This window comes from Columba livia, chromosome 1 (genome assembly GCF_036013475.1).
Source record: "Columba livia isolate bColLiv1 breed racing homer chromosome 1, bColLiv1.pat.W.v2, whole genome shotgun sequence".
In the NCBI taxonomy this organism is placed as follows: domain Eukaryota; kingdom Metazoa; phylum Chordata; class Aves; order Columbiformes; family Columbidae; genus Columba; species Columba livia.
The window spans coordinates 30,069,368-30,134,767 of NC_088602.1; the positions used below are offsets into that span (position 1 = coordinate 30,069,368).

Consider the following 65,400-nt stretch of genomic DNA (forward strand, 5'->3'; position numbering starts at 1 on the left):
TTCTACACAATGGCAGAGCTTCACTGTAGGGTAGGGAGAAAGAAGAATAACGTGTCCCTTTCCATGTAGGTGAAATTCTGATGATAAGGGCACTCAATTCTGTTCTTTTAATGTGGCATTTTGGATCTTTCAATTTTTCTGTGCTGTTCCAAAAGAAAAGGGGACAGATGCCACTGTAGTTCCTTCTGGCATTATGCTATAAATCAGAGAGTCTTCCTAGTTTTTGAGAGACAGATCATGATCCTAGCTTAGCAAAGAATGCAGTACCATAGAGGAAAAAATGACAAATATGATAAAAGATAGGATTTTTCATTCCCAACTAAAACTTTTCAAAATGGACTACAATCATGCTCTCTCCATCCTCTGCTACCTGACTCTGGAGGCAGAATCTTGCCCCTAATAAGGGGTTCTGGATTCCATTCCTGGCACTTTCCATCGCACTCTAGGTGTTGCAGTGATGAACTTCTCAGTTTACAGGATCTGGCATTTATAGAAAAGGTTTTTTCCTTTAGTGCTCCCAGTGGAAATTAGTACTCTGCAGGTCAAGGCTTTGTGAACATTCACTACTGGACTTAAGACACTGAATTGTGGATTAAAAAAAAATTGAGACAATTGCAGTTTTGGAAGGAGGAACAGAGTTACGGCTTGGCATGTGGTTCAGACTTCATGCTAGGTCAGCCCGAAACGGCTGACTTTCAAACTGGGAAATGCTGCCAAAATACTTGTGGCAGTTTCTCACATAGACTGTTGAGTTGTTGGTTTTTTCAAGGGTTATGACTAGGTCAGTTTCATTTGTGGTAGGTCTTGAGCCAGACGCCCAACCTCCTAAAATTCTACAATTTTGAGGTAAAATACAACTATGCTATAAAAAGCTGTTTCTTCAAAGCACTGAGGTGAGGGTTTTCAGTGGAGTTTAAGGGAGTTTGGTTCCCAGGTCCCACTCTTTTATGTTTCATTTGAAAACCCTAGCATGCACACTCCTACCAAAGTTCATGGTACAGTGCAGAAAATATGTATTTTATAAGCAAATGGCTCTTTTTTACTTGAATTCTAGTATATTAAATTTTTTATTGAAAACTTCTAGTATTCAGTAACAACTTCTATAAAAACCTGAGTGTTTGGAGTCCCTTTCTCTATCATCCTGAAGCCCAGAACTCAGTGGGAGTACAAGTGGGAGCAGAGCTGCACCCCATCTCTATGCAAGCATCTGGTTGAAGGCTTGACTAAGCTGAGTGATGGAAAGCCCTTTTCAGGGGAAGTCGAGGTGACTCTGTATTGTGGACTTTAAGGGATTAATCCTGTCCTCACACTGCAAATGATCCCATTTGGATGGATCTTTTCAGTGGATGTAATCAGTGGGTTTGCTGCATGAAGGTGCCAGGATCAGCACCTGGGCTTGGACTTTAGGGAAGTGGCGGCTCTGTGCCAAGCGATGACGAATCAGTTCCCAGGGTATGTGGGTGGACCAATGGGTACTGATATCCTAGATAAAATATAAGCAGTGAGCTTTTGCTCCAAACCTTGACCCAGCCCTCACTGATGTTAAGGGACCTAGAAAAGCTCAGCAGTAGTTTGGACAGCCCTAAATATGGAAATCCTGGTGTACAAGGGCTCCATGCCACAGTTATGTAAAGGGATGTGGAAGTCATGCAGGTGAATGCCCCTTTTTCTGGTCACCAGCTGCTGGTGTTATACTGCACCTGTCCTTTGGTGCCCTGCAAGAGGGAACCACCACAATCCAAACAAGGCCTTCTGGGACTCCAGTGGGACTGGAGGGGTGCTTTCAAGATCTCAATGGCTGGACATAGACCTACAAATATGCACATATTTCTTTGTGCTCTTAGCCTGCTTGGCCAGAAGCTACTCTGATATGTGCTGGCTGATGGATGGAGAATGAAGTTTTCTTCTGTGGACTTGTTGAGTTGGGGAGGCAACAGCTGAGTCAGAGTGGGTGTTAGGGGATGCTCAAGTGTTTGCTTGGTTTCTCTCTTGATGGAAGTGATAAGAGGACATTGGCACACAACCATCAAAGCAGAGTGGAAATGTTTCAGTTGTCATGTTTAAAGGAGTGCTAGCAAGTGTCATGTGGTGCCACACGTATGAAAAGTTTGCCAGGAAAACAGACAAAGGACTTAGTGTCAATTTTATGAGGTCATTGAGACAGTTCTGGCTTCTGGTGGGCATCCTGAGCTCTTCACGTGTACTTAGTGCATGATCATCACATTTACAAAAGCACTCCTATGCTGGTAACCATGGTAACTTATATTAAATGAATTTTTTCATGAAGTAGTATGCTTTACAAGGCAGAGGAAACACTTATTTTCAAGGACTAATTCTGTACCCACTGGTGTTTAAAGAGGAAGGATTAAACCCCTACGGCAGCAGCAGTAAATATTATAGCAGCTCTTATATGTAGACTCTTCTGAAAGGGAAAATGATCTTGAGTTTTTTTCTTTTGCAACTGCTTGTGGCAGTAAAACATCTTACCCTGGAAAGCAGCTACATTTAAAACACTGTTGGATCTCCAAGGAAGATTTTATTTCTTAATTGTTCTACCACATTTTTTAAAAATCCAGTTTTGAATTACCAGTGATACAAATTTTTAATCATAAGATTGACAATCAGATGGTACTATTAGGTTTAAATATTTTACTAGAACTCTTAATCCTGTAATTTTGAGTTTAGCAACTGATTTATCAAGCAAACAGTAGGAATGGCTGTTTTATGTGTAATCAAAGCCATGGTAAACATAGTGAGGTAGATCACAAAAATAAAGCTTAAATATTTCTCGCTAGAAGATATTTGATTCTGTTTCTACTCCAGAGATCTATAAACAAGAGTAGATTTACTGGTGTAGAGGGAGATGTTGAAGTCCCATTTGCTCTGGCTGGTGAAGGAGCTCCTGTGTCCAGGGGCCCTCATTAGATTAAGGCTATAACTACTACTTTTACTGATATGGTGAGAGAAGAAATGCTAAAATATCCTTCCTCTCATGTCAGGAGCAACCTTGTATATTTGATGTCTCAACCTGTGCTGGCAATATTAGGAGGCAATGATTGCCAGTGAATTGTGAGTCAAGAGGGTTTTGCTTCAGAGGCATCATGGCTGATCAGCACGGGGAAGGGCAGGTGTGCAAGAGAAATCATATTTTATATAGATGTGTGCTTCTATTAAAAACTGGTAAGGAATGAAAGCATTATACAGGAACCATAGAAAGAACATCACTGGGATTTTAAAGGAGGAGAATCACTCTTCCCCAACATATGGGCTGGGCAGTTCTTTAATGTCCTCTCACAGCAGGGAAATTGCTGAAAGAATGTAAACCATCCCAGTTTTCTGGTTGATTCGCTTGTACCAGGGTGGCCTTTTCTGAGAGCTTACAGATCAAATTAGAGATCTCAACTAAACCTGCAAGCTGCATCATCCAAAGACCTGCAGAACCAGAGTGTCTCACACTTTTGCTAGCAGCAGAGCTCCTCAGCAGCTAATATTCAGCTCAACTGAAGTGGCAAATTCTGCCCTTGTCCCTTGTCCCTGACCACGCATGTCCACTTCCTCATCTCCACACTACCTGGGGAATTTGAAGGAGCTTCTCTGACTAAAAAACAGTCCAGCAAAAGAAAGAAGTGTTTCATCTTCAGCTAAATTATTTTCCTGGAGAGACTTGCCTTCTGCTTGCACAAGTGCTAGCAGCAAGACACAGAGGGGGACAGAAGAGCATGGCCAGGAGCACATGGGTCCTCCAGGGCTGAGGACAGGACCACAGCAGCCCAGATTCAATTTAACTTCAGCTGCTGTTCCCAAATGGCACTGAAAGAATTGCAGAACTATAACTAGACTATATAAAAATACGAAGGGCAGAAAACTTGGCCCAAAAATCCATTAGCCAGAAAGGATTATTAGGGGAAAAAAAAAGGATGCTATTTCTGTGTTTTAACTGAAAGTTATATAACTTATTCTGGCTTGTATAAATCAAATTTAAGAAAATAGCTTTGATGTTTAAGAATCTCAGATATGTAATAGCTGGCTTTGGCATTTTGTGACAAGTTCATAAAATAGCTTAAGACCATTAGTATCTGTAGCTGTAAACTCACTCTGTAGCTTGGGAGCCATCTGCTTATCCCTGGAGTTTACTGCTGCTCATCTACCTTAGCATTTTGGATGGCTGCCCATCAATGGAGCGTGTTAGTGCCTTCCCTTCAAACAGCAGTGCCTCCTGGATTCCCTGGCTGCTCTGCAATCTTCTTTTATTAGAGACTATAAGAATAGTTGTACTAGGCCATATCCAAGATCCATCTAGCCCAGTATCTTTGTCACTAACATCTGTCACTAACATCTGTCACAAAGGCAGATGTTTAAGAAAAGTGTAAGAAGAGGGCAAACTTCTAATGATACTTCCCTGATTTATCTCAAGATGCAACTTTGATATTTAAGAAGGCCAGGGATCATAAGAGTTTATGAAGTGGATCAGAGCATAGGTATGCTCAGCCCACCTCTGGCTGGGGTAACAGTTTGACTATGAGAATACATGGCTGATTTTCTGAATGCTACACATTCTAGTAGCAGTCTAGTAGCATCACACAGCTAGTGATGGGGAACAAATCTTAACGAAAGAGGAAAGCTGTCCTGGCAGCAGTTACACTCTAATTTCATTCCTCCTGGAAATCTGTACTCTGTAGGTGACAGAGCATTTAATGGTTGTTGTCCTCAGCTTTGAAATGCCTCAATCAGAGTTTCATGCTGTAGCAAAAGCTTCTTGGTGAACCTGTCAAGAACACTATTGGCTGGCAGTGCTACTGACTGGAGCTGGCCTCTAGTGATTTATAGGTATCATCCTGTATACAGGTGAGTTGTTTTGTCCTCTCTGAATATGTTGGTTTCATTTTGTGGGGGAAAAGGATTGTCTGGAAGAATAAAGGCAACAATGTTAACCACCGTGGAGATCACATCAAGAGACAACCTCCAACTATCTCTTGGGAAAACTATCACTGCCACAGTATAATGGGTATTTAGGATGAACCTAGAAATAATTATGCAAATAAAAGCATTTACTCTATTAGCCAAGATCAGGTGTTGCAATGCAGATGGAAATTAAATAGAAACATTTATTTCTAAACTTACTCTTTTTCCCTGTTGATTGCTGGATTTCCCCCCAGACCTGGGCCCATGCAGCTCACTGGCAAATAGATCCTTTCAGAGAGCCCAGATGGGCAGTAAAAAGACGACTTGAGAGAAAGATTTCCAAAAGCTGTTCTCAAGGCACCTAACATGTAGCAGCTGAAGGAAAGACAATAACATGTGCAAAACACTCTTAATCCAAATCCCAGTAATGGAGTTACATGACAGGCTGCCGCCTCTTGCCTCTTAATTTACAAAGGATCAAGTGGTATTAGAGCCAGTCAGCTACGCATCATAAAGTGCTCATCACAGCATGTCAGCATGTAAAAAAAATGCCACTCCACAGAGAATGGAGAATAAATTCATCATCTCTCCTTTAACTAGCTATTCAAGGAAGCTGATCAGCATGTTCTTGTCTGTGAGGAATGTTGTTTATGCTCAAAGAAATGGTTTGTGACTTTAATGAAGTGGTTTAGATACAGATTCTGGGCAAAATAGAAATGCATGAAACCAATAGAACAGTTACATTCATTGTCTGAAAATGCACTGTTAATCTTAACTCTAAGGTAACACTACTTATTATTTTCATTGTTCAGCAAATGGCACTAATATGTAAAAATGTTAAATTTCATTTTGAATATATACACCCTTTATACCCTTATATGTGTGTGTGCATGTTGGCATTTCTGGGACTATTTACTATGGCCTATTACTGCATAGTGTGTTATGGATCTATACAGTATTTTTGGAATATGCACTGTGGGCAGTATTCTGTATTTGCAGGATTGATCTCATAAATAGTGCCTTTTCAACTGTTTTCCATGATAATACTAGAATGATAAGAGAAAAAAAAAAAAAAAAAGAACTTAAGAAAAACTTAAGAGAAAGAAAAAAGGTCTAAAAACTTCTGAAAAATTGTATTCCAAGGCTGTCACAAGAAGAAGTGAAGTACATGATTTTAAGCACTTGCCTTTCCTCAAAGAATGTGAAAATAAGTTTTACAAGTTACTTCTGCATGCCCAGAAGTTGCTCCCTTAACTGCACTCCAGAAGTTCTGTGCTTGGAATAATGATTCAGATGCCAAGTTTACTCACCTGGGATTTATCAAATAAAATCTCATCCTCCATTTAGGCACTCACTTTCAAGCCTATCCATTTAAAGTTAGGTATCTGCATCTGTGTTTAGATTCCCACATAAAGCTGACAAGATTTTCAGAGCTTACTGTCCATGGGCACTGCAGGTGCTCAGCACTCTTCAAAATCTACATCTCTGTTATTGCTCTGAATAGGAGCCATTAATTCAAGTGTCAGTTTTGGAGGATAAGAAAGCTCTCAAACATGTAAGAAAAGGATGGAGTGATTAATAGGAAAGCAGAGGATCCTCTTATCCCATCTAAGGTTACACCATCCCTTTGTTTTCCTCCAATTTTCATATAAATTGCCATCTTCTGCCACTTCTTCTGGCTCATATCCCTGAGGGAATTACTTTTTTAGGTTTGTTTGTTTTGTTTTGTTTTGTTTGTTTGGTTTGTTCTGTTTTTGCTTTTTTTGACTGCTACAGCTTGACCCCCTTTAGCTCATCTTCAGGATCCATACCCTATTTGTTAATCTTCACAGTATGTATCACAGTATCACAGTATGTTTGGGATTGGAAGGGACCTCAAAAGATCATCTAGTCCAATCCCCCTGCTGGAGCAGGAACGCCTAAGTGAGGTCGCACAGGAACATGTCCAGGCAGGTTTTGAATGTCTCCAGAGAAGGAGACTCCACAACCTCCCTGGGCAGCCTGTTCCAGTGCTCTGGCACCCTCACTGAGAAGAAGTTTCTTCTCAAATTTAAGTGGAACCTCTTGTGTTCCAGCTTGATCCCATTACCCCTTGTTCTATCATTGTTTGCCACCGAGAAGAGCCTGGCTCCATCCTCATGACACTCACCCTTTATATATTTATAAACATTAATAAGTTCACCCCTCAGTCTCCTCTTCTCCAAACTAAAGAGACCCAGCTCCCTCAGCCTTTCTTCATAAGGGAGATGCTCCACTCCCTTAATCATCTTGGTTGCCCTACGCTGGACCCTCTCCAGCAGTTCCCTGTCCTTCTTGAACTGAGGGGCCCAGAACTGGACACAATATTCCACATGTGGTCTCACCAGAGCAGAGTAGAGGGGAAGGAGGACCTCTCTCGATCTACTAACCACCCCCCTGGTAATACACCCCAGGATGCCATTGGCCTTCCTGGCCACAAGGGCACAGTGCTGGCTCATGGTCATCCTGTTGTCCACCAGGACCCCCAGGTCCCTTTCCCCTACACTGCTCTCTAATATGTAATTTCCCAACCTATACTGGAACCTGGGGTTGTTTCTGCCCAGATGCAGGACTCTATATTTTCCCTTGTTAAATTTCATTAGGTTATTCCCCGCCCAACTCTCCAGCCTGTCCAGGTCCCACTGGATGGCAGCACAGCCTTCTGGCATGTCAGCCACTCCCCCCAGCTTAGTGTCATCAGCAAACTTGCTGATAGTACGCTCTGTTCCCTCGTCCAAATCATTAATGAGTATATTGAATAATATTGGCCCCAGTACTGACCCCTGAGGCACTCCACTAGATACTGGCCTCCAACTGGACTCCGCACCATTGACTACCACTCTCTGGCTTCTCTCCTCAAGCCAGTTTGCAACCCACCTCACTAACCGACTCATCTACCTTCAAAAATCCACTCTTTTCCTGGTGTTTGCGGGAAACTACCATGAAAATGCCTCTTACTATGAGTTTCAGCATCTGTACAGGAAAATCTGTACTGCTGTAAACAAGGACTGTGTTATCTTCTCCTTCCACTCTCTACTCTTCAGAAGTCTGTGCTGAACATATGAGAGAAACATATGAGAAACATATGAGAGAAACAGCAAACTTAGTAGTGTTAAATTATAGGTAAAAAAAGCCAGATGCATTAGTCACTAGCCCAGCACACAAGGCTGGATGAAAAGTCACTGCCTGGGGAAAAGTTCAAAGAAAGTGTTTTGTCTGAAAGGAGATTTGGAAGAGAAGAATGGAGATTGTCTATACATGAGAGCAGAGAGCAAGTTCATTGGTTGAAGACCTGTGTGCAGCTCTGTTTTGTAGTTCAGGGGAACAATGACCATACCAAACCAAACAGGTATTGGAGAAAATAAATTTTGCTTAATATTAGGCATTCTTCTGAGCAATGTTAGGTGAGGAACTTAGCTGACCTGATAATCTGCCTTCCTTAGACAACGGAGAAGGACAAGCACCCTTAGGGAGATTTACATTGCATAGCATGTTTCTTCATTGCTACAGAAGAAGCCTACATGTGGGTGATGGGGCAACTGTGTCCAGGCTTATGATAGTATTCTCCTGTATAGATGCCTCAAAATTCCGCATTCTTGAAGGAGCTTTATAATACTAACCAATAAACTGCAGATAATGTAACTGCCTTAGTGTACTGCCTACTTCTGCTAGACAAACATTTCTTGTGGGATAAGATCATCCATCTGGGGTGGAAAAGTTTCCTTTAGTAACTATTATAGTTACTGTGGTTGCTGTATCGTGAGATCACCCACATGAAGAAAATGTTTATTGGATTGTTTGAGTGATTGCTTCCTTTCTTGCATTTTTGGCCAAGGTTTTGGGCACTGGAAGAAGTAAATGGACCAAAAAAGTTTTATTCACCTCCCCACCCACATTGTCAGCCTTCATTATATCAGCCATGATATAATAACATGTGTTTAAACATTCTGTAAGTAAGGAAGAATTTTAATGAGTGATAATGGTGGAAGCTTAGAGTACAGCTTGTGACTAATTGTGCAATGGCTATATTTGATGGCTCAGGGAACAGAATGTGGGCTCTGGATCATTTCAAAAGCCAACAAAAAATAGCAGTGGTTTACAATCCAATAACTAGATAGTGATTTATCTGCTCTAGTTTTCTCTTCTAGTGTGAGTGACAGAAGACCACAGCTATATCTCACCACCTTGTAGGCAAAAGGCTGGCCAGATAGGGAAGCCAATCTTCCCACAGAGCATGTGTCTGGTTAAAGTTAGGTCTTGCTGGGGCACTGAGAAGACAGAAGGTTTTTTTGAGTTATATGCCTAGGTGATGTTTACTCAGTGCTATGAAGATACGAAGTGCTGTATGAGTGTTGTATTTGTTATTTTGCATAAATTAGTAAATGTAAAATGCTGTGAATCCTGCTGCTAATCTGATCTCTTTATTTGCCAAGTGCATGCTCTACTTTCAACAGCGTCCCCAGTAGCTGATTATTTATTTATTTAGTAACAGAGAGATGTTGCTATTTGCTTTTCTCACTGTTTGTATATATCTGATTATATAAGGAAACCTTTTCATGATATTCATCACATTGTTTTTTTGAGCTAATTTTAGGGCTGCTCCTTACTTACAACGTGTCTTTCTTTTATTTTTCCGTGAGTTAACCTGCATTGCAGGTTAGCAGAAAACCCTGACACAGAAAGGAGCTTCCTTGAGTTTGAGTGCCCTGCCTAGGGGATAGGGGATGCAGTGTCACCATGGCTATTTTGGGAAAGCCCTTGGCCATGGGCTCCCTGTCTGCTGCCCTGCACAGCACTGGGGACATGGTGCTGGAGGACTGTGTCTGTGCTCTGGGAGACCTCTCTCCCTCCCACGTAGCAGAGACTCTTGGAGAAAATTTGTGGGCAGGTGGTCAGATTGGTGAAGGTTATACACCTGCAAATCTTACCTCTCTGGACTGCCTTTAAAACCAATGAAGAGAAATAGGTCCCCTGAGTCACCTCCAAAGGAATTTGCTTCCTTCTAAGTACTAGGCAGTACACTTTTTGCAAGTAGATTGTATCCTAAACACCTAATTTCAATGCTTTGAGTTAGTGAAATCAATAGCCCCTGTATGTACCTCCAAGGCAGATTTTGTGCTTTGAGCCAGAAAATTTTCATTATTAAGATCAAGATGGCAATGACTAAAGAAGCAGTTTGCTAAGATGCTGAGCTGTAAGTGTGTGTGCTGTTATTGTGTGATCTTTTATTGATCTTCATGGGTCACCGATCAGTTCTGGCAGGGTGGCCAGGGCAGACAATGCAGCTGAAAGGAAGACAAGGTGCTACTAGTGTTTATCTGAATTCCATTCTACAATAAAATCTCTAGAAGTTGCATGTCTCATGACTCCTGGAGGCACTCAAGTTAGAGTAAAAGTCTGCAGCAGCTGAAGAGTTCTTTTGTAAGAATATCTCTCTTTAAATGATGGACTTATTTTTTCACTGCTTTGAAGCTACACACGGGCAAGAGAAGAAATGGACTGTTTGTAGTCGCTGGCTTTTGTCACTTAGTGGAAGCCTAGGCCTAAGTGCTAAAAAACTATCAAGTGCTTCTTTTCCCACATCACAGTTAAAGGTTCCTAATGTGACCTCCACTCCTGTGGTGCTGACAGAGATCTTTGTCTGACCTCTCCCTGTCCACCTCTGTGGAGGGGAGACATCAGAGGGATGTCTGTACCTGGGAATGGAGCATGATACTGAGATTCTCCAGGTGGTGAGGATGCTCCCAGGCCAGGTGGACTTACCAATTCAAGTCCCAAATCACACTGACTGAATTCATGTAATGGTACATCTGAAACAAAGGTTGTGAAACTGGGTGTAGTGCCATGTGGATACAGACTGAATCATGGAATCACAGAATCACAGAATGTCCTGAGTTGGAAGGGACCCACAAGGATCATCGAGTCCAACTCCTGTTACTGCACAGGACAACCCCACAGTTCACACCATGTATCTGAGGGCGTTGCCCAGTCTCTTCTTGAACACTGTCAGGCTTGGGGCTGTGACAACTCCCTGGGGAGCCTGTTCCAGTGCTCCACCACCCTCTGGATGAAGAACCTTTTCCTCATGTCCAACCTAAACCTCTTCTGGCTTATCTTTTCGACTGCTTTTAGACCTGAGTGATATCATATCCAGGTACCTTCCTTTCACCTGCACACTTCTGGTTCATTTTAAGGGGTTGTCTCCAGGTGTCTCTAGCTCCTTTAAGGCTTCTACTGACCTTTTATCATGTTTATGCAGCGTAACACATCCCTAACAGACTGGATAATCTGACCCTCGGGCCCAGCGAGAAATCAGAGTCTGGTCCTTGCATGAGTGGCAGCATGGTGATCATTCATCTCACTAATGAGAATATTCCACCTAATCTGCTCTACGTTTTCTAGCCCTTCCCAGTCACCTCTTTTTCCCCATGAAACAAGAACAGAATTATGACAGAGAGTAATTTTTTTTCCTAAGGAGAAAATAAAAAACTGGAACCAGTCTATAAGTAACTGAAATCTGACTGCCCTAATGAAAGTAGTCTTCAAGTCTATATAAACTAGTCTCTTCCTCAGTAATACTTAATAATGATTTCCATATAATACACAGACAAGTCCATATGACAGAGGCTATTGTTCAAGGTGGAAATTGCCTGTATCTACACCTCCATAGAAGAGAAGCAATTGTAGGAAGAGTGTATAGTTGTGACATCAAACTTGGTGTCTTTGATCTTGATCACACACTTCAAGTGTGAGTGATATAAGCCATTATATAGCCAGAGCAATGGTCAAGGAGGACAGTTTGCTGGTCATTCCAGTATTGACTTTGTACAGCTGAACTAACACACAACTTGAAAGCAGGCTAATAGAAACTAGGAAAAAATAATCAAAACAAACAAAACAAACCCAAAACACAACAGCAACAACAAAAACAACAAACACAAAAATAGAGGCAAGGAACAGGAAGAAAATGGGGACAAACCTTTTAGGAAGACTGCTGAAAAAAGTTTAAGATATTAGGGGCTTTTCTGGGGATGTTCAAGTCATTTGAGATGAGTTCTCACTTGCAGGGAGACCTCATCGTCATCTCTTTTCATGTTCTCATGCTACTGCCTACATAAGGAAAGACTCAGACCTCAGGAGCACAGCAGTTCACATCTTTCATTAGACCCAGTTGTTCAACTATTATTGTGAATAGTTCTTTGTCAATACTCAGAAAAACTTACTGAAATTTCTCGGAAGCAGGAGTACTTTGTAGGACAGCTGCCTACGGGCATGAGAATGCAAGGAGAGCCTGACAGTTTTTATTTCTAGAAAGATCCTTCTAGCCACCATTGTCACTGCTGTTCTCTTCTCTTTGACAGCAAGGGCAAACATGACCATGGCTCTGACTCCTGGGCACAGAGAAGTCTGCCTGCATCTCCACACTCCAGTGGCTTCATGCCATTAACCTAATTGTATCAGACACAGGAACCAGTGCAGCCTTTGACTTGTATTTCTGACTGGTAAAACTACATGAAACTTTGTAAAATCGAGCAGTCCAAAAAAGGTTTTCTGTGGGCACCTTTACTAGTAACTAAATTCAGGAACAGATTGTGAATCTATTGAATTTGGTGAATGTCTCAGCAGCAGCTGGCTCATTAATGGAAGAAAAGATTTAAGCAGTTTGGCCCATAAAATGAATGCTCACAGGACTGTGTTAAAACTATAGATTAAAATAAAACTGAAATAAATTATTAATTCAAATTTTAATCATCAGACTGGCATTCTCACCTCTTCCCATACAGCAGAGTCCAGTCTGTGTGTGCATTTTCTGCTTGCAAAATCCAAGGCATCTGCAAATCATGGAAAACCAAAAATGGTTAGAATAATAAAAAGATACTATTTATAGAAGCTTATAATGTATTTATTATTTACAGCTTTCCATTCAATAAACACAAGCCCTAGCACAGAAGGCAATGATGAAATACAGTGACATCATCCTTCTTTCCATGCTGACAGCGTTATCAATGAGACTTTTGCTTCTTTTCTCCAAATGGCTTTCACATTAAATGGCACTTCTTAAAATGGACACTGGTCACCTGAAATGCATTTCCTTTCAGAAATGAATTCAAAGTATTTTCAGATAGTATAACCATTCGTGATTCCTGCCAGTTGGTGTGCTTTTTTTTCTTCCCTTCCTTGTTACTATATGAGAGATGTATATGAGCTGAATATTATTAGTTCAGCCTATCATTCTGTAATGCAGAAGCTGAGGCAAGCTTAGCCAGGAACTCCAGCTTGTGCAGGACCATGCCCTAACCCATGTAGTATGTTCCACAAGGAATCAAAGGGAATGTAGAGACAAAGAAACCATGCCCAAGCCCAAGATGTTCCATCCCTTTCAATTACAATAATCTCCAGTGTTAGTTGTGGCAACACCAAACAAACCATTTTCCCGGAAAAGTGATTTTTTTACAGTGCCTTTTCGAAGTCCAGACATACTACATTTAGACTTCAAGTAGTTTGTCCCACTAAGATAACATGTATATGGTGTGGACTAGTTCAGACAAACAATGCATTATCCTCCTTGTAATAAGCAATAGAATTGCTTGTTACAGTGCAATTGCTTCACAGAGATGGTACATAATTTTCCTTCCTGCCTCAATCCATGAAAAAGACACCAAATAAAACCAAACAGAACTATGAAACAGAGTGACTCAAATGAATAGAAGGGATTAATGACATCCAGGGTAATGATAGCACAATTCTAACCCCAAGAAAAACCCAAGAGAAAGACCAGCCTGTGAAGTGGATTAGAAGGTTGTTTTTGCTGTCTGTGTTCCATATAAAGCATTTGCAATGGCAAATGGAAATGTGAAATTCAATGATGAAAATAAACCTGTAGAATTTTTGTTTTGTTAGCCTGTACTGATTTGTGCTAATGTGTACCAAATCCTTGACTACACTGAATGTGTGTAAACCCATTGAATTAGCTTATCTATGTCAGTTCAGGGTCTAAAATTTAAGAATTGTACCTATACTGGTAGATGGAACCAGTCCATGGCACCATGGAATCATGACTAGCCTGCAACTCTCCACACTGGCCACTTGATTTTCAGCAATTTTAGCTTGTATCAGCTCACGCTCCATTGAACAGTGCCCCTCGCAATTTGGGCATAGCACAGACTAGGGATCTTTCTGTCTGGCATTAAAGACAGAGCTAGATATTCTGGGGCAAATAAAGAATTTATTTGGGTAGACATAATCCATGCTACCTCCATTGCCCTCAGAGCCAGAGGACTGACCTTTCACTATCTTATGTATCTGAGGAGATGTAGCTTCACATGCCACTGGTCGACATGAACCCTATCTAATCTAAATGGTTCTGCAGTTTAGTAGCACCCCTGTGCTGAGACTGGTGGGATGCAGTGATCCTGTTTTCTTCCCTTTGCTTATCCATGGCCGATCCAGTAGAGCTCCATATTGTTAGTAAAGATTTACATAGCCATAGTGATCTCTACAATATCATCTGAGAATGCCACCACACCTGGTAGGCTTGTATGGCTTTATACATTCCATTTAAGAATCAGCTACAGAAATGCCTGACTCCAGCAAATTGTTTCTTTAATATCTGACTCAGTGTAGATAAACAGCTCACCAAGGAGCTTGGGTGTGCAATTGAATGGTCAGGAATCTAAAGGAGTAACTCTGGAGGTCAAGGTTTCCATCTAGTGGTAAAACTTAAAGGTGAAAAAGCAGCAAATCGTGAGAATGAGAATGGCTAGGTCCTTGTGAACATCCTCCTTCTTGTTCCAAATCGTAACTGACTGGGAAGAAGAGCAAGAAAACAAACGGTGGAGAAAGGCCAAGCAACCCGCAACAGCACCGAGGTTTGGAAGGCGCAGTGTGGTTCAGGCAGGAAGGGGAGTAGCTCACTGGGATGGGTGTTGCCTTTTACTGAAAGCCAGGCAGGACATTCTGCAGATGTACTGGAAATGACTGTACTGCATGAGCTGGGAGCCCGACCCACCACCTCAGGTATGGTAGAAAGCAAAGCCTGGTTGGTCTCTGCACTATATTTTCAGATTTCATTTCCCAGAAAAAATGGGACTGTCACGGAGGATGAGGAGAATGACTATTTCCTTGTTGCAATCATCCCATCAAGAGGTCTTGATAGTCTTTTTTCTTTCACATAGTTTAAAACTGTAATCTGGCTCATAATAACTTCTGCAAGGATATGCCAATGAGATGGAACAAATAGAGACCTTCTTGGAAACTGTAATGACATTATAGACTCTGCAACAGCAGTGAACTCTGTAAAGAAAGAGGTCTGTGACCTTGTGGAGGTTGCTTTTACAAGATTAGCCTACCTCAGTTCCCCTTGACCACTCCCCCCAAAACAAAACAAAACAAAACAAAACAAAACAAAACAACAACCAACTGAAAAAAAAACCCACAGAAAAAAACCAACTCAACCATCACAAGAAAATTCCTGATACCTACAGACACAAATCCAGAGACACTGTGGAGGAATCTAAATGCATATTTCATAAGCACATCAATAGCCATAACCATATTGACTATGCAAAAAATGAAGAACAGTGACACTTGAGTGATAAAGGATAGAGTTCTTCATACTGCTGAAGTCAATAAGGTGAAATGAAGTGAATTAAATTGAAATATCAACTCAGTTTTTGCTGCCTCATGTTTTCAGACAATTGGATTTCTCTTTATGCAGGAAGAATTATGGATGACAGATTGCAGTGCATTTCCACTGCAGCAAATTATCCTGGATGTTCCTGTTGTATGTGCTTATCACCAGAGGATGTGTTAAAGATCCTCCATGAAGTCCTTGCTGACTAGGTTTTGACTCAGAAATGCAGTGACCTTTGCTTGCTGCCAGCTCTGGCCACGATTTGATCTGTTATTTTGGCCTGTGCACTTCTGTAACTACCACAGTTTCCTGGAAATGCTTTTTCTTAACAGTGATTTTAGAAAAAAGATCACAAGAGGAATGCTGGCTTCCTCAATGCTTTCTATTTTGACTGTTCCTTTCAGTTTGTGCTGATGCCCAGATTACAGGCATGTAGGACTCAGCTGTTTCAGTTCACCAGAGTTCACATAAATATTTTGTTTCAGTAAACCTAGCTTCGCTTCCCTCCTGCCTGATTTGGAGGTCTCAGAGAAAAACATGGGTAGCACCTCTGTATCTTGCCCACCTTGGGTAAAAGGCACATGTTCTGCCTGATTTCAGTGCACAGGCATCAGTTTCCATGTTCCGTTGAGCCCGGCCTAAGTAAAACAAGCTTTGTAATTTTAACGAGTAGCCTGGAAAGTGCTGTTTGGTTTTGCTGATTACTGCAAACGCCTTGCTAAGCTGCAAACCCAGTTCAGCATATGTGACCACCTGCACCTATGTCTCTCAATGTTTTTTCTGACCTGACTGAAATCTTACCCAGATAGCTTTCCTCAGACTTTTCGGATTGCTTTAACAACATGAGTAAAGATTTAGCTATTTTTGTCTTATATCCTTTAGTATCATTAGTGAACCATCTCAAAGTTTATTAAAACTTCTGAAACCACTGCAAGCAGTTGTCTGCTCCAGGGACACCTCAAGTCTCCACTTTTGCAAGTTACCAAAGGTCTTCACACGGCCTTTTTGAATCAGATATCCCAGCAGCAGCACTGTGCTGTGCCCAACAGGCTGGTGGCAGGTCTCTACAACTTTTGTGCAGCTGCTGCTTCAGAAGGATATTTCCTTCCATGTATTAAATATTCCACATAGTAGATCAGCTACTATGGAAGATGATTTTAATGGGCTGAAAATTCCTGGGAGGATGTAAATGACCTGTTTTTGCCCATGCAAATAGCCACAGCTCTGGGAGTGTATGAACTAACAGTTCACAGTGGGTATAGGGGAAATGCTTTTTGAAATTAAGCTTGAAAGTGGTAGTTGAGGCTGTACAGCCGCTTCTGTCTCTCCTTCCCCCACCTTTGTCTTACTGAATACAGACTGGCAGGGCTGCCTTACAAGGGCAGTGGAAGGGTAGGTGGGAACTGAGTAGATTCACAGAATCATAGAATGTCCTGAGTTGGAAGAGACTCACAAGGATCATTGAGTCCAGCTCCTGTTCCTGCATGTGACAACCCCAAAAATTCACACCATATGTCTGAGGGCATTGTTCAGTCACTTCTTGAATGCTGTCAGGCTTGAGGCCTGTAGAGGCAGAAGATCAAACTAGCCGAGCAGGAAGAATTCATGTTTACCAGCAACAGTATTTCGTGTTAAAACTGGAAAAACTAGCAAGAACAATGTGGAGTCTGAGTTCTCCCACTTCTTTACTGATCACTCAGAGGGATGCAACAAAAACTGCTCCTGACAATCCTGGTTAATAATCACCCTGCATATTTTGGTTGCTCCCCTTCAGAGAGCTACTTGTTCTCAGTAAAACCTTGTCCATTCCAATAGCACATAGAACAATAACAGCAGTTATTGGAACAGACAGCTGGTGGTGTGCACCCATAACGGTGATGGTATTGTAGGACTCAGTCTTTGTGGGTTGTCATTGCAGGTGTAGCTGGTGTACAGTGAAAGGGTCCTGACCGGCTCCTTGTATTCCTCAGCACAATCAGAGTTGCTCCAATTGGAAACAGCTTTTGCAGATTCTGAAGGTGACGTACTAGGAGGTATGTTCAAGAAACACGTAGGAAATAAAATAATTGCTTGAAATTAATTATATCAGGGCAGCAGGGGCAGGATCTGGGCGAGACCACTTTTTATTAGGCTGTGTACAGATATGTTTTTCACCAAGGACATTGACATATGAGCAGAAAAATAGTTAATATGCTCAAAAATACTGTTGGAAAGTGCTCGAGACTTATTTCTCTCTTTCTTTCTACCCCCCCTAGTGCTCATATCTCACTTGTACGAAGTTTCACTTCCTCAGATGTCCCAGCCAAACTGCTCTTTTTTAGCTGCTCCATTTTAACCAGTCTTTGCCCTGTTTCATTGGGTTAGTGGAACAGGAAAGAGCTAGAAATGGGAAGTAGAGATGCAACGGCGCCTACAAAAATGTCTCTAGGTACTGTGAGTGGACCTTGCCTGGAGATGACTGGTCTGGCAACCCTGTGACTTGCCAAAAGATCCATACTGCCTGCTCTGATAAATCTTCCTATAGGCTTCCTTTGTGGGAAGGATAAATTGTGTATTAGAATTTATCGGCATGAGAAACAGATGATCCAGTTAAAGATCAAGACAGACAGGTCATTTAAATGTTTTTCTTGTATAAACTAATTTGAAGAACTGCTGCTTACAACATCCATTTCTCATTGAGCTATCATGAGGAATCTTAGCTATTTATCACATTCTCCTGGCAAAGACTTTATCAATGGGTGATGAATGTGACAGGCAACAAGGTAGACATCGCAGTAATTCTTCAGCCATCTTTGGAACAAAAGACTTAAGAGGTGAGAAAATAACTAATCCAACAAAGACTAACAAAGCTTTGAAAGATCCTAACAATGTTTCTATTAAAAAAGGACATGAATTCTTCCAATGAAGCAAGCAAGACCAACTGGTTGTCCCTTGACCCTGTGTGACAGAAGACAATACAAAGTTCCCCTGTCAAACTTGTCACAGAGATGGAGTTTTTAATGACAGTGAGGTTATTCAAGGAACAAAGGGAAAGAGGAGGCTAGATACAGCAGGGGATAAGTGTGGTAACCTCTCACCCTCTGAAAAAGCTGCCAGAAAACAGCTATAGAGAGAGCTCTAAAGAAGAGGGTGTTTCACTGAAGCGCATTTGATTGCTTTGTCAGAGGATGCAGATTAAACTTCCTGACAGTGACGTCAGGGTAAGAACAACAACAACAAAATATTGACTGATGTCTCATTTGCATAATCATGTCCTAAGAATTTCTCTACATGAATGGCATTTCTTTATCTTCTCATGCCTCATAGGAATGCAATCACTACTTTGGCTGGTCGCAATCAGTGCTTATGCTGCAACAAAACCTATTCAATGAATGCAAATTTTGCATGCGGTGAAAATTTATGGAGAATATGCAGGGTCTAAGTCAGATGGAAATACTTGGATTCAAATTTAGGTTAGATTAAAAGATGATGCACCAAATTTACAAAAAATTCTATTAATCCTTTGACAGAAGCCTTGATTTTCTGACTCAGTTAGTTTTGCAGGCCAGTGTTGCCCGGGTGACAGCATGGCTCAAGCGCGTACTCATAAAAAAAAAAACTCACTGTTAAATCTGACAGGGGCAACACATCTGGATTTAACTGCATTTACATCTAAATCAGCTGAAGCACAGATCTTTATCTTCGTTCTTGGGAAACTCCTCTCTCCAGTTTCATGCCTCAGAGAAGCAATCATAGCTATATTAAATGCATAGTATCAAAATTGCTCTCCTTTCCCGTATTTTAAGAACTTCCCAAAAGATGAAGAATATCAAGCAGTTGCTGATACCAGTTCTGGGGAGGCAGAAGTCTTCCAGACTGTTACCTTCATGGTCTGAAAGAGAAGCAACAACCTTTCCTGAGGATTCTTCTTTGCTTGATAACAAGGTCTGTTCTTCTTCCACCTTGCCTTTTAGTCCATGAAAGGTAGGAGTCCTGTGGTATTGCCACTACAAAGTTTCACTAAAAGCACTGATATTCAGCATCTAATTTGTGTATTGGAAATGCCCCACCATCTAATCTTTTCAAATATGTATGGTTTTTGAAACGGTAAATGTCATTGTAACCACCATATATGTGTATCAAACTTTGGGATGTTCTTTTTCTTTAGTATTGAGCTGTTGTCTCAGCATTGCTGCATCTGTTGATTTTCTCTTTTCTCTTTTCTCTAGGACATTGTGCATTTTTTGTGTGTCTTTGCAGAACTTCAACGGAATATACAAAGTGATAAATAGTAAGTGACTAGGGAGCAAAGTGTAGTTTCAGTAAATACTTGTTGTGACTGTTTGCTCTTTTTCTTGTTTGGACTGTTTCAATTAGCTCTCTCCAAGCAATCTGCTCTTTTACGTAGCTGTATAGACACAGCAGAGTTAAACAGAGATTGACAACTGCACTTTAGTTTCTGAATTATCTAAAATAACACAAGGCTCAATGACTTTACTGTCCACTCACATATTTTATGTGTGATTTTTTTTTTTCTTTAAAAGCAGAGTGGTTTCACTTTAATTTTTAAAATATAATAAAGTATATTATTCTGAATGAGATAAACCAGCTTGATAAAACTTTATGATACAGAAAGAATACCTTGTCATCTAGAGTTAGTCAAAATTTTTCTTCTTTGACACCAGAGCTTTAGTTTGTTTCAAGGATGATTTGACATTCCTTTGTACCAGTCACTTGGGTGAAATGTAACAATCAAGTAGATAGATTTGTATACATGATAGCATGGTATTCTGGGGATAACAATGCATTTTGACAAATAAGTTATTGTGGAAAAGTTAAAAGGTGTGCTTTTCTTTTAATTGTATCTATCTATACATCTGATTTTATGGGGAACTGCTGTATAGTTAATACAGTTAAACAGAATGTGTACATTGGATTTTCTAACTTGATTTTTCTACCCAGTCATAATGGCTCAGGAACTGCTGGAATGCCAGGGCTAAATAACAAAAGCAGTTTTGGGAGTGATTGAGTGGTGGTCTATGGAATACAGACCACTATGCTAGCTACAGAGCAAACAGAAACACTGAAAGAAATCATAGAAGAAGAAGAAGAAGAAGAAGAAGAAGAAAAGGAAAAGGAAAAGGAAAAGGAAAAGGAAAAGGAAAAGGAAAAGGAAAAGGAAAAGGAAAAGGAAAAGGAAAAGGAAAAGGAAAAGGAGAAAAAGAAAAAAAAAAGTCACTTAAAAGAAAAAAATATTGAGTAAGTGAATTCAGATTCAAGTAGCCAAATGAGCAAACAAGGTATGTGCTTTGCCTTGTCAAAGTTAGTAATCTTAGATGCCATTAAATTTTTAGTGTGGTCTATTTGATTAGTGTGGTCTATTTGATCTGCTTCTCACAAGCTCCTTCTTTGGGAGGTCTTTATTTATGATTTAATAGCTGCCTGTGAATTTGGTACTTTGAATCAACAGACTAAATATTCTTCTTCAACCCGATTTGTCATTTGATGAGTGTCTTAGTGCAGAAGGAAATAATTCCTGAATAAGACCTGGTTTTTAATTACCAGCCATCTTAGATAACAGTAGCATATTCAGTCCCCAGCAGTAACACTGGGGAAGAGACCTGTGATCTGTGGTGGCTGAATTATAATTGCCCTGCTGTTTACTTACATGGGGCCACTTACAGGTATATGGGGACCAGAGTTTGACTATCAAGACAGCACTATTCAGGAAACATCTTTCGATGCAAATGCATTATAGGAAAATATTTTGAGAAGACATAGGGCATTCCTGTTCTCACAAAACACAGTAGAGACATTTGTGACCTTTAAATATATCAATTATTTTGTCCTTTAACTTTTAAAATCCATGGAGCTATTTAAATTACGGTAGGTACTCTGAAGAAAAGAAATTAATATTCATTTTTACAACAGGAAAGGAAGATTATATATTCCCACTGCCTGTAACCAAAGCACAGAAGAAATTATTCATGTCTGAAATAATTGTAAATGACTCTTTATTACTCCAAATGAAATTCTAGCATAAAATGCAGCTACTGTATTGTCTCATGTGTTTATTAATCCTTCTTTATTTTAACACCACCATGAACAATGGGAACCACACATATGTTGGCACAGAATTAAAGTGGCCCAGCAAGCTTTTTTAAATCTTGGGAATGAATATGCTTGAAATTGAGAACCCTCTTAAGAGCCTGAAAGCTTTTTTTAAATCAGTGAGATGTCAGCTTATGTTTTAAAAACATAGTTGAAGCAGGGTAGAAAAAACTATGGCCCATATGAAATGGTTTCAAATTGCGGTATACATGATCAGATATACTCTTCACAGACGTATCTTTTTCTGTGATTTCATGAACAGAATCTTGGTAGTTCGCTGGTGGTTTTTGTTTGTTTGTGGGTTTGTTTGTTTTGTCTTTTTTTTTTTTTTTTTCTCTTTACCTTGTAGCTCTTTATAAGTCCAGATGAGCTTAGAAATCAATCTGCTATTGAAAGGGAATGTCTGATCTTGAAAGCAGTTGCTTAGTGGAGTTCCCATTGACATTATTGACTCAACTCTTTGTCAATAATTCCTAAAGCTCCCATTGATTTTCTTGAATAACAGGTTTCATGACTATGATGTCACTTAGAGTGCCTTTCTGAGGCTCACTATAGAGTCTATAATTGAGGACCAGTATCCAGTGTAGCAAATCTAAGTGTATGTTTTAAGATGTTGTAGCATATGTTTATTATCCTGTAAATCAGAGTTCTGGAGGAAATGGATACAAATTTATATTAGAACCTATCTTTCCTGTTGAGATCTTAGGATGCTTAAACATTCAATTGACACTTCCAGTGGCATTAGCAGAAATTTTCTCTGTAGAGTCTGTGGGGTGATATCTATGGGCTTTCAAAATAATTATTTTCCCAAGTACTCAATGCTTGAGCAGGACGAATTATGAAAGTGCTTTTGAACATGGTAAATCTGGATATTCCTGCTTGCTTTTAAAAAGTTGTTGACTGTCTTAGTAGTGAGAACTGACCAAATTCACTCTCTACTTATCTCTAAAGCATACATCGTGTTGTCATGGTCACAAATACTAGCAATGCTCAAATATGCCAATAATAGTCCATGTTCTCAGTAGCTTTCAGCCAAAAGCTAGTCATCAAAACCACTGTATTAAATGTTCTTACATTAATCTGGGATAAAAACTAACATGGAAAGATACAAATGTATTGGTTTCTGTCTGCACTATTTTGCCAGATGAGTGTTTGGAAGAGTGTTTTACTTTACAGCATCCCTTACACAGGGCATCTTTGGATTGAGTGTAATAGAGCCTGACATCTGAATCCACCTTGTTCCTAGTAGTGCTGTGGTATCAGGTAGCCGTAGCCATCTTCTGGTTACCATCGGGTGAAAGCCTGAGCGACTTCTTTCAGCAGCTGAACTCCACTAGACAGAAACTGTTCTTCCCCACTCAGACTTTTGTACCTGTCCAAGCTGATCCCAGGAAGCTCTTCAGAAAAAAAGAAAAAAACACAAAACCAAAACGAAACAAAACCAAAAACCCAAGAGCATCCTGCAGAGGCCCGCGGGACTGCGGGTCCGCACGGCGGGAGGCGGCCGGACGCCGGGCGGAGAGCGGGCGGGAGCAGTTCAGCACCACGGTCAGCGCCAGCCGGCCGGCGGAGGCACCGCGGGGGTGGGGAGCGGGAGGAGCGGCCGCGGGAGGGGGAACTGCTGCCTGGATGCTGATGGTTTTTACGGGGAGCAGCAGTCAAATAACCGGTCAAAGGATGATATTTGACCTCCCGTGCTATATTTTAAAGCCAGGAAAGGATAAAGCTATGTCAGTGACACAAATGGAATAGAAAACACACTTCTATGTTATCATCATGTTCTTCATACCGTGTTAGAGTGAAAGCAGCTGGAAGGATAATACAGTAAGTGGCAAAATTATCTGAGTTATACCTGCTGATTACCAGATCTAGGGTTAAATTAAGGAACTGAAAGAGAAAAGGTATAGAGGGCAAGAAGTTATACACTATGTTCAAAAAGATCCACTCTATATTTCACCCCAACTCCCACCGAAGAAATCTGACAGATGACATCCCTTACTGTGATGGCACAGGTTCTGCAGTGAGATTGATCCGCAGCACTTCTATGTATGTCCTTGGAGGTGAGCAAGAAAAAATTAGTGAAACACTAAAAAAATGCAAAAGTACAACCAGCATTGACTCTTGCTTTCAGCCAAAAGAGGACGACAGAGACTGGATGTACTCTAAGACTCAGGACTGCTTGAAGTACTTACAGGATCTGTTAGCCTTGAGGAAAAAATACCTTGACAACATCAAGAACTTGAAATCCATGCATATGGCTGCAGATTCCCCAACATCCACAAAATCATCCAAAACTGGAAAGAAGTCATTTCTTCCACTTCCTTCCAAAGAGTCTTCTAAGGTAATTCCTAAGAACTTTTGCCATGTACTTGTTCTTAAACCGTGAGCAATTACCTGTATGGCCTCTGTTGTTTTTGTACTTTATTGGTCTCAGCTGTTTGGCTTTTTACTGTTACATCATTTAAAATGTTGCTAAATACCTTAAGATTCTTTCTGAGTAGTGTGAAATCAAGTATGCATGACTGGGCATGGAAAGAAATATATATATCTATGTTTGTGTGAGGTGGGAGAAAATAGGAGAAGGAAAGAAGTATGAGAGTATGGGAAGTATCTGAAAACATGTTACGAAAGAGCAAGCTGTTCTCTTGATACTCTGACAGGCTACTTAAGTGCCCCAGAATTCTTCACTATGGTTATTTATAGCTGTTAATGACTGACAGGCACAGTAATCCCTAAGTTTACTGGCAGCCTTTTTATTGGCATAAAATTATTTACACAAAATAATTGTAAATTCATTGAAACAAACAGGATTTTTTCTGTCTGGTCAGATAGCTTATCAGTGATATGTTTATCACCAGTGCAAGCTCTACTGTTAACCTGTAGGCTATGAGGAATTTTTAAGGGTTACTTTCTTAATAAGTTGGCAGTTATTTTGAGACTGTAATTCTTCACCTTTTACTGTAATGATACCACAAAAATAGCCAATATCATCTTTGGTACAGACTGTCTATGTATTCTAGAGAGAAATGCATTGTAAAGATTCCTTCTGGTTGTGGTTTATAAATTGCGTGTTTCTAGACAATTCAGTCATTAATATGACTCTGGACTTGATTTAGTGAGGACAAAGGAAAGGATTGCAGCAGGTGGGATGATCTGTTTAGGTAACACAACCAGAAACATGACTTTGGCAGCAGACTGACAGGTTACCCAGTGCAGTCTTTAAACTGGATATTAATGGGGATGGTGAGAAGAAGGGATGTATGGCTGACTTACTGATTAGACCAGGTAGACTTTACAAAAAAGTTGTTGCCACATTTTGACATTCTATCACAGCAGAATGTCGGAATGGGTGAAGCTGAAGCTCTGTTGCAGGCATTATTTATTCAAAGGACAAGGCTCACATGTATAGGGCTAGGTACCACGTTTTTTAATTTTATGTTTTAATCTAATACCCATTCAATCGGGGAAAATTTCTCTTGGTTTTATTGGGTTTTATGTCATCTTTTTAATGCTTTGAATGGTGGTTCTCAGAAGGTAGGAATAATAGTAGGAAACAATACTCAGGTCAGTGGGCTGGAGAAGATTTTATAAAGACATTACTATTTAGGGCCAGAGAAACATACAAGGAGAATGACTGATATATAGGAGAATCATCTGGTGGTGCCAGGAGATGAATCTCCACACTATAGATACAGTCTATGAATTGACTTTGTGCACTGTCACACAAAGATTGGCTTGAGGCAGTGGAGATTTACAGCATTCCAGTTCCCTGATGAGCTGAGCAGTGACGTAGCAGAGCGGTACATGACTGACCATCAGCCAGATGGGAAAAAATGAGTGCAAAAGGGTGCTAAAACCATGGACCAGGAGGCTGGGAGATAGTTGCTGGACAAGTAGGCTTCATGCAGGTCTGTGAATTTCTGAGATTTGCCACTGAAAATACCACTTAAGAAAAATGCCAAAAGCTTAACCTGGGTTTGGCAAACAGGTGAATCTCCCACAGGCTGAGGCTAAGATTTCTGTCCTCTGACTGTGGCCAGCTAGCTCTTATGTATGAACAGCCCTGGTACTGGCTGGCACACAATGTCCACCAGCCATCCCCTTGGGAACAGACAAGAACATCAGCAGGATATGGCACCCATATGAGTCGTTCCCGACAACACAAATGGCAAGGTCACAGCTGCACAGCCCTGGCTTTGCAAAAATTAGAGAAAGGTAAAGAAGACTTCTAGAATAGCCAGAATACTCTACTTCCTAACTACAAATTTTATGTTCACAGATTTCAAGGTTCATCTTATCAACAGGCTTCAATGGTTTTGTTCCTAACTATCTGTTTCTGTTAAATTACACGTCAGTGGAAATGCACTTCTTTCTCCTACCTGCTGCATGATTAATGGGAAGGTACTTTGCCAAGACAACCCTGTCCTCATGGGAAGTTTAATCGTCAGACTGCTGGGGCCAGACTGCAGGCTGACTGGATTCAAAATTTGCCAATTTGGTCTAGTGAGAGATAAGAACAGAGAGGTGTCTCAGATGCTGGAAGTACATAGGCATTTATTTAAAATGTCTTTTAACCAGTAAGGGCCTAGTCATAGTAGCAGTCACTATTTTCAGTCTATGTGTGGTAGCAGTTACCTTTTAATACTTGTGAGGTTGTCAGTCAACCCATAATGTCAGGAGGACAATAAGCTAGCTCATCTCTCTTCCTCCACAGAATGGGAAGCAAGTTGGTCCTTCAGAGATGTGATACAGCAGGTACCTTTTGCTTGCGTGTTTGAAACCCAAGGCAGTATTCATATTGTCTCGGTATTGCTGCCTGGTAATACACCTAGCTTGGACCGGCAGAGAAAGTATACAGCCCTTCATTAGCTAGAGCCTGGCAGGAAATATTCATCCCACATGGGACTACAGAATTGCTAACCGAGGCTTTATGACTGCTTCAGCATTTATAGACAGGCATTTGCTTTTTTATCAAGATAGGCTCCTAATTGTAAACCCTGTGGCTTTCCTGTGGGAATTATCACAGTGTTGAATGACTCATATTTTAACACTCACAGTCCTTTTCCATTTCAAAAAGACTTTAGCAATTTAGATCTGAATTCATTTCACCTAACCTAGTCATTTTAATAAGATGCTTAAATTAGTATCCGAGTTACCCCACAATCCCTCTGCAGCTAAAAGAGCTGCCTGCAGAGGGGAATTCAGCCTACCTGAGGCCTGACTCATCTTCTGAAGGTACTCAAGCCCTGCATTAATTACAGAAGGAACCCTGCATGACTACATTTCTAATGTGTGTATCATTAGGTGCCTACCACTAGGTAGAATAAATTTGGTCACAAAGCCCAGCTGTCTCTTAACCACCTAATTAAATGTTCTGATACAGTGATTCTGAGGGATTTTATAACACCTGGCTAGCAGTGCCCAAGTGGAAGATGTTTGGTGTTGAGCGTGTAACCAGATGGACGTTTGTTAGGTGGCTGTCCCACTTTCTTTGATGACTACAAACTGTGGAGTAATCTGGACCTGTGTCCTTTTCTGACAGCTTGAAGTATTCAATCAAATACATTTTTTGCAGCTTCCTTATACAGTTTGCTCATTAAGAAGTCATTGTGCCCAGCCCTTGGCTAACTTTCCAACCCCCATCTGATCAACAGGCATCCATGGAGAGAAAAGGCCCACAGGCCAGTTCAGATGTCAGAGAAGCAATAGCTTTCTTCGACTCAGTTATTGCAGACCTGGATTCAGAGAGGTGGCGAAGAGTTCCTGATGTGGATTTGCCAAACGTGGATGTTGATTTTGATGGTGAAGTATAAACCAGCCAAAATATGATTTCTTTTGGTGTGCAGAGGGCCGAGGGAGGAGTGGCACATTTGCCTATTTAATAGACACAGTTTTCCTCCAAGTTTTGTTTCCCAAATCTAGGACTATTACATGCAGTGTGTGAAACTACAGCAATATATTGCTTGTTCCCTGTTGAAAGGGTGCAACTATTTTACATGTGGCCATTACAGGAGCAGATGTAGCATGTGTAGTGCTAGAACAGTGCTTCTGCCCAGGGCTGAATTCCACCCTTGCATCTCTACCCCAAGCTGTGTTTGGAGGACATCTAAAAAAAAAATAGATTTTTTTTCTTAATCTGATTTTCATTTTGCTGGTTGAGAAATGCCTGGATGTTTTCCCTCCAAATAGCAAAAAAAAAAAAAAAAAAAATTTGGAGATTAGGCCAACTAGTGGTACATTTCCCTCAGAAAGGATGGCATTTCCTAACTAAATGAAGATGTGCCTGTTTGAGCTCGCCATCTATCCTGTATGATCAGTGAAGAGAAACAGAAATTTCTCTCCATTGTCTTGGGCTAAGATGGATATCAGCAACAGGTCAGATTAGCTGTGCCCTAAAAGTGTGTATAAAGGGACTGACTGGCTCTGACATATGTATTTACACTGCAGGCATTGAAATATTAGATAGTATGAAACCCACCCAAGCAATGTCCTGCAGTGAAACCAGGTGGGTTTCTCAGCATTATCTTCAGGAAGGACCCAGCAGGCACCCTGTTCTCTCACTGTGCATGTAAAAATATCACTGGCAAACTGTTAACACTGGATTATCTTCCGTCTTTCAGTTGCTACCAGCACAAGCGAACACAGTTTACATTCAAACTGGATCCTTCGTGCTCCCCGAAGATACTCGGAAGATACTGCTCAAACAGCAAAGGCTGCAAGTCAGTCTCAAAGAAACAGCCAGAGAAGAACAACTGGCTCTAGGAAAAAGCTGGAAAGACATCCTATGTATTTGCCCAAAGCTGTGGAAGGGGCATATAGCACTTTAAAATTTAAGCCCAAAACACGTAAAAAAGAATATTGAATGAATATTCTCTCTTCAGCTGAAGACAGAATATATGAAATAGGGCATTGAAGACTTGATGCCTTATTTATTTATTTATTTATTTATTTATTTATTTATTTATTTATTTATTTAATGTTTGACCCAGCTCTTACAGTCTATAAGTGATGTGTGTGGTCACCGAGGGTTTTTTGTCTGGGACATATTTCAAGCCATTGCTATTCCAACACTGGACTCGTATGAGGGTTTAACTCACCAATTTCATTGTGCCTAACACTACTGCTTTGTCATTCAACTTGGGGAGAACTCCGACGTGACAAGCATTTTTTCTAGTATTGTTATTGAAAGCAATGATTCAGAGACTCCCTGGTGCAGTATTTTTTCTTGTGACTCCAGTACTGCAAAGCAATTAAAGCAAGTCAGCTAGTATGTTGGAGCTTTTGCACCAGTGTTTTCAACTTCAGAGCAGTGAACCAGAATTTCCTTCTTTCTCTTTTTGCATGAGAAAAAATGTGTGTGCCATCATTGACTCTGTGATCCGAGAGTATACAGCAGCACTGAGGTACAAGCAGACTGTGGTATAAGCAGAAAAAGCTGCAATGAGGGAATCAGCATTAGAAACCTGTGTTTGGAGGAGTTGCTCCAGTGTGTTTTGAAAAAAAAAAAAGCTATCTTGTACTCCGTTTGCTATTGGGAATGTTTCTGTCCTGGGATACAACATCAAGCATCAAGGGATTCACTGCATGCACAAATGTATGCAACACTTTTTCATGTGGTTACACCACCTGTTGGTTTTCATCTGTTTTAACACCCTGTTGCCGAACTAGGCACCCCAGTATACACTGGAAAAGCTTAATGTTTTGGAGAAGAACACTTTGTGAATAAATTGGAACAAAGGCGGAGCAGAAGACAATTTGCAGAAAGAACCACTGCATCAGCATTAGATCATACCCAATGTTTGGAATTCTGCTACTTCATCATTAAAGACTACATATTAGGAAGAATGCAGTCTAGAAATGTTCCTCTTCAGGTTCTTTCATCTTAGAGGTGACATACCTTTCATGTGATACTTGGAATACCCCATACTCTGCCAGTTTTACTGAAGTACAGCAATTTAAAAAAGCATAGAAAGTGAGAAGGATCTAGGCCCTTATGGAAATACTACTCTATAGCCCTTCAGATAGGTGAATACCATTTCCATCACAGGCATCAGTCTGAGCCATATCCCCCAGCTCATGCTTTGTCTCTGATTGTTTTCATCTGATATTCATTTGGTGGTTCACTGTGGCAGATGGATCATTGCAGCACTGGTATGACCAGCTGGTGATTCACGGGCAGTTTCTTGTTTCTGCGTTCAGTAGTTTTTGTGTCCACAGGCTTGGATAAATTTCCTAAGGCACTGGCCATCAATATAACCTATCTGATACACCATAATCTCCATAACCTTTGTGTTCACCACACAGAACATTTGGCAGGTGGCAATTCTTGCTGATTTTTCTTCCTAGTGTTTGAGACCAAGTTGTTCAAACAGCATTTCTGCCACAGGGTGGAAGTACCTCTCTTGGATCTCACTGATGTGGGACACTTTCTGTCATGAGATAGGAGAGTGCCAAAAAACCACATTGTCCTCCATTCAGAACTGGCATCTCCTGTTTGATTAAAACATTTTGTTTCTTTTTCTAGTGGTGTTTGTGAAGGGGAGGGTAAGTTCTTTCTGTACCGCTTTAATTCTGGAGGTGCTTTTGCCACCCTTTTTCTAGTCTGTATCCTCTTCAAAATGACCTGTCTAACTGCCATCATTCATACATCTTCATGAAGAGTTTAAATTAAGGTCCAGGTTTTGCTTCCCTTCTGTTGGTGCTTCTCATACTTAGTCTGTTTTCACTATACAGGTAGTGTTGTTGCCTTTGTACCTCCCCAGTCCTGCCTGCCCTGAACTGAACACCATAACCGTATTTAAAACTGTTCTGCCTTTGACATAAGAACATTTAAGGCCAAAACCTGCACATTTTTGGCAATTGTGTCACCCTGAAACCCCGCTCCAAGCAGAATCTCATACTGAAGTTGCCGAGGAATATTTTTACTGAATGTGTGGTCACCTTTCTGCTACTAGAACCTGCAACATGAATGGATGCTGACAGAAAACCTCACTGTCTTTTTGAGTTACTGTAACAAAATCAGGCATGTGCATAATTAAAATACTGATGAAAGAAGAAGACCATTATTCCAACAGTGTTCTATCCTGGTCTGTGCTCCATGTTCATAGTGCCAAGGTTTTACTCACTGCAGTAGCTAATCTTTTGGTATTGTTTTAAGGATGCATTGTGTTATGCAGAACCAGATTGCTTCAGCATGTTTGACCTTCCCTGTGGCTTCTTGTGTGTCCTTGTAAAATGGAGAGATCTCTGGTGATCTGCTGTGACAGAGGATAAGGTTCCCCCTGCTGTCCAGCATACAAACTCCAGTGTGAAATATGTGTTTGCTGTAATGAATAAGAGACAAAGGGGTGAAAAAATATTTGTAAATTTGGTTTGGATTCTGTGTTTTGTTGGTTTTGGTTGTTTCTTCCATTTCTCAAAGCTATCTTCAAGTCTGTCATCATCTTAGAAAAAATTTATTAAGCAAGTAAAATAAAGCAGTTTTTCTCTGAGAACATTTTCTACCGTCTATCCCATAAATGCAGGCATCTTCCTTCTCTTAGCATATTAACCCTTGTGATCTCCTCACTGGCTGTGGCTCAGCTCTAACAGGCCTATGGAGAGTGGCCCTAGCATCTCAGGACACTCTTGGGGGAGATGGGAGCTGAGGGTTCATCCCAGAACCTGGGTGTTGTGCTACCTGTGCTAGAACAAGGCAGTTGAGCAGAAAGGGAGCAGGAGAGAAGAAAGGGAAGTATTTCCATCCCCAGTGTTAGCTGCCTCCTCGGAGAAGGGTTTAGTGTGGATGGCAGCACCCTCTGCATTGCCCTGGGACAGAACTGTGCCTCTGCCTAACAGCAGCTCACTCTTGGCAGATTTCTACATAGTTTCCACGAGCAGTCCCACAAAGATGCTCCTCGGCTGGTCTGAATTATTCGTTCAGGGCCTTTGGAGGCAGAGCACTCTGCACTGACACTAAAGTGGCTCTATCTGCCTTGGTTAGGCCATCTAAATGACCTTCCTGCAATGTGTAGTTATTTTTAGGCATTAAAACATTGAAGTTAAGAACCTACTATAGGTGCTCTGACAATGCAAATCATACAGACGAATTATTATTATAATGACCAGCAGAGCTCTGTATGACCTAGATGTCTTTCAGAGGTTATTAATGAGCTCTTTCAGCCATGCCCCCAGGCCCTGATAATGAAGTACATAAACTAGGAGCTCTATTGATCAAGGCCACTGTGTGTGAGCATTACCGCAGCACTGATCCCCAAAAGCTCTTTCCCAGAGTGCATTGGAGTAATAGGCAAGATCTTTAGGAGACCATCTCTTATTTTGTTGTTTCAAATTCAGCTCAGCTGAAGTATTGGGGTATTTCAGATTCCTCTAGCTAGTGTCATTGTTGAGCACTAGTTCTGAAGGGGCTCTGGCTATGAATTTCGTCCACATCTATCCATGAGAAACCAAAGACACTGTGTACAAGAATCCAGTAACTGGAGAGAGATTAAGTCTGTTGGAGAAATAGTAATTTTGTCCTTTTGTGTTGAGCAATTCGATATAATCATGATGCATGTAAGTGAACTGAAAGTGTAAGCGTCTTTGGCAGAAATAGAAGAAATATAGCCAGCTAATGGAAAGTTGGCAGCTGGACAAGATGTGCACTCAGGTTTGAATCTTTCAGTGCCATAAAGTTACAATGAAGGCAGAAGGTGTCAGCACTGCATTAAGTAATGCAGGAAGTCCTCCAGGGTAATGCATAGCAAAGATATATAGCTATCAGCTGCTCCAGAATGAGTGAGGTGTATTAAAAATAATATATTAACACCTGGTGGATGTCTTCAAAATTTTCACAGTTGTAGGACCAGTTTGTAGTTCTCTTTGGGCAAATTCAGGAGAGCACCTCTTCCGTTTCCATGGTGGAACAGTCCCACAAGGACATGAAAGCAGCACAAACCCAACCAGTCACAGCAGTATGTGTTCAGGGGAACCAAGTTGCATCAAGTCAGTGGAATGGGTCTTGACTTATCCTGAGTTCAGCAGCTAGAAAAACATGTTGTTCTGAAAGAATTTTGAGGACAAATCAGAACATATGAGACTGGCTGCTTCAGACCAGGCTGAACAGCAGAGATTAGAGCCTGTTACTTGATTAGCAGTAATCTAGTGCATGGCAAAAACTTTTCTACTAAGAGGCTTATCATATTAAAAAATTATCCATCCTTTTTAAGGCAAAATCAGGCACCATTTCCTGAATGGCACAGTGATTATGATACTGTGACCCCTGTCAGAAGATGAGGTGACCTATCAGAGAAAATATAAAAAGAATTGATGGAATCAAAAGTTATATGTTCCACCCTTTTATTAAAGCGAGACTGAGAAGGGAGGAAGACCTCACCAAGAAGCCTATGGCCAGTGCTAGGGAGGCACTGCAAGTGCTGCTGAAGTCAAATGTGTGATCGAGCAGAAAACTTTCACTAGTAAATGCTGGGAAATGCCACTTGTGTCAGGGCAATAGCTGTTGAAGGAGATTTCTAGAAAGGTAGCTAAAACTGTCCCTTGGCCACACGGTGGCAGTTAATTCCCAGCTATTCTGCAGCCCTCCTGTTTGTCTGATCAGCAAGAGAACTGGGGGTGAAAGGGAAAGGGAAGTGTTTGGTCCTGCTTTGTCAATGTGTGTTTTTGTTATTCACTTCTAGGGTCCTTTATTCACAAGCATTTGCACGACAGTTTCCGATTAACATTAGTTTTGTAAATGAATTTATTCTTCCAGATAGATGATTCCTTAGGAAATAAATATCCATGACATCATAGGAGAAACTGGGACCTCGATAAATCGTGTCTGAGCTGCTGACCATTTGCTCTGATTGTGTCTGGAAACAAATGGACGAAGTAATGTCATTGCCAGAAACAATGCACTATCAGACACAGAAAATATGAAGATGGATTAAAAAATAATAAGCAGAGGATTTGAAGATTCAGATGTTCAATCTTGAGATATGCCTGAGCTAAGAGTTTCTGACCTGATTTTGATGTTCCTTCCAAGGCCCAGGAGAATCAATATATGAGGTTTCTAGCTTCTTGGGGCCTGTAATGCTATTATTCCAGAATTTGCTAATCCAGGCAGCTCAATTAGTCAAAAGCTAACCTGCTCCTGCATCAGCTGCTCCTGTGTCTTCCAGGGGTATGTTTATATTTAGTACATGCATGCTAAACTTACTGAGTTTTGGTGGGGTTTTGTTTGTTTGTTTGTTTTTGTTTGTCTTGTTGTAGTAGTTTGTTTGGGTTGTGGTTTTTTGTTTGTGTTTTTTTTTCCTTTGTTTTATGCCAAAACACTCATTTACGGGAAAAAGCAAAAGGAATATGTCTTTGCACTGGTTATGATTACACATCAACAACAGGAGCTTTCATTAGTTCAGATGGTTGTGTGGTCCCAAAGTGTTCAGATTAATGAGGTTCCCTGCATTAATAAGGCTCAGGTATAACTTCAGCACTGGGACTGCTCACATGCAAGCTTTTAGTCTGGGCTTGCTTGTGAGTTGATGTATGATACTGTGTTCTTGTTAACTGACAAACGCAGTGCTGTCATCTCCAGATACTTGTATGGGAACCAGCACAGGGAGAAGGAGTTTGATCAACAATAAAATACACTGTGCTGTTCCTAAATTAAAGCTAGCTTCAGTATCACTTCATTGTAGAGAACTGATTCATCACATTCTTACCCTTCAATAGCTTCACTTTTCAGTTTCCAATACGCAGAATTATTTTTTGACCCTGTTGATATAGGTCTTTGCTGTGCCAGGAAAGTGAACAGTTCAGTGGAAGGACTCCAGTGTGAGCAGAGCTGACCCATAATTACAGCTGAATAAACTGAAGTGAGTATATTCAGGGCCAGATTTACAGTCACCCTTAGTGGGATTTTCAAAAGGCACGTAACTAGCATCAGTGGGAGTTAGGTGACTCTGACAATTGCACTGGTGCCTGACTGCTTTTGGAAAAGATGGTCTGGAGCCAAACTAGAGCAGACACAGCTCCACTTCTAAGAATTAAATTAAACTCACAAGAAGACCAGAATTAGCCCAGTCTGTCTGCCTCTCAGCCTAGTAACTTTAAGCCCTCATGTGGCATAATTCTGGAAGAAAGAATTGTCCCACACCTTTGTCAGATTTTCACAGCCCTTGCTGCTGTCTTCCTTCAGGTCTGTCGGTTTTTACTTATGCTCTCATGTAACCTGGCCCCTAAGGATTTGTTGATAATATTCCAGGAAGTGCAATTACTTAAGGAAACAGAATTTCTATGAATGTTGTGTGAATACGAGAACTGCTGCTGCTCTTCTGTTCACAGAAGCAAGTCAAAAGGCTCTTGCAAAAGTACCCCTCTGTCAGGGGATACTTGCACATGACAACACATTTTCCACAGACAAGCTGATATGGCAATATCCCACCACCCTTACTGTTCCTTAGAAAAAGATTTCTGAACTGTTGAAGTGAAATATGAAAGATCAGAGTCTGATATCCTTCACTATTGCAGAATACTAGAATTATAGAATCATATTATAGAATAATTTGGGTTGGAAGGGACCTTCAAAGTTCATCTAGTCCAACCCACCTGCAGTGAGTAGACACATCTTCAACTAGATCAGGTTTCTCTATGGTAGATCTGGAGCTCATCTGTCAACTTTAGGGAGCTGAAGGGAAACAGAAGATGAGAAGAAATGAAATAACCTAGGAGAGATCTCAGTATGAAGAAATTTAGTGCAAGCATTGCCTTTTTAAAAACAGTATTTGGTCTTTCTACTTCTCCTATTGTGTGATGCCTCACAGTGACAAAGATCCGCCAGACTTGCCAGGTGCAGTTGGCATGTGACTTATGGAGAGTACCTCATCCCAGAGGCTGGGCGGGCAATGGACTGCACTTGGCTGCCTAGACATATCCTGAGACACATACAGATGCAGGGTGTCTGAGCTGGCTTGACAGCAGCACTCAAAGAAGTGAGTAGCCTCCTCCAGAATCTATAGATTTCAAAACTGAGGCTGCTCTGTTAGAAACAACACCCCCTCCCTTCAACATCTCCTGAACAGCTTCATGTTTTCACCTTGAAACACTTAGTTCAGACTCAGACCAACAAAAATGCTTTTATCTTTGTTTTCTTCAGAGTAATATGCCCTGCTCTGCTGTGAAAGGACAAACATTGGGATTTGTATTTCTCTGTGGGTCTCTCAGTCCTGTGTACCATGGCCTCTAGACATTCAGAACTGATGTACTGTAAAAAAAGAAAGGAAGAAGAAAAGAAACTCACATTTGGTGTGCCAGAACAGCAACAAGCAGGAGCAACTTGGATGCTACAAAGACCTGAGAACACCTGCCTTGCAGAATCTGCAAGTAGGCAGCTAAACAATGGTAAGTGTCTTCCATATCACCGTTAAAGATGAAACTATATGGTGAGAGAACACTTTAAAAAAATTAAATAGAAAGCTTTGTAAGTCAGGTTTAAATGCCAGTTGTTATGTGGTTTTCCCCAAAAAAACAGTTGCCTTTCACTCAAGTCTGATATAAGATCCATTAATTTCCCCTCTTTATTCTGTCAATAGTTTAGCCATATTGGTTCTAAAAGGATTCAAACTACCCAGAAATTATTTTCTTGTAACTTTCTTTAATTACATTGTGTCTTCAAAATTTACTATGTTTTCTTTATGGAAACTTGAATTACTGATGTAAAGAATGTAGAACCAGGGGTCAAAATGAGCAGAGCTATTGAAAAAACAAATGCACACAAAAATGAGCTCATTGTTGTTTTCTTTAGAGGCTTGTCATTACATTTTAACTAGCATTTCAAGAGCTCTGTTTTTCCCCTTTTATTCCACGAGGTATAATATGTTAAAGTTTTCCCTCCCTTTACTATGGATTTATCAATTCCTGTCTGAAATCTCTTGTTATAGAGAACTTTGGTAAAGAGACCCAGGAAAAGTCAAGTTTGTATTTTATTGTCCAGAAGAGAAGTACTGGTCCTGGATGGGGACTCTTGTAATGAGGCCAAAGGGAGTTAAAATCTGATTATGTGGTGAGGAGGATTATCAATAGAATTGGGGCCCCCACAGCTCTGCACTTCACCGTTATAATTAATTCTGATCAGCATGTGCCAAAATTCAGTGCTGAGTCATATCCCTGTAGAAGTTGAGCCTCTTGTGCTCAGTGTAAATCAGGAAACAACTCAGAAGAATCAAAGATATCCCACATTGATGGTGACAGACGCGTTTGTCTGTGAGGTTAATAATGGCTTTAACCTATTGACAGCTTCACCTTTTCCCTCTGGGATTTCGTGGTTTGCATATCATAAACCAGGCTTGTTCATTTGGACATCCTGCATTAGAAAGTGGTGAATGGCTGACAGAGACCTTCTTGGCTTGATGCTGACCCACCACTCCTGTCTTGGGTGGAGAAAAGCTCTGAGCTAAGGCCACACTAAATGCTGATGATCCTTTCCAGGGAGATGGCCTTGTCTGGAAGAGTTTCCTGAGCCAGTGAAGGGACCTCTGTGTAAACAACCCTGTGCTGTGGTGTGGGCTGGGAAAAACTCCATCAGGGGAAGCTCATGCAACTTACCTCTCCATGGGCCTGTTTCACTGACAGGAAGGATGATTTCATTAACAGACCACAGAAAGTACATTTATAGCTCAAAAAACCCTCACAAACTTCACAGCATGTTATTAACTGAGCCCATTACTTTTTGGTTATGCTCTTGTTCAGCAGAAAAGGTAAAAAACAGGCCCATGGCAATGGACATCCTAGAAATGCTGATGCTTATGGAAAAATGAGTAGTGAGCTTTCTCACTAGTAATTATTGAAACAATAGTTTCAGTGGCTGCGAGGTGGTTTGTGTGGCACATAGCACTGTTCCTCAGGAAAGAATTTCCATCCCAATCTGCATTTCTTGCCTTAATTATTAATATGAAGACTAAACACAGACAGATGGTAAAATAAACTCTGTTAGGTTGGTGTGAATCTGAAGTTCCTTCCACCAACATAACTGGGAGCAGCTACTGAGCCAAAACATATAGAAAGCTCTTGATGTGAGTCTGAGATGTCACAGTTTGCACAGAAAAGATCTGAGAGTCAAGTTCTTGGCCGCTGGGGCCTGTATATCAAACTGGAGTGGATGGTGACATTTGTAGAGATTTTCTGGCTCTCTCCAGCATGCATACACATGCCTAGGTTGGGCCTCACACTCATTTTTGTCTGGATCTGGCAGTTTGCTTTCTGTGCTGAGCTGATAGTAGTTTTGTCTTTCAGACGTTTACTTGTGTTGTGCCTGCAAGCCCGCCAGAAACACCCAGGCTGTTGTGCTTGTGCTCTAATTTTCTGCTCTCAGCCTCTGAAACGGGTTTGCACACAGTGTGTTTTATTCCTCCTTCTTCCTACAGTGTAACCGTATTTCTCCGGTAGCGCCTTACTGCATTAATGTCAGGAGAACAGGAAGAAAACCGTGATGATAAGTGTAGCCAAAATACAAGAGGATGCAGAGAAAGAGGACTGACTGATATAAGCATTTTCTACTAGATATAAAGAAGTGAATACATATGAGCTCTTCCGTACAGAGTACATGGGCTCATATTCAACCTGTGTAACTCTGGCTGGGATGACTCTTAGCAGTTAAAGACTCACGTGTCTTGTATAAGCTGTGCCTTGGGTCCCTGTGCAGTCCCTGGAGGTTGAGAGCTGTTCATACAGGCTGTTCATCTCGGGGGTGGGATGGGCAGGATGAATCACCTTCTGAAAATACCTTTCTCTCACAGTCTATAAAAAGACTCCAGGCAATTAGCTCTGATGACATGCACAACTTTTAGCAGTCCAAAGGTAGCTGAAATGAACTGCAAGTCTTTTCTTTGCAACATGTATGGTGTCTTAGATTGATGTGCTATTCAGCCTGCCTGCTACCCAGAGCTGCTCAAATCCACTGCCCTTGATCGTCAGTAGAAAAGAGTCACATACTTAAGCACATTGTGGGGAGCCTGAATATGCTTCTGTCCATTCTCCTCTAGTTTTTATGCTGCTTTGATGATGCTTACAGGGTCATCAGAAAAGGGTTACAAATTAGATCAATCTCAGTAGCTGCACTGGAAAGGTATTTGAATTTACCACTGGTTGCTTTATGCCATTAGTATTTCAGATCTAGAAAGCAATCATGACAGGACCTGTCTCTTATCAGGAGTCTCACTAGGTAGATAAGAGTGACATTTAACATAGGGAAGCGCTCTAAGAGATGAGCATTCAATCCTGAATGTTCCCTGTGTAAAGGAACATATTATTTAACATAACACAGTGGTATAGGTCAAGGTTTTCCAAAACTTCTAGTGATTTTAGGTATTCAGGCTAAAATACTTGGTGATCAAGTCCTTTGAAGCATCTCAAACTGGGCATTCAAAACCTACTTTTGAAACCTTGTTAACTACCCCTCTAAACCCATGACATCTTTCTTTCCTTCTCAGATTCTCCCCACTCCCACTGGGCCAGAGACTCTTTCTTACACAGGTTTTTGTAGCATCGAACACACCAGGACCACGATCTTGTCTGGGCCCTCTGGAAGCAGCTCAAGTGCAGAGGGACACAGGCTACACACAAGCTCTGAGGAATAATTGTTTGTGGTCTTCCACCTAGTTTTCTAATCTAGACCATTTCTGGATTTTCTTTGTGAACAGGGGAGGAGAAGAGAGCTGTGCACTGAGTTGAAAATGCTTAGGATAAACAAACATAAAGAAATAAGGCTAAAGGACTACATTTTGTTTTCTCACATGGCCTTTTTTTTTTTTTTCCCCACTTGCATTTCTTTTTGAGGAACCACGCCTTCTGGAGAAAGCACAGAGGAACCCCTGCATGCCCCCTGTGTTCCCCTCAGCCCACCACTCCAAAGACCTATTGACAGGGATTGATGCAGTTTCTTTATTGTTCCTTCAAAATTAAGAAGTTTAGAAAATGCTGAGCCCTGCTTTTTGTCTCTCCTGTGTTCACCCCTGTCACTGGCAGTATAATTTTCAGAGGGAACTAGATTGGATGATTTTCCCTGTATGTTACTTGAAATTTGTATTTCTGTATTTTCAGAACCCAGGCAGGAGTGAAAAACACCTTCATGACCTATGCTGTGTATGATGATGTTACTGATTTGAGAATCCTGTGACATGCTAAGTAAAGACAGTTTGCTACTTCTCTATGGCTTAGAGAACATTGATGTCTATCATATGCTTGTAACCCCTCTGTGAGGGGAAAGAGGGAATCATTTCCCATTCCAAAGTAAGTCCTGTTCACTCATTCATGAGGAGCTCAGTTCAGGTACGTTCAAGCCCACCCTAGAGGTTGTCCCTACATGGTGATGGAGAAATGGACACCACTGCTAAGGCTAATGGAGAGCATAGCATCTCTTCATGAGCAGACAGTGCCTTGTTCTCTGAATTCATACTTGCACAAGTTCAATAGCCCTCTGTTTCTCCCTGTGGACAACCAAAGCTCATGAGAGACAAGCAGCACTTCTGTGTGGCTTGCCCGAAACTAGCTGTGATTTTCATTAGTAATATCTCAATACATACAGAAACCTCCACAAAGCAAAGAAAAAGGGGTACCTCATTCTAGTAAGTTAGTTTCTTTTCCTGATCTTTGCTCAAGACATATCTTTTAGGTCAAACAGGTAGTATGTCAGTTTCATCAGTGGCTAATGTGTCCAAGATACTTTTAGTGTCTGTAGGTCTTTGGAAATGCTATGAAGTTCTGATCTGAAATAAATGCACCATCTTTTGTATGGAAAGGAGAACAGATAGAGCAATGCTTCTTCACTGCTATTTTGCCAGGGGACACCTTTGTCATGCCATGCCAGGTAAGATGGAAGTGCTACCTCACCTGTACTGCACCCGGCCATGCATGCCCTGACAGAGGAAACCTGTGAATAGAGGACACCTTCTGGGGAAGTGTAGTCACATACCAGGACACATAATATAAAATGCTTCAGTTTTTAAAATCCGGGCCCCTCCTACTCCTCCCTGTGTTTTTCTTCTGACATGGCAGTGTGTTTCTACATGCCAGTCTTTGGATTAAATAGATGGGAAGCAGTTACATGAGCAGCACAGCTGGCAGATCTGACTGGTAGGTAGGGTGGTGACAGTTCTTGTGCAGGCTGGGAGTGGTGTTCCCTTAACCAGGGCAATCAAAGCTAGAAGAAGCTGTATGAACAAAGCCTAAGCTACTTGTGAGCCATACCTGTATGTGTCTAGAAATGCTCTGCATTGGATTCAACACACGATTTGCATTATCTATGCTTAAAAGTGCCTGAGATATGAGATCTTGGTTGGTATTTAAGACCTATCCACTTGCAAAGAGACAACACTGGTTGTTCATTTGAAAACCAGGATTTATGTTCTGTACGTGTGTATGCATTACTGTGAGCATCACATTGTTGTGGGCAGTGGGAATCATAATCAAAATTAATGGTTGCTACTCTTAGTCCTATGGCTTTAACTTTATCATACCCAAATAGCTGTGGTTATGCAGCTGGTGCCTGTATGCAGTGACAGATACTCTATAAATACCACAGACAGAAAATAATTGAGATAGCATGAAAGGGTCAGATGAACATTGTATTTATGGCTTTATAATTTCATGTTGGGTGTGGGAGACAGAACTTGCTTTTCCAGCTTTTAGTAATATAATTATAAAATTGCCTGGTGTTTCCATTTCTGAAAGTCACCCATTTTCTTGCACTTTCCACCCCCACCAGCACATGCACACAGAAGCTTCACAGTTTGAAACATTTTTACTCTGGAAGAAATTCTGAGCCAGATGTTGAGTTTGGTTCTTCTGGTGTAAATCTGGAATCATTATGCCTTGACTGAATATTTTTGTGGTTCATGAAGTTGCAGGAATACAAATCATTATTAAATCTGGTTATAATTATCCCTTATATGGGATATTTTATACCAAATAGTCCTGTCGATGATCTAGGTAACAGCAAAAATGCAGGTTGAGCCAAAGCGAGAAAAGATGTTTCATCAATAAACTTTAAAAATGACAGCATTTGATGTAGAATAATCTACTTAAATCATTAGGCCACAATATGAAGATATGACTGCTTTTAAATTAGGTAATCTAGAGTCATTTGCCAGAGTTCTTCAACAGTGAAGTGACAATGGAAATTTTTAATCAAGAAGAGGAGTGCAAAGACAGAGAGAAGCATGTATTATTCCTTGTGCTGCAGAAGTTTAACAGCCCAAAGAGGAAAACAAGAATGGACACAATTCAGAAAATGGAGCCTTTCATAAAGGTAATAAGGTGTGTTCAATGATTTACAGAAATGAGGAAAATTGCTTACAATTTTTTCTGCCAGTTTGGAGGTTTTTTTCATCTACCATCAATATTTTAGAAATAACACGCATTACAGCCTTGAATTTTAAAGAGAGATAGAGATGGATGAGTTGGATTGTCCTTTATCTTCCCATTCATGCAGGGCAATTATCTGTGAGTTCAGTCAAGGTAGGTGACTATATTTTATACAGGTGTAAATGACTGAAGGGTACCTCTCAAGTGTGATTCAGCTGTCATACTTTAGGTGTCTGTTTTCAGGTGAGATGAAATACACTGCAGAAACGACTATTTATTCTTATTGACTATAAAAGAAGCCTGGAGTTGCCAGCTCAGATAATGGGAAAACATAATAAAAATTTGTAAGAGAGTATTTGAGAAAGAGTGTATGAGTATGTAATGAAAGAATGCATCATCACTATTTCACAGACTAAAGCAAAATGAATATTGTATGCACCACTGCCATCTCATGTTTAGTAAGTGCTTATCTTTCAGCCTTCATGTTATCTGAGTGTATGATGTTAAAACAGTCTACCAAGATGATTTATGTCATACACAGGAACATGAGCGCACTCACATATGTTCTTCTCTATTCTTTTCCCTAGACAGGATAAGATGAAGCTTTTTGGGAGACAAAGAACTCTTCAACATTGTTGTGAAATTGAGAAAAGAAATCCTACTGGGATATTGTGTAAAGTGTGTGAAATTAAGGTAAGGTGAGAGAACATCCTCTTTACCTCCTGTACAAGGATCAGAATAAACTATGGGTCTCAGCAGCACAGACACTTTCCCACGAGGGAGACAGCCTGCTGAATATAAATATCGTAGGCAGTGAGTCATCAAAGATGATGTCATTGATTTATGCAAGGATTGCAGAGTTTGGTTTTGGTGGGAGAGATTTTATTGTCTAAATGTAGCCAGACCACGATATGCAGTGAGTTTATTTTCTTCTGATTGTAGTAGAGCTTTTGCTTAACTTTTATTTGTATGGTGGGGTGCATTGGGTTATATGCTCAGGAAAAATACGTATTCTGTGTCTCATTTTGTTTCTTTCAACTATTTTGTGTACATTTTGTCTTGAAATAAGGTTGTTTTTTTCAGCAGTTATAGAATTCCTGCAGTTGCTTTTACAACCCAAAGAAGAGACAAGAATTGTTTTCAGTTAGCTTTCCAGAGAAGTGTCTGAAGTGGAAAAAAGGCACCACATCTTTGATAGATGGTGTCAGATGGGACATTGATGTTTAGAAGGATGATGAAGAGGAAGAAACAGTTCATTCTTTGTCAGAATGATATATCCTCAGATTCTAGATATGAACTGCTGATGGCTGTCTACTACCACCACTAGTGTTCATACATGCACACACACACATATATATGTACGCTGTCTGAAGATGGCATGTCAGTTTTAAGGATCATGGATTTAGAACATTATAGATTCATATACAAAATGTATTCATTTACAGTCTCAGATGTGCTGCAGTTCGGTGGTTTATTGGGACTGTCTTTGGCTTCTTTTTGAACTCTTCCAATGGCAATTAGACAATAACTGCACTTGGGTCAACCACAGGATTTCAACAGGCTGAGGCAGCCAAGTTACTGCCATTTCTACCAAACCACATGAACTGAAACTATTGCTTTTCTGGGTTCATGAGAATATTTGTAATGAAGAAAGCATCATCTCACAAGTCACTGAGGTAGCCTTCAGCGATATACAAAGGAGTTTTGTATAGCAATAAAAAAACATAATTGCATTATGATGTGCAGAATCCTTTTCTGGCACCATTTTCACAAAACTTGTTTTCTGGACTTACTACAGTCTCCATAAAACCATGTTGTGGGCAGAAAGTTGTCACTGAAGCTCAGTTTCAACATGATAGCTGAAGTTTTTTGATTATGTGCTTTTATATTTAGTTTGGGAAATTAAAATGAATTTGATCATTGCTAATTTGCATGTGACAGTACTTGGGTTCAGGCAGGCAGATCTCATCTTCCTTGTGATGCTTTATGGCTCTCCCTTGGCGCACCAATATGAACCTGTTGCTTTTACTTCGGTTGCATTCACCAAGAATGGGACAATGTATGTGCATGTTGTCACAAGAACCAAAACACCCCCACTTTCAGACTTCTTCATAGAAATATTTCGAACTACTAGATTAGCTTATATTTCTTTCCTTAGAAGAATAAAATAGTCACATTTTCAATTCATTATTTTGATGAAAAGTGTAACAAAAACATTTCTGCAGGCAAAATAAAATGAAGGTTCACTGAAATAGCTCAGATTTCCTTGAAAGCAGAAGTCTGGTATCTGCAGAGTCACAAATCTGTCCAAATTCAAGGCACAGAGGTTAATAGTTTTATCATCTGAGGACTCCTCTATAGTCAGTGTGGAGAGGGAGATTTCCAGAATACCTTCTTCAGAGTTTCAGAGTTCAGAGCACACATCAGGCTCTTAGAGTGCCTGTCTTTATCCCTTGACTACAAAGTGAACTTAGAGTGACAGTGTTCCATACATTAAGTGTGATGACATCTCTACATTAAATGTCTTAATCTAGCGTCATCAGTGATGATATAAACATTGGTCCCCCTGAGATCTTTCCTCGAGAATACAGTACCAGCAGGGCCTTCTCTCAAAGTCAGGGTGAGAAACAGGGTTGCACATCATCCAGTGTGTCTTTATTTAAAAAAATAATTTCTTGTCTCACCCTTATATCAGTCGTTCCTGTCTCCCCCATCCACACTCATCTACAGACACTCATTGTGGCATTATTTTATATTTATTTCAAAAGAGGGTTTTTTTAATCTTTATTCATAACTGTCTTTCCTTCAGCTGTGGATCAAACAAGCAGATATGAATATTCAGAAGTTCATATCAGGAATATGGAAGCCAGGGACCCATTTAAATAAATATTTTGCCATCATATATCTACCAGTTACCTTCCCCATTTTCAGTATGAGAAAATGCATCATCAACATTTGTTCTCAAAGCAAAAGGAGAAAATTTATCTAAGTCATGGAGAAATCAGTCCATGTTGAAGCTCAGAGATATGCTTTTACTTTTCTCTTTGTGGAATGAAAGCAGAGAGAGGACAAGATATACAAGCAAATGAGCAAACCCAAAACTAACAAACAAAAAATTGAGCAACTTAAGCTTTAATGAATAGATGTTTATGGAAAAAGAAATGTGACACAGAATATCAGCTCTTCTGGAGATTTTTTCTTGTTAGCATCCTGTATTCCCAGGCACCCAAGATTCTAGATGTAGTTTTCTGCAATGATCAGATTCTCTTTGCATAGTCATAGCTGCTTCTAGTGAGAGCTTTAGTGCCGATTTCAATGGGAGCAAAGATGGGTTGCCAATGAACACATTAAAAAATTATTTTCATTAATGCATCGTTACAATGATGTTAGCTCTGTCGTTGTTCCTAACAGTTTCTTTTGAAACACCTTGTCCACCTCTCCATGAAGGTGACAGTTGCTTGTTAAAATGTCTGGAAAACATTCCAAATGTCCTTCGTTCTGCTCCATGAAAACAGTTCTGCATTTGTTGTGTCATAGTGCAGGGACTGGAGATGATGGGTTGCAGCAAGGGTGAGATACGTTTCCTAGAAAGACTTCTGGATGTAGAGAGCTCTTCTTAGATGGCTAGTTATGGCCTTCTCATATTCTGTGGTCAGGTGCAACAGCCAAATTCATAGGGAAGATGATTGTCTGCATCTAAGGCATGGAAACAAGGAGGAGTGTGATGAGAACAAGCCACGGTTGTACCTCAGCCTGTGCAGGACGCTTTATTCAGGTTTTTATACCAACCTATTATTGCAGCTTTCCTTTCCAAGTGTCTTGGTATGTTGAGACAAGCATTACTAGATGTGTCTGAAAAATGTTAAGCATTGTTAGCTTGTGTTGCTTCTATCACAGACTAATCAATGGGCTGGAAAGGTGTAAAGGAACAAAATGTGTGCATTAGTAGTGGCATTGATCCATGATTTTATTTAAAGGATACATGAACTGGATGGAGTCCATGCATGATGTGCTTGTGCTCCACCAGGCTCTGCAGCTTGGCATAACTAGAGGAGTTGAAGATAAAACTCCCTGACATTGCACCTCATGACATAACAAAGGACCTTATCCTGATGAACCAGTGGCACCTAGCAGAGACAGAATTTTCAGACCAGATGGAGAGGAAAAAGGAAGAGCTCAGGATCTTTTCCAATAATTTGGAGGCAGAAAAGACAGAGAACTTGCTATATGCCATGCTACCAAGACACATCAGCTTAAGGAAGGAAGCTTAAGAAATCAGCTTAAAGAAGGAAAATAGGTGGATGCGGGTACTGCAGGTTCCTTTCTTTTTCGCTGCTTATGGTTTCTCTAGTATATCTGGTCTAAAACTTTGCAGCTCCCTTTGTAACAGTGTATTTACCAGAGCAGTCCCAAAGTATCCTCTTTCTCTACGTGATGAATTACGACACCCAGAGCATACAAGCATCATCAGGGACCCTTACAGCTGCGATGATGGAGAACAGATGACTGCAAGAGAAGAACAGGCCTTGCCTCGAAACTTCAGCCATGAGACTTGCATCATAAATTCCTTCCTGAGTACCACTGATACAAAGTTTTTCAGAAGAGAACACTGTTATGAAGAAATAGAAGTAGTCACAGTAGGAAAGGAGGGCATTTGTGGCATGTGTATTGCTTGTTTTCAATCTGGAATATACCAATTTAGCAAAGTCCCATCCAACACTTGCTAAGCAAAAGCTTTTTAGATACTCCAGTCAGAGGTGTCTTTACTTAGCACACATCAGTATAATTCAGGTACCAAGCAGAGAAAGATGAGAATCTCTCCTATGCTTACAGGGAGTTTTTCTTCAGCTATTAAACCAATTAATAGGATTTTGGCAAATTACGGAAATCAAAGAGTATTACTGACTCAGTCAAATAATAATAGAAATCTTTATGAAGAAATGTACACCTAAGAGCCAACTTCTTCCTCAGGAGAATTTGATTACTGCACAGTACTTTTCAATGATATTGTGACATCCACAGATACTTGCTCTGCCAGTGAGCCCATTAAACTGAATTCCATGTATTCCAAGTTTGATTAATTAGGCAATGTCCCTAGAGTTTATAAAGTGTTTCTATTGCTGTTTTCTTTAGTGGTTTGTGATTTTGTTTATTTGGTTGGTTGGTTTTTATTGTGAGTTTTCTTCTGTCTAACCAAACAGAGCATGTGGTGATCACAGGGAGTGAAACTGGATGAAAATTTGGGGTAGACAGTGTTCTTTCAGAACTTCAACCATCAGTTCTTGTAAAGTGAGGCTTTCTCATTCTTTTCAATGCTTTGAGATAAGAATTTCCAGATCTTTTCATTTTCCCTTACACTTGTCCGTGCAGAAAAAAACAAAACAAAAAATTTGTCACTGAGCAATCCTTGAAATGGTAAGGTTTGTTTTTTGTTTGTTTGTTTGTTTGTTTGCCTATCCATAATAAGGATCCTTTGGCTTCAGTGACTTGCAGGAATTGGACATTTTATGACCGTAGAATTATCTGATGTCAGGACGAAACAGGTGGGTGGAGGCATCACAGTCCCTATCACTAGCCATGCACTAAGAGGAGCCAATCTTCTGTTTGGTATGGGATTTGCTTCCCAAGAGATCGTAAATGCTGTGACTGAGGAGCCCATTCAGGTATGGATGACTGAATTCTTGCTTTGAAATAGATGTTATTTATCAGTAAATATTTAAGCAAGACGTCCTGTTCTAGTGGAGGTCAACATACTTACACTTCAGGTTAGTATTCTTGTTAAACAACATGCTGAATTCAGGCAGTGGGGCTTTAGTTTTGCAGAAGGAAGAACTTTGTAGTCCAGAATCCAATAATGTACAAAACCGTGCATTTAACAATGGCCAAGTTGTCCATTCACTGACAATTTAGAGAAATGAGTACTCAGGAACAAACTCTATTTTATTGCTGTTTGTGTTTAAAGATAACCAGAAAGTCATTTAGTAATTCATGAACAGATAAAAATAATTTACATAATGAATTATTTCACACTTGTTCCTTGCTTGTAAGAGCTGCTTCTACAAGGACAAGTGTTGTTTGTTGAAAATATAGAATTTTACAGTTCTTTATTGGCTAGCTACAAAAACATAATATTAATTGTATATACATGGAATGTTGAATTTAGGGTGCTGGGTAATGAGGAGAACAGTCAAGTGGAGAGTTGTCTGAAGTGATGTTTGCCATGGGTACAATGGAGCTGTAATGCCTCCTTCTCTTCTGCCCCTTGCCATCACCAGTGTGACGGTCACAAGATAGGAAAGTAACTAAAGTGCTCATCATCGTCTTCTTCTTACAAACAGCGCACTCGCTGTCATCAGCCCAAGGCTTTGCCTTTGTTTCTGCAATCAAATCCACAGGTTCCTGGGGAGGAGTAAACTGTTATTTAGTCCCTAGAATGGGAGATGGGGAACAGCCTGCTTAAAGTTGTGTATGGCATGCTTGTTCAAGAAGGACTGCTAAATTTTCTAGGTAGAGACAATGAGAAGCTGGTATGACGTATCCCATTTCATTTTTTATTCATACTGACCAACGAGAGGTGGGATTCACTCCGGGCCAGTGCTGGCTGGGGCTGTTGATGAGAAAATGCCAAAGTATCGCTTGTTTGGAGACACTGTCAACACAGCTTCATTCATGGATGGGATCTTCCCAGGAGGATCCACTTCAGCTCAGTAGCTTTTCAGTAGGGAAAAGGAAGTGCCAAATGGAACAAGCCAACCTGAGCAGTTTCTTTCCAATCACTTTTGGCTAGAGCAGTCATAAAACAAGGGACATTTTGGTACTATCTACACCAGGCTACTTTGAGATTTCACATGGGGGGCATTCCTAGGATCAGTCAGTTCAACATGTGAGTCAGTGGAAAAAGGTAGGTGCTCCAGGGAGACAATCCAGCATGTCTAAGAGAGACATCAAGGGAAGCTTTAAGTGGAAGTGTGAACAGTGCCACCCACAGACACACATCATATGAACAGAATTATTTTCACATTACTTAATATTTCCATACAACACCTAAAATCCAGGTACTTAGATGGAAGAACGAGATTCTCCTAACCCTCACCTTGTAAAAATCCTAGCAAATACTTCACTGACACAAGAGTCAGTTGTTGGCAGGCAGATCCAGGCCTCACGGCAGTAGCGTGCTTCCCTGTCTGGACAGGTTTCCATGGGCTCAAGGCCTCTCAGAGTAACGGGCTGTACTGAGTGAAGTAATAACTTGGAAAGGGTATGACATCCACTGCCTTCTGTGTTTGGACATCTTTGCTGGCAGGCTTTTCTCCTCTTTCTGTTAAGGCTTTTACCTGGAGAAAGTTGAGCTGCAGACGTTCTACAGAGTCCTTGAGTATCTCAGTCTTGTCCTTTCTAGTGCAGCTTGGAAGGAGCTCTGCAAGATTAGTGCATTACAGCAGTGCTAAATGTGGGATGAATAAGCTGGAATCAGGCTTTCTGTGGACACACCATAAACTGAGAGCACGGAATAGAGGGGAGAAGAAAGCAAAATATATAGAGCAAGCAGAGAAGTTGCTTGGGCACACAAACATTTTTTTCAGGTACCTATGGATTTTGCAGAATAATTGAGGCAGCCCCTTTGAAAACTTAGGCTTGGTATTTACACTTACCCATACCTGCAGAAGAAAAATGAATCTATTTCCTAGTAATCCTGATTCTGGTTTCCTATTTTATATTCAGGTTCTCCAGCAGGGACGTGTTGGCTCTGATTTATGGTTTGCACATTTTTATTGGTCATGGTCTTTCAGAATAATTCACAGCTAAAGCAATTTTTGGGGCATCCAAAAGACCAATGCTTAAAAATAAAATTTCCATGACCTGCAGTGATTTAGTACCTGGCACAGGTCCTAACCAACCCCAAACTCAGCAATAAATAACTTACAAGAACAGTTTTCTTACTGTGGCATTACTTCCTCCCCTAGCGAACAAATAAAGAGCCCTACTCTGCATTCCATACTCAGGCAAAAGTACTGTTGGTGTTAACAGGACTTTTGCCTCAGTAGTCTAAATTTGGCTCAGCAGTTGTGAATCACAGTGGTGACACGGTGCGTTGAAGCTCATCTGCTCTGCACCCTATGTACAGCCAAGGTTCTCAGCTGGCTATCTTACCTCCTAGTCACTCCGGGCATTTCTTCGTATCTTGCAACCCAGAGTGATTCTGGTTTTATTTGCGGGAAAACCCATGCCCAGTTTGTAAGATCAAGACATTTACATGTTGTTTTATTATATAAAGCAGGAAAAGTGATTTTGCGATGCATTTTAAGAGTTGAGCACCACGGTCTTTTTGACTTACGTTGTGCATTACCGACACATGCTCCCATGAGAACAGACAGAAATACTCATTAAATAGAGTAATGAAATGCTGCTTGCTGTGCTCTATGTATAACACCATCACATATTTCACACCATCAATAACCACTGTAAAGTGCAATAACAAACAGCAAAATAAGTGTGAAATGAAGTCTTAAATGCTTAGAGGAGATGCCTTTCTGAGAAGTCTTGCAAAGCTCTTTTCTGCTCAAAAATTTGCTAGTAACAAATAATTTTTTATTAGCACTGAAGAACTAATGGAGCTGTAGGAGAAAACTCTGGATTCTTTTCTGATTCATGCCTCGCAGTGGAATTGTTAAGTTCCAGTTGCAGGATTTCTTATTTCTGGTGATGATGCATGGGCCAGAAAAGAGCAGAAGCTGAATGGCTGCAGAGCTGGCACTCATGAAAAAGATTTCCTGGTAAAAACTGAACAAATCGGATCAGAAGCCACAAGTATGGACCTTCACACTCTTATTTATTTATTTATTTTTTTCCTCCAGGCCTTGTTGTTACCTTATTTTGTTTTCCGTGTGAAATGTACATGCTTAAATGAAATCTGCCATTACAGAATACTTTGCTGAGCCCAGATCGTGCAACATTATATGCTTGGGCAGAGTGTTACCCCACGTACAGGGAGCAAGGCAGGAGATCTCCATGTGGTTTAGCTGTCTACCCATGTGCTGTACATTATTAACTAGTTTTTTCTGTTTTAATTCGTTTGTACAACTGTTTACTATCTAGAGAATCCACACTCCATCCAGGTTTTTAAAAATTTTCTCCTTTCTTAAATAATTGAGCTTTTGATATCTTTTGCAGTCCAGGTAGATCCTCATCAGAAGTAGCAATCTGTGGTATATTGACTGCTTAGAGGATTGGGGCTGACAATATAAAGTTCTTTTATGTAATGCTGTACAAAAAGACCTAGTACACAAGGAGCTGTTTACACCCAGAACCAATTACAGCACAGGCAAGCCCACCTAGAACAATAAGGTATTCCTTTGGGTAACCTTGCTCTGGCCATCAAAATGTACCCACCACTAATGATGCTGTGCTGTTATTTCAGTTTTTAATTTCCTCTTGATAATTCTTGGTCGCATTGTTGCCATTGGACTCCTTGTTCTAACTTCCACATTTTCTCTTGTGCAGAGCTCTGCCAAATCGAAACTTCAAGACAGATTAAAGAACAGAAACAAAAGATGAAGTGAAAAGGCAAAAGGGCCACATGCTTTTTGAGAAAAAATCTGCATGCAGCTGAGGAAGAAATCAAAGCCTCACTGCAGCTTGGCTGGGCAGAAAAGCACGTACAGGGGCCTGCTGGCCCAGTGTAAGCAGATAAACCAACATTGCTCCGAATTCTGAGAAAGGTAGCGAGCTCAATTTATTTTGAAGTGTCAAGTAATTTAGCCATTCTTCATTTGAAGCCCAAAGAAAATCCTTCAAGGAATTCAATTTATATCACACTGCCCAGCTGTACCCTCTTTTCTCCTTCCCTGTTGGCTGTCAGTGAGAACACTGAATGATATGAAAATGAGATGGCAGGATGTCTTTTGAAAGTAGGTGGAGAGGAAAATTTAAGCAGTAGACACAGAATTAGATCTATGACTCCTCGTGCTTGGGAAATCATACGTGTAAAACCGGGAAATACTGTCTTGGCCCAAACCAGATAGCAACCAAGCACTTGAAACTGGAGGACACAACACAAAACCTATGTGAACAGGATATGAAATGACATAAGAGCTAAAGTTTTGTCTGTCTCAATTACTTCAATATTTTGGAGAGTGTCAGTGGAAGGGGGAAAGGAGAACCAACAAGCACGCAGAGGCAGGAATAGGAGAGCATGTCTTGAAACAGTTTTGGGCAGACCAGGAGATAGACATGCAGAAGGACGAGGGAGCAGGGGGAGAGCATTGCAAAGGGTCAGAAGCACAAATAGAAGCTCTTGCTGGGGTGCAGGAAATGAAAGCTTGAGGAATGGTTTATGTTTAGAAACTCAAATGGCCTGGTTTTCAGCCCCGTTTCCAAACAGAATTACCCCAGGACATGGAATATGGGCTGTCCCTCACCTTCACATGTGGCAGCCTATGCTTGCGCAGAAACGTGTGTCTCCTTGGGCCATGTACCACCCAACCTTCTGCCAGCAGGACGCAGATAAAATCTATTACTAACATGCCTCTGGCCCCAAGAGGAGGGGATTTCACTGCAACATGTGTTTAGCTGCTTGTCTTTGAAATGCCCATGGATAAGGTGTTCACTCCTACCCTGCAGTAAACAAAGAAAACAAACTTCAGCAACATACCATGACGTGGCCCTTGAACCTCAGTCCAGATGCAAACACTTTGCCTGTTTGTTGACTCATATATCACGCAGGGATGGGGCCTTGCCATAGAGAAAAAGTGAAATACTGACAGAGCGGGAGCATCCGTGGCAGAAAGCAAGTCAGCAGGATCCCGCTTCCCATCTAGCGAGACAAAAAGACTATTGTTTCTGGCAAAGACAATGTTTTGAACCTCAGGAGTGTGAAAACAGTAACAGATTTATTAATTCCTCCTGGATGCATGTAGCTGCCAGCCTTTAGCCAGCACACGCTAGGAGTGCAGAGCTTACATGTGCTGGGGATGGTGCTGGAATTGAGGAGTACAGCTAAGCTCATTTCCCATTTTTGTGCCCAAATTACATATGAGAATAACAAGGTGGAGGAATATGGTCATATCAAAGGTCTGTCTAGCTCAGCATCCTAGAAGGGGCCAGTAGAAAATCCCTAGGGAAGATCCTTAAGAATGGGAAACGCAGAGACTGAGGCTCCACTTGGCACCCTCTCCTGGCTTCCAGCAACCAGCAACTTAAAGGGTCTCTAGGCCCAGGGTTGTGTCCAGACCACCAAGTTTAACAGCCAACACAGACTTACCCTCTCTCAATTTGTCTAATCCCTTTTTGGACCCATTACTCCATAGCTCTGTCATAGCTGCACACACAAACACAGCTTGGCAACAGCACACATCCTTGTGTAGACGTGAGGATGCAAGCAAGCCTGGGCTCACTAAAGGAAAATAAAATGTAAGAAAGCCTGGACCTTAAGAGACTTCCTTCCCTCCCATTCCTTTTTTGAATCCTTGATTTCCAGGCTTCTCAGGACACCAGGTATTGTCACCTCTGCTGGTCTTCCTGTTCTGACTCCTTTTGGAGGCTGTTGCTGTAGGAAGCCTGGGTGGTGAGGTGGTCACTTTTATGGAGTATATTGATGAAGACAGGCAGCTGCTCACCACAAGCAACACTGCCAGCAGTGAGTAAGTCAAGAGCTTGTTTCAAAGTGTTCCTGATGTTTTATTTCACAGAAGGGGAGGTGGCTCAAGATCATCCAGGTAAGCCTAGTAAAGCTGGGTCATATCTCATCTGATTCTTAAGGCAAATAGTGCCTTGAGGGACAGGTTTTTTTTCCATGGCTTTTATGTGTTCCACTCTTCCTAATTAACCTGGGTGCTAGACAACAAAGTCCATTGAAAATCTGTCCATTTGGCTTTGCTACTGGAGTCCCCACATCCCTAACAATTTACCTCTGCCTGTTGCTGGCAGATGCTGTGGCTTTATTTTCTGACCTGGCTTTGCACCTCGTCCCTGTCTGTTTCTAGGACAAAGACTTGTGATCGCCAATGTCACTGGAAAGTTATGCTCCAGCCTGATGGACCTGCACAGCAGCAATGGGATTTGGCAGCAGGGATTTATATTAGTACTAACCCCAACCACAGCTAAATGGCACCACTACTAGGTTCCCACCACAGCAAACTGTGCTAAAATCCAGATTTCATGTTGTACTATGTGGAAACCTTTCACACAACTTGAAGCAGTTTTATAACCCGATTTGGCTTTATTCACTTTGAACATACTGCCATGAAATACAGTACTAATCTGATCTAGTCACAGCAAAGTTCACACTTTTATGGGTTGATGATGAGTTACAATAAGGGTCATTTACTTAGTGTAGAACAAGCCATCACCTCCCAAGCTGTTTTGTCAACCAGTCCTGCTGATGTCAGATCACCTGCCCCTCCAATTGCCATTTGCCCTGCAGGAGCCTCACTTCAAAATCACGTCACCTTCATCACTAAGTTTTCAACAGTGTTTTGGGGGAGTTTGGAATCTCCTGGGGACATTGTAATATTGCTATTGGCTTCACGGAGAAATGAAGGTAGATGAGTCAGTACAGCTCCAAGGAACTAAAATGGATATAAGAGTGGAGACACCCTGTGCTTCTACAATGTCAGTCCTTCAGCCCATCATCTTCACCACTGGTCTGCTGGGTACCAGTTGCAAAGCAGGAGGGAATGATTCCCCGTACTTTGCACTCCTTTGGTCTGATATGTTCCTTCAAGCCATCTCACATGCATTTGCTGTGCCTAGATATGCTCCACTCTGCCTGTGTTCCTCTGTCTCCCATAAGCAAATTATAGCACACTTTTGCTCTGAAGATTTTAGTTTTGCTGCTTTTGCTATATGACCTGTTGAATTTGTGATATGGTAGACGGCAAAATAAGTCAGAAGTGAAGCAGTAGCTCTGTCAGACAGAGATGTACGCAAGGACATAATGCACCAGCCATGCCCAGGAGAACAAGCGAGTCTCATGGGACAGCACAGGCGACTAAGAAGGGGGCTTCCCAAGTTGGCTGGAGTTTTCTCCTGGGGTGGATAACAAGCTAGATCTCTTCACATTGAGGAGTGCTTGCAGGTTTTCCTGGCACTTTTTTTTAACACCTCTTTTTGTTCTCACTTGCTATCTGCCAGCAGCTGAAGCCAGTTGGCTTAATGGAGAGTATACAAAAGGGAACAATGAAGAGTGGCTTTCCAATCAGACAAGGATGCAGTGCTTTAGTAATGGCAACGGACATCCTAGGCTTAGTGTTTTGTCATAATACATGGAAAATGAGGAACAATAAATTGCAGAAATCCTGATATTGAGCAGTTTAATGAAAAAAAAAGATGAGTTTTCAGTCCAGACTTTAAGAATTCCAATATTGTGTAATAAAAAAGGTAAACAGAAGCGTTCGGTGCTTTTGCTATTGAGTCCCAAAATGAAAAAAAGATGAAGTTTTATTACTTACTTTTTAAAAATCAAATACAGTCTAGAGCCTTTCTCTTTGGTTGCTAATATAAAGATGATGATGAGATATAATGCCATGACACAGTGACTGCTCTTTAAAAGAGGAAAGAGCCCCCAAACTTTGGTTTGCTTATATGGCATTCACTGAGAGGCTATTTTAATAAAAATATATAGGATGAAGCCAGGTATCTACAAGCTGGGTTTGGAGCCATAATTCAAATTCTCTGTGCTATACAGAAGATTCAGAGGTAACATTGACCAAGGACTTTGGCTCCCTATGCTTGATTTCATTCACAAGTGAAGCGCAGCACAAAGTTTAGCATGGGGAGCCAGAGATCCGGTAGTAGGTGGCCCATGTAATACTTTGGCTAAGAAACCAAGACTGTGTTGTCCTCTAAGGTCTGGAACAGCAAGTACCTTAGAGTTATTACTTATAGCTATAGCAGATATTTTCAACCTGGGGTCTCTGTGACCTATGGAGACCAGGAACACCTTTTGTTAGTGGGCTAAAATTCACTAAACAGAAATGTGTCCTGCCCTTAGAAAAACTTACAAGGGTCTGCAAACAGGGAAGGAAAAAGTAGGAAACCGTAAATTTACAGAACTGAGTAAAGCTGTGATTTCTGGCCTTGACACCTGTTTGATTCTCCTGGTGATGGTCTCTGTCCCTCCTTGATGTCTGCACAGACACACCTGAATATTTTGCGTGGGATTTCTCCCTTTTCTGCTGCAGGCATTCCCAAAGTCAGATCCTATGAACAGCTCATGGTAGCTGGGTTACTCCTTCACACAATTTAGCCTCTTCATTGTAGGAGCACCAGATGCCTCACTGAACTGCATAAGCACCATTTGATTTCTCTCAAGAGAAAGCGGACACAGAAAGGCAACATGACTTGGCAAAGGTCAGGACATGAACAAGAGAAAGCTGGGGCTCTCATCCTCCACAGTCTTTTCATTTCTGTTAGGTTGTCCATAGAAAATGTCCCACAAGCACTCTCAGGCCCACCCCTGGGAGATGTAAGAGCACAAAAGTGCTCATGGCTCCTGCAGAGCTGGCAAGCATTAAGTCACACTGTCCTGCCTCCACAAGACCACTTTTGCTCTCCCTGACTGGAAACCAAGTGAAGGCTTTGCTGAGCTGTGGTTATTGTTATGTCCTGGTGTGGCAGACTGTGTTAACCACATTCACACAACTTCCAGAGTTGTGTGCCTCAGCAGTGGTGGTCCCAGGCCACAACAGGTCACACAGATGTACCCTCATGGATGTCATGGCCTGTGCTAGACCAGGCATTCAGCAGCAAGGCATTTACCTTGTCCAGGTGAAGGATACAGAGAATAGAGGACAGAAGGAAAGTTCTGATGTCATCTCATCTCTTCCTGCTTCTGGGAGATGCAGAGATGAGCTAAGAGAAGAATAGGACAATTGCGAGAGGGCTTATGGGCTTTGATGGGGCTGGAGAAGCAAGAGACCTGTCAATAGCATTACAGCTGATCATAGCAATTCCCATGTTATGGATCAGCTCAACGGGACAAGGGAGAAAGGAGTTTGGAAAGAGGCTTTCTGAGATGTCCCATCTGGCCTGGCACAGACAGTTTGCTCATTTGTTTGGATTCTTCATGTCTACTTGTTGTTATCACACCTCACAGCCTCCCTCTGGAAAGGAACAACAAATGGGACCAGGTGTAGTTGGACGGCCACAGCTGTATGGTGAATGAACAGCCAGGAACACGACGGAAGCAATGGACTCTGAGCTTTAGGAAGGCGATGTTCAGCTCTAGCAGCCAAAAACTTGAAGCTCTTTGTTAGGTTTTATGCCTGGTTGTGCCATTTCACGTATATGGTAAATGAAGAACAAGCATTTGTGTATTCTGGCATCTGGTGTTAAGACTAATACTTTTGAATGACATTCCGAGGAGGTTCTTCAAGTTCTTCCATGATTTATGAAAAATAACTTGGCCTCTTATCCTTGGAGGAATATTGTCTGTGTCCAAATGACACAACGGGAGAAGATAGAGTCTGTCTGTCTTCATAGTCACTGAAGCATTCCCTTCTTCCCAAAGGGAAGAACTTTCAGTCCCAGGGCTGAAGAAGGACATCAGTTTTGAATCTTGGGGGTATTTTACCTTACTGAATACCCCATTTCTATTTCCTGCTAATCATCCTACCAGAAAGTGCCACTATGAACAGAGAATTAGTGACTAAATGCTTAGATTATTTATGCTTAATGTAAGAGTGGGCAACTAAGCTGCATTTACTTGCAGTGTTTAATCACTTGTGATCATGAGCATGAAGCGTCTCGCACAGGACATTCACATTCTTCCTCCGGTGACCAAAGATAGCCCATCAGATGGTCAGGCAATAGGGCAAAGGCTGCAGCCTTAGACTGCAGGAGGAATCTTTTGGGAGCAGGGGACCCACTAACAGGGCACACTTCAGGTGTTCTGTAGCCACCAGGTGTTAAACAAGCTGCTGGCAGATGGGGCCAGCAAGCTGTCCTGTGATAGAGAGGTCAGGGAATACTACAGAGTGGAGCTGCAAATGTATGACTGCAGAATGACAAGGCCCCGAGGGGGAGGCCAGATGTGGGATTTCCCTGCTCAGTAAATGAGATGTGGTATCTGTGCACCCGGCATATGTACTCTTGACCCTTCTGTGATGGTTTTAATCAAACCAGGCCCAGCACGGAGGGAAGAGACTACAAGCCTTCTGAGCAGAACGGAGTCACTTGAGTGCCTTGGGATGTTCTCTCTTCAGGAGAGCAGGACGAACTCCTTCCAGCTATCTCCCTCCTCCATCTTGTGGACCATGTCTGATCTTAAAAGGCCTGGTAATGTGCATGCTCTAATTAAGGCCACTGAGAATTATTGATTTTCCATTTGGGGAGGAGACTATGCATTGAACTGAAACAGAAAGAAAAAAAGTTCCAATATTCAGCAGAATGAAGCAATTAATTCTGGCTGACTGAAGTATTTGAAGTGACCCCAAACAAATGCTTTCCTTCCATTGCCTTGGGGCTTTAAGAAAAGCCAAGAGGCAAAGAAAGAAAGTCAGATGGGGAGGCCAGGTGTCCTAAACAAAGCCATTGAAAGAAATGTTGCCTCTCTCCTCACTTTGTGGCTGAGGGTCTTAAGCAATAGTGAGAGGGGGCTCTTACCTGGGATGTGTACAAACAAGCTTCAAACCTTTGGTGGATCCAGTTCAGACTAACAGACTCATACTGACATTTTATGAGAGGGTAAAAATATGGACATACGGTCTGGGTGTTGATGTTGTTCCAATTTCTAAAAATGCTAGCTGTGCAGGTAAGAGAAAGTAAATGGGTGATGAGCAGGACTCGAGACTGGAGCTGAAGGAGGTGAGCTCCTGCTGCGGGCAGTGAACACATCTTCTTGTGCCTGTCATTGAGAATGACCAAAAACCACCAACGAGTCAGGACAGCTTCAACCGTGATGCTGGGCAGAATATCCTGATGGTGGGGAGATCCACCTGGGGAGCCCTCACACAGAGCTGTGAATCAGGGAGCAGGGGTATTTGAACTCAGGTCAAAAGTATTTGAACTGATTGCCTGTGTACTAGGTAGTTAGGAGAACCTCCAAAAACAGCCCCTTTTTGCAAAAGAGGCCCAAGTCCCCCTGAGAAACCAGCTCCTCCAGATGGAAACCGTTTGTATCAGGAATGTCAGCACCAAGCATAAATAATGCTGGTGGGCCACTCAGTGTTGGGTTTTGGCAAATTAAAGGTGCGCTCAGCCCCTCATCTCTGAAGGCATACCTTTTATCAGTATTGCCACAGATACAAAATAAAGGACAAGCATAACATGGGAATTTACTGAGCTTTTGAATACATGGTATGATGGCACATTTGTTACTTAGACTCACTGGCTGCTAACTGTGTCATTTACTTGGGTTGCTAGTTCTGCCAAGTCCACATAAGTCATCAGGAGAAATGCAAACACATTTCCCATTTTTTTACATGAATTAGAGTCACAGCACAGTCTTTCTTATATTTTGCTTCTATGGAATTTTTTTTTGTACCCAGCAGTTTTCCTCCTACACATCATGCAGACAAATCTAGCCAGGGAAGTTAGCAGACTTGATACTGTGCTGTGTCTAACCGAGCCAGTCTTTTACATATGTTATATATTCACCTTTTCTCTGGCATCTGCATTGCACTTGGGAAAACACTCGCACGCAAAGGGATGGGCTCTGGGGAATGGAGAAACATTATCTAGCACGGGAATACTTAATTAATTTTCAGCAAGCAGCTTTTATAATACATAACATACACTTAACATAATACACTTTGGTCTTGTGCCAGAGATTTTAAGTGATTAGGCTGTATCAATTTACTCTTGAAACACTGATTAAAATCTCAAAACTTTCATAGCAAATGATGCATGAACCAGAATCTGAAATGTGATGATTGAAATATTGCAATGTCACAGATTCATCACACAGCCTTTCCAAATCCACTCTCGGTTTCAGCTGGCCCCTTAAATGTTCTACTCACACGTCCTAGTGATCAGCTTTTTTCTCCTGCTCCCACTCCCCCTCCCCAAACCTCTGCCTCTTGGAAAGATAATAGCCAGGCCTTAATTGAAGCAAACAGGTCATTAAAATAGTAATTTTGTAGAGATTTGCAATGACAGACATTCATTCACTGCCAAAGACAAGCAAAGAACCAGGGACTCAATATTCCACACACATTAATTCTAGTATAGACCAAATCAAAGTTAAACATCCTCCTCCCTTCTTACTGTGAGAAATTTCTACTGGGCACAGAATTTAAACAAAGAAAAAATGAAAAGTAACTATTCAGCTCTTGCCCTGTGAATTGTGCTCTAGCCTTGAAGCAGGTCTTGACAAATGGTATCACACCTTCTCCTATAAGAGGGACTCTCATCTCCTTTTTCTTGGTGCACAGTCACATTTCATCATTGTTGCAGATAAGAGAGGTCAAATCACTCTGATTACTTTTAAAACCTCTCTGTAGAATGACTCTCATCACAGTATCACTTAAATGCACTTAGTTCTCAGTGGAATCCAGAAACTAAAAGCCAAATTGCCTGCTGTGTGAAGCACATAATCTGAAAAAAAGATGACTGACCTAGGACCCATTGTACAAGGGTTTTCTTGAAATGATACTTTAGTGGCAAGCCATTACTATAAATCTAGTATTGGGTCTCAAAAGTCTGTAAAGATAAGTATGCTTGGCTTTCTTCAAACTGCTAGTTACAAGTCCCTTACATAGCTGTCAAACTGCAGTGCCTCCAGGCAGAAGCGATGTGCAATTCAGATAGTCTGCTAGTGAGGATGTCCTGACCTGCTTCAGTGAAGGAGAGCAGTCAGTGCCCTGAATGTAGGTATCTAAGCCTAGACTCGTCTCATTTAACCTCAGGCCAAGCTGAGAGTCTTATTACACTAGGATTTCTCCCACAGTCTGTAGAGAGAGACACCACCAGACCCTTTGTCAGCACTCAAATAGGGACATGTTTCTGTCTCCAGTGACTCTAGAGGAAACTGCTCCTAACAAAGTATTCAGTAAAATGCCTAAAATGAGGTGACCTGGACCAGGCAGTAGCCCCGTGTAGCTGCCTCTACATGAACCATGTGCTCCATTGCCAAGTCCATTGGTAGGTTAGGACCAACGTGCCTGGCCATGACTGGCATCACATCACCATCTAAGGATGTTCAGAACTAGAGCCTGGGGACATGACCTCCACTCCAAACATTTTAGGGTCCAGGCAAAGAAGGCAGAATTCGGAGGAAAAAGCACATCATCCTTTCAAGGTGCAGTGTGGATGCCCTGCTAGAATTAGCGATACCTTCCCTGGGGGCTCCCCTCCTCCCAGCTGGCAGTGCTCTCCTCCAGGCTTTCTGCATGCTTGAACCCACATCTGTGAGCTCTCCTGGTCCATCACATGCCACTGATAGGGGACAACTTCTGTGTTTTTTTCAGAGCTTTTACTCTGCTCTGGCTCAAGCTGGATGTTATGCAAGAAGAAAAAAACAAAACAAAAAAAACCAAACAAGCAAACAAAAACACACCAAAACCCCCAACAAAACAAAACCCAAAACCAACCAAACAAAAACCACCAAAAAAACAAGTGAATGAGATCATTTCTCATCACAGACATTCAGCCGGCTATCCTGGGTTACTGAAATAAAGCAGGGGAGCTCTTTTTCCATAGCAAGCCATCTGGTTGACATAGACTCGCACTGATGCTAATCTGTTGGTTTCTTTCTTTTTATTTTTTATTTTTTTTTTCCTGAGGAACACTTCATCTGCAGCTGTAAATTCAGACTTGCTCCCTCTGTGTGCAGAGCATTCATTTTGCACACATATTTATTACTGCATTATGCCCCATTGTAGGTGTCAGAAAATCATTGTTATCCTTGGTGTGTCTACGTTGTTCTAATGTCAGGGATGTACTTTCAAATGGAAATTAAGCAATTATGTTTCACATGGGGAAACCTGACAGACGCATAGATTTTTACACCACTGGCAATGTCGCTGTCACAAAAGCAGACATTGTTCTCGGCGGACTGTCAAAGAAATATAATGTATTTCAAGAGCAAAGCGGGGTGAGGGAGGGGACCAAGGAGGGGGAACGTGGGGTATTTAACTATGTGATTTGAGTTCATAGATCATGGAGCTGTTTAACTTCAGAATGCAATCATGACATGACAATGAGGCTACTTAACTCATCCTTGAAAATGAGGTTTTGAGTAGTCCTTTAAAACACAAATAAATGCTTTCAACCCTATCTTCACCTCCAGCCTGGTTAAATCAGGGTGCTACTGTGTCTTTACTATTTGCATTGTTTACTTAGGAGTTGGTTTAAGTAGCCACCACAAGTGCAGCAGGAGCAAAGAGCCACGCTGGATCACAGTTTATTAAACATCAACCTTCTAGCCGAGCTGTCCGAGGGTTGTCCTTGGGGAAGGGAGCTGGGGAATCCTTTGCCTGGTGAGAACCATGTGCCACATGATATAGGGATGGAGACCTTCTGCTTGTCCCCTGTGGCTCGTTGTAATGCAGGATATAGCACCCATCTAGAGCCTCGTGCAGCACAACTCACCTTCCCCCCTTCTTAGCCTCCCCCCAGTTATTTTTGGTTTGTTACAGGCTTTATTTGGCCATCTTTTGTGTAACTCTTCTCTGCCCTAGGTCATCAGCTTCATACAACTCCCCCAGGTGTCAGAAACCCACAGCAGCCCAAAGCCAGGAGCCAGGGAGTACAAACAAAGGGCTGTACTTGTGCCCACTTGAAATCAACAGGAATCTGGGGCCTAGGGAAGAGAAAATCTTAAAAAATGATGTATTTTTAAAACGTTTCAATCAAATATTCACCAGTGAACACACACGTTTTACAGTAAGGCCTGTAAAGAAGTACAGTGGTGCACATAAAAAAACTAAGCATCCAGTGAAATGGCTTTCTAGGCAAGATCAAAAAGCACTTTGCACAATTCAGGGAGAATTGATTTGTTTAATAGGTATTTTAGATAGGAAAATCCTGTAGTCTTCACTAATGCAAAGTTCTTACAATTGAGATCACAGAGGCACAACTGAAGATCAGAACTCCTCTAAGTCAAGAGCTGCATGGACATGGCTGAGGAAACGGGCCTCCCATCAAGGAGCTTGCATTAAAAATACAAGAAATCACAAAAGCGCTGTTGGGGAAAAGCTCAGGTCTCAGTAGACTTTTGGAGCAAACCAAGAACTCAACCCAGACAATTCAGTTACGACTGTGGGCTTTCAAGCTTCTCCTCTGGTCAGTCGGGCCACTTTTTAGCTTTGTGAGCTGAGAATAAAACCCACAGATGCTGGTTTGGGTCCAGCTGGGTGCATGTATCCAGGATCTGCTGCTCCTAGAGATGTAGAGCAGAAGCGTTTGTTGGCACCTGGCCCCATCCACCAAGCATGAGGAGATCCTACCTCATCCCCGCAGGCCAGGGAGCCCCACTGGGAAACTGTGCCTACTGCCACCCATAACTCTCAGGCTGGAAGCCAATGTTGATGACATTGGCTTCAGGACACGAACCCTTGTGTCCCTGTCTTCTGCAGCTCCCTGTTCACTTTTCCTACCTACTCACCGACCCTTGTTGCAGGGTCAGGTTTTAATTCTTTTCCTGGTCCCCTGGGGAAGGCATCACATGTTGATTAAGATGCCTCCCACCTGATCCTTCCTCCTGTCTCATTTACTTCGTTCTCTGCAAACTTGATGAGAACACACTCCTCACATGGATAGAGCCATTAAACAGGACAGATTCCAGGACAGACCTACGATACCCCACTAGTCCCATGTGTCCCGGTAGGCTCTGTCCAGTAATCATGGCCCTTCAAGCTTGGCCATCCAACCAGGCTTTCACCCACTTGCTTGGCCCACCCATCCAGACCATAATGTCCAAAGCGGGGTACAAGAATACTACAGGAAAATGTGTCAAAAGCCTATTGGCAAAGATGCTTTTCCTTCACTTTGCCAGGTGGATCCCACCTCTCCCTAGCATGCCTCAATCCCCAGAGTGGGTCCATGGTTGTAAATGCCCAATTCCCATTGACACCAGGTGTGCAACCAGGTGTTCACTTACTGGACCTACCTGTTCCTCCCCATGCCCTTCGCTTCACTCATGTGAGCATAACAGCTTAGGCTCTGCCAGCCTACAAACATTAGCATGTTAGTACTCACTGTTCTTTTAAATTCAAGGCTTCCAACCCCCGGGGCAGAACTTAGCTACACAACTCCCATTCTGCCCAACGGGATTTGTGTGGTTACACTTTGGCATAGTTGAAAATACTCACACATAGAGCAGAACACATGGACACAAGTCTGAAGACATCTGAGGATGTCACTGTTGCTAGTTACTCTGCAAGTCCTTTGGGACAGATACCTCATCTCTCAGTGGTCTTCAAAGCGAAGTAGGCCTTTTTTGTACACTGTAAAAATAAACAGTCTTCTATAAGGAACTGCTGAAAAAGGCTCTGGAAAACTCTGGACACAGAATCTCTCTGATCCTTGTAAGTGCTGCTGGCAAATTCATTTCTGTGGTGGTTTTCTCTTAAAAAGGTCCAGTAATGTTTTTTTCTTGCCATGGAGTAGCATGTCCATTTGAATGAGTTACTGCTTTTTAGTAGTTGCCTGCTACGTAGTGGTTTTCACATACCGCTGGCACAAGTAAAGAACATTTACTGCACAACTCCCAGATAAAATGAGATGGAAAAGTGCTGAACCATGGTCCTCTTTTCTCTTTTGTGATGTCCAAGCTGTCCTCTCTGTCCTTCCTACCTCTGCTCCTTTATTTCTCATTTTGATTCTTCAAAAAAAATAGTCTGATCCCTGTAGGAGATCATTTGGCCCATGCTTCTGGTTACTAAGCAGCAGCCCTGGAAGGGAAATGTCAATCTCTTCAAGCCTGACATATGCACATGGGGACAACTTGCCTTGGAAATAAAAAATACAGCAGAAAATCCTCCCTGAAAGTCTCTCCTCTGCCAAAACTGCACTCTGACCAACTGGCTGGGAAAAAGGAACATAGCACACTCGCTGCAGTTCTACGGCAGGACATCCATTACAGATTTCATAGAATTATAGAACAGCCCAGCTTGGAAGGAAACTTGAAAGATCATCTAGCCCAACCTTTTGTGGGAAAGGAAGCCTAGATGAGATTATCTAGCACCCTGTCCAATCACACCTTGAAACCCTACCACATCCCTGGAGAACTTCTTCCAGTTAATTAAGGTTCCTACTGTAAAAAACTTCTTTCTTATGTTGAGATAAAACCTCTCCTGGTGCAACTGATACCTGTTGCCTCTTGTCTTTTCCTTGTGACTCCTCATGAAGAGAGAAACTAATTTCTCTTTGTAGATGCCATTTAACCATTGGAACACTGTGATGAAGTCCCCCTCTGAGCCTTCTCCAGGAAGAAAAGACCTAACTCTTTCAGTCTTTCTTCATTGGTCAGGTTCTTTCAATCT

At 41.4% G+C, this 65,400-nt stretch overlaps 1 protein-coding gene across 1 annotated transcript; it reads left to right on the forward strand.

Moving 5' to 3' along the window:
* Positions 1 to 19,779: 19,779 nt before the first annotated feature.
* Positions 19,780 to 31,114, forward strand: C1H13orf42 (chromosome 1 C13orf42 homolog). The gene is made up of 3 exons (XM_065053066.1): positions 19,780 to 23,984; positions 27,298 to 27,445; positions 28,264 to 31,114. Exons 1-3 carry the CDS (start codon positions 23,571 to 23,573, stop codon positions 28,503 to 28,505), a joined length of 804 nt encoding a protein of 267 aa, XP_064909138.1. The 5' UTR covers positions 19,780 to 23,570; the 3' UTR covers positions 28,506 to 31,114.
* Positions 31,115 to 65,400: the final 34,286 nt, after the last annotated feature.

Excerpts from the sequence above, each read along its gene's own strand:
- C1H13orf42 (XM_065053066.1), top strand. The coding sequence starts at position 23,571 with ATGTTCAAAAAGATCCACTCTATATTTCACCCCAACTCCCACCGAAGA. Across the intron at positions 23,985-27,297 it reads CTTCCAAAGAGTCTTCTAAG|GCATCCATGGAGAGAAAAGG; the intron begins GTAATTCCTAAG and ends TCTGATCAACAG. Across the intron at positions 27,446-28,263 it reads CGTGGATGTTGATTTTGATG|TTGCTACCAGCACAAGCGAA; the intron begins GTGAAGTATAAA and ends TCCGTCTTTCAG.